The sequence below is a fragment of the Triturus cristatus genome, chromosome 1_1 (genome assembly GCF_964204655.1).
Source record: "Triturus cristatus chromosome 1_1, aTriCri1.1, whole genome shotgun sequence".
Lineage (NCBI taxonomy): Eukaryota > Metazoa > Chordata > Amphibia > Caudata > Salamandridae > Triturus > Triturus cristatus.
Window position 1 is genome coordinate 1168741247 of NC_140579.1, and position 72089 is coordinate 1168813335.

Genomic DNA, 72089 nt, shown 5'->3' on the forward strand with positions numbered 1-72089 from the left:
TGGGCAGAGGAACACGAAACTTCATTTCAGAGAGTGAAGGAAGGCATACTATCAGCTCCATTTCTGTGTAATTTTGAACACAACCGCAGAACCTTTCTTACTACGGACGCTAGTGGGAAAGGATTAGGAGCAACGCTCTCACAAGTTATAGAAGGCAAGGAGAGAATCGTCGCGTTTGCTTCAAGATGTCTTACCAAAGCTGAAAAGAACTATTCGGTGGTGGAAAGGGAAGCATTGGCTTGTTTTTGGGGAGTGAGACACTTCAAATTTTTTCTGTGGGGCATTCAATTTGGTTTACGCACTGATCATAAGCCCCTGATTTTCATGTTCAACCCGAAGAATAACTCTTGTAATACTCCCCGCATAGCTAGGTGGCTGCTGGGTTTAGAGGGGTTTTGTTTCACAATTAGATATGTCCCGGGTATCTAAAATTCGGCAGCGGACTTCTTATCTAGAAGCCCCATTGACAAAGAGGAGCAATTTGAGACTCCTGAGTACCCGGTATTACAGCTCAGTTTAGACACCATCACCACACAGGAATGGATAGAGTGCATGGACGCAGACACCAACATGACACAAATCATTGATCATACAGTAAAGGGCTGGCCTAATTCTTCCGATCAGGTGGATACAGAATTAAAACCGTTCTGGGAGGTACGTCTGGAGCTGAACGTGGATCAAGGTATCCTGTTCAGATATGATAAAATAGTTCCACCAGAGGCTATGAGGGGCAAGATAATTGACCTGGTACATGAGGGCCACTTGGGCAGAAGCTTAACGAAGGCAAGGCTACGGGAAAGGTATTGGTTCCCCAAGATGGACTCGTTAGTGGAGGTTAAAGTAAAAAATTGTGTCACATGTTCTAACAGTGACAAGTCTAGAATGACCAGGAAGCCACCCTTGTCCCCTGTAGCTGTACCGGATAAACCATGGGAGAAGGTTGCGTTAGACATCATAGGTCCCCTCAACTTCAAGGGGGTGGGGAAACAGTTTGCACTGGTCCTGGTGGATTTCCACTCCCACTGGACGGTGGTCAGAATGGTCCATCAAATAACGACCATGTCCGTAATTCAGTTTCTGAAGGACACGTTTGCACAAGAGGGCATACCGTCCTCAATGGTAACGGATAATTGGGTCCAATTCACGTCCCATGCCATGACAGACTTCTTGAGTAAACTTAACATAGCACACTTAAGAACAGCACGATACTGTCCCAGGGCAAATGGGTTAGTAGAAAGAATGAACCGCATGGTTAAAGGGTGCATACAATTGGCAGTGGCAAACAGGATACCCACTGAACAAGCGTTACAGGAAATGTTGTGGGCTTATCACACCACTCATGCTGCAAGCGGAAGGCGAGCTGCCCTCCACTTGCAAGGCCAAGTCTGTTAGAGCCTAACTTGGTTATGCAACATTGTTTTGGTAGAGAAAAACTCCATGGATGTAAAAATATGTAACTCACTGTCTCAGACAGCTCAAAGCATCTTACTTATCCTGTTTAGAGGAGGACTTTTAAAGGTGTCCTTGTGATGTCTGGTGCAGCGTGTGAAGAATTTAATGGGAATATTTAGTGTGATGTCTATACATAAAATCACTAGCCTTAACAATGAGATACACAAACGAAAAGCAACTATCGTAATATTTTAAACCTAGGAAGTACATATGCAAAATGCAACACAAATAGTGCCCCATAACAATGAATAGTCGGAGCCTTGGATCATAAGTGAATGGTGGACACCAATTCAAAATAACATGAAAGCACCCACCTCCCCGAAATCATGAGGGAAGGGGGGGGGGGGGGGGGAGAGAGAGAGAGTGAGAGAGATATTCACTGAAAAAACCAAGGGTTAGTGGAACGTTATAGTTAGGCTCAGATTTCACTAGTAAAAAAACTAGTGAAATTGAGCAGTTCTAGTTACCTGAGCTATGTATAACTTACTCTCCTACAATGTATTGCTTATGACCTCACATATTACATCACTGATGACATCTTAAATGACATCATCCATAGAACTACTCACACCCCTATACAACCTCTCATACACCCACTCGACCACTCACAAACCCAAACAAGTAGTCACACAATCACTTACTCATCCATAGAGCCACTCACACAATCACTCACTCATACAGCAACAAGCACAAACCATTTGCCCATACAGCCACTCACATATACAGCTTCTCGATCCTTTTTTTAACAACTTGTCATTACTCAAATATTGTACAAACATCGCAGTACAGATTGGCCCACAGAATCAAAGAGCAATGGCATTAGAATCACATGGTGCCTTTCATTACAGGTCATCGGTACCAATTGGTACAATAGTCTCAATTACTTGTCCTCTTGCTCGACACCGAATGACGTGGCAAGGCATAAATCACTATGGCCAAAAATTAAGACTGCTCCTGTGGGAGTGAGTTATGCACAAAAGAAATACATAACAATAAACCAACAAACTTGGCATCAGCAGGCAACTGGGAGGTGTTCCCCAAGAGATGCTTGAGCAGTGGGCAAAGTTCAACAATGTGCATGGCTGATGCCCTCTGTTACGATGTGTCTAATGTATGCCATGTTAACGCCATGTTATGACACCATGTTAATTACCATAGGTACATGACCTATAGTTGGTACATTCCCGGCCCACCCCCACAGTACATGGTTTGTTCCAAGTCCCTGAAGGGGACATTAGAATGTTGGTGACAGGGAGCATTGATGGAGAGAGGAGTGAGAAATAAAGGACTGAAACTCACCTTCGTGTTAGTTCTACTTCGTATCACTGGCGACGATCTGCGTAAGGGAGCAGATGTACCTTACTCCTCCCCTTCTGCCTTACTCCATCAGCTGTTCCTGTGGTGTCGCGTCTTGCCAATGATGCTGCCTTCTATTCAATGAACTTTCAGACGGACTTTCTGAGGGTTTATCTGCACACGATTCGTATTGGCGGGGGCGTGTGAAGAAGTCTCATGCTCTGAAGATCGTGTTCCACTGTGGGGGTATTGCGACTGGTATCCGGAGTACCGTCATCAGCCTGTCAGGAGTACCCTGGTGCAGGGAATACCCTATTGTGTGGCGCCAATTGTCTCGTCAGACCGTGGAACTATCCGGGTTCCCCTTTCCTGGCAGTGAATTTCGTGGCGATTTCTCGTCAGGACCGAGGCTATCCGGGTTCCTGTTTCCTGTCAGGGAATTTGGTGCGCAGAAGCAGCCTGGAGACACTTCCTCCGTCAAGCGCCGTTGCCAATTTACCTCATGAAGCTTTCCACACGGGACGCCGCCGACGCTTGCCAGTGAGGCTGCCCTGGGTCCTAACACCGGTAAGGTGGTTCATCAGTTTTTCGGAGGCACGCACTCCAGTGTGTGCCTAATTAAATCTTCGGTGACACGCACACCACAGTACACATCAAGGCTTTCACCGGTTGCGTGTTGAGGTACTGCCAGCTGAGGAACGCCGCCGAGTCTTTCTGCCCTGGGTGCCGGTAAGGTGAACGTCGATTTCGGAGACACGCACTGCTGAGCGTGTCTAAGTGATTTAGCGGTGATACGCACACCATTTGTGAGGAAAGGTAGCGCCTTCACGTCCAGAGCCATTCATTCCCCGCACTTTTCTGTGGCATCTCCATTGCGTGTCGAGACACTTGTTCGGTGACACGCACACCAATACCTGCTATATCTTTATCTCACTTTGCCGTCAAAGTGTTTCTGACACTTGCAGATGACATTAGGACTATCTAAAAGAGAGGCTCATATAATTAAAAAAAAACATTGTAACTTTAGAGATCTGGCACTTGTCTCTGCTGATGGTCATATTTCATGGGAGTGGGTCTTTATTTAAACTGCCTATGTTTCATTGGGGTTAAACATCTTCATACCAGTCCCGTTAGGCAAGCAGAAAGGGGATACAATAAGGAAGATAATCCAAACGACAAGGCTAAGAATATGTACAGTATGGTTCTTCCACATATAGTGAAATGTGGAAAATTATCAAATTGCCAATGAGTATACGATGTGAATGTTAATTATTTGAAAGCGTTATCCCACTATTCTGTTGACATTCACCGTTCGGTTTGTATCTGCGGGGATACGCACTCCATTGCGTGTTTCGGTGACGCGCACACCAGTATAAATCATAAGGCAAGCAGATACAGTTTCCCATTAACTGATCACAACTGACTACAACTTGCCGCTTAGCACGCATTAGTTCTGTGCTCTTTCTATCAACGTTAGCGATTAAAGGATGCCGCACTGACCCTGTCACCCTCAGCTAGGCAATATTTACAACCTGTAAGCTTGTTGGGGGCTGTTAATCACATTTCTGGGGCACCAGTGCTTCATGTATAATGTGGGTTTCTTGTACAATGATTAGGCTTGCACATTTATAATCTTCCAGTTACATTGGGGTACTGGTTACGCATCGTGACAACTCACCTATAGCTCATCTAACCTTAGGATTGCACGTCACTAGTGTCACGTCAGTGTTTTACATAGTTCTTTTTCCTCCTTTCCACAATGGCGGCTGCCAGCATGTTACAACCAACGCCATTCTTGAATGAAATGGGGGAACCAACCATTCCATGGGAAGATTGGGAGAAAGTATTTGAATCTTATCTAGTGGCAATAGGAGGGAAAAAGTTCAGTGCTTTCAGGAAACCGCACATATTACTACACAACTTGGGTTCAAGTGGGAGGAAGATTTTTGAGTCACTACCGGAGCCTGAGGTAGAGGAAGAGGATGAAGATGCGTATGAAACAACGTTGTCTAAATTGAGAAGTCACTTCGGGGACAAAATTAATATAGTCTTGGAAAGACACACATTTTTCAGTCGGGTGCAGGGCAAGCAAGAAAATGTATCCACTTACATTGCAGTCCTTAGGGGTTTGAGCAGACTTTGTGCTTTCAATGATCTCAATGACTCACTAATCAGAGATCAATTGGTACACTGTACGAACAGCAAAGAAATACAAAGGAAGTTATTGGAGAAACAACCAGATCTTCTGGAAGCAGTTAAAATTGCAAATTCGATTGAACACACGGCAGTCTGTATGAAAGAAATAAATTCAACGGAGAATAACGAGAGAATATCAGAAATAGCCAATCTGGAGGAGGAAGCCGAAGTATACAAGATCAAAAATGAACCACTAAAGAGAAATGACAAGTGGCGTAGCCAGACGATGGACACGGAGAGTGGAAAATTGAAATGCTATCGTTGTGGTAACAGCAATCACTTGGCAAATGATCTCAACTGTCAAGCCAGACATGCTTGGTGCAGGAAATGCAACAAGATGGGGCATCTTGCCAGGGTTTGTGAATGCTTTCCAAAGAAAATGGGGGCGAGCCAAGTCACCTCAATGCCGACGCAGGTCAAGAAAATTGTGTTACAGGTCAAAGAGGAATCTGGTCAAGTGCAGCAGGGGTACCCTGTATGTGAGGTGTCTGTCGATGGGAAGTGCGTTAAAATGTTTGCTGATTCATGCTCGCCGTTCACCCTAGTGAACTTCGCGGATTTCCAAGCCGTGTTAGAAAAAGGGCAAGACAAGCTGGACGAAGCGGATATTGCTCCTAGCGGCTATAATAGGGATCCTATACCTATGAAAGGAATGTTTAAAGCGCTGATTTCATTTAAAGGACGTCGTACTGTAGGAAAGGTTTATGTAGTGGAGAATGGGTCAAATCTACTGGGATGGCAACATCAAAGAGAACTAGGTATCAAATTAGACCCTAACAATCCGGAACAGGTGTTGGTAGTAAATCCTCCAGGTCAGAGTGGAAACGTTCCAAGTGAGTTTCCAGAGGTGTTTTCAGAGACCTTAGGATTGCTCAAGGACTTTCAGCACAAAATTCAGTTGAAACATAACGCTGCACCGGTGGTACACAAGACTAGACCAATTCCACATCTTATGTGGGAACCACTGAGAAAGGAGTTGAACAGGTTGGAGAAACTTAACATCATCCAACCTGTGGCTTGCTCTGAATGGGTCGCCCCGATTGTCATTGCCAAGAAGGGTCAAGGTCAGGACATTCGTATGTGCATTGATCTACGGGATCTAAATAACAACATATTGGTGGAGAGGCATCCCTTACCCCGCATCCATGAGATGTTGAGCACCATGGGGGAGGCTAGATGCTTTAGTGTTCTGGATCTCTCCATGGCATACCACCAAGAGGCGTTACATCCAGACTCAAAAAAGCTCACGGCCTTCACCACACCCATGGGCACCTTCATGTTCTGTCGTATGCCATTTGGTTTGGCCTCAGCGGCAGGGGTCTTTCAAAAGATTATGCAACATATTTTAAAAGGGGTGCCGAAAACGCTTTGTTTCCAAGACGATGTCCTAGTGTACGGGGCCAGCGTGGAAGAGCATGACAATATTTTAAGACATGTCCTGTCCAGGTTCAGAGATGCAGGACTTACACTGAAGAGAGAGAAATGTCAGTTTGGCGTGGAGTCAGTGGAATACTTGGGACATTGTATTTCCAAGGATGGTTTCAAACCTAAACATTGCCTGGTGGAGGCGGTAAGAGACGCGCCTGCGCCCACGAACAAAGATGAACTTAAATCATTTTTAGGATTGGCCGAATACATGGCAAAATATGTAGACCACTTTGCGGACCTGACTGCCAACCTGAGGGACCTCACAAAAAACAACACGCAATTCCAATGGGCAGAGGAACACGAAACTTCATTTCAGAGAGTGAAGGAAGGCATACTATCAGCTCCATTTCTGTGTAATTTTGAACACAACCGCAGAACCTTTCTTATTACGGACGCTAGTGGGAAAGGATTAGGAGCAACGCTCTTACAAGTTATAGAAGGCAAGGAGAGAATCGTCGCGTTTGCTTCAAGATGTCTTACCAAAGCTGAAAAGAACTATTCGGTGGTGGAAAGGGAAGCATTGGCTTGTTTTTGGGGAGTGAGACACTTCAAATTTTTTCTGTGGGGCATTCAATTTGGTTTACGCACTGATCATAAGCCCCTGATTTTCATGTTCAACCCGAAGAATAACTCTTGTAATACTCCCCGCATAGCTAGGTGGCTGCTGGGTTTAGAGGGGTTTTGTTTCACAATTAGATATGTCCCGGGTATCCAAAATTCGGCAGCGGACTTCTTATCTAGAAGCCCCATTGACAAAGAGGAGCAATTTGAGACTCCTGAGTACCCGGTATTACAGCTCAGTTTAGACACCATCACCACACAGGAATGGATAGAGTGCATGGACGCAGACACCAACATGACACAAATCATTGATCATACAGTAAAGGGCTGGCCTAATTCTTCCGATCAGGTGGATACAGAATTAAAACCGTTCTGGGAGGTACGTCTGGAGCTGAACGTGGATCAAGGTATCCTGTTCAGAAATGACAAAATAGTTCCACCAGAGGCTATGAGGGGCAAGATAATTGACCTGGTACATGAGGGCCACTTGGGCAGAAGCTTAACGAAGGCAAGGCTACGGGAAAGGTATTGGTTCCCCAAGATGGACTCGTTAGTGGAGGTTAAAGTTAAAAATTGTGTCACATGTTCTAACAGTGACAAGTCTAAAATGACCAGGAAGCCACCCTTGTCCCCTGTAGCTGTACCGGATAAACCATGGGAGAAGGTTGCGTTAGACATCATAGGTCCCCTCAACTTCAAGGGGGTGGGGAAACAGTTTGTACTGGTCCTGGTGGATTTCCACTCCCACTGGACGGTGGTCAGAATGGTCCATCAAATAACGACCATGTCCGTAATTCAGTTTCTGAAGGACACGTTTGCACAAGAGGGCATACCGTCCTCAATGGTAACGGATAATGGGGTCCAATTCACGTCCCATGCCATGACAGACTTCTTGAGTAAACTTAACATAGCACACTTAAGAACAGCACTATACTGTCCCAGGGCAAATGGGTTAGTAGAAAAAATGAACCGCATGGTTAAAGGGTGCATACAATTGGCAGTGGCAAATAGGATACCCACTGAACAAGCGTTACAGGAAATGTTGTGGGCTTATCACACCACTCATGCTGCACGCGGAAGGCGAGCTGCCCTCCACTTGCAAGGCCAAGTCTGTTAGAGCCTAACTTGGTTATGCAACATTGTTTTGGTAGAGAAAAACTCCATGGATGTAAAAATATGTAACTCACTGTCTCAGACAGCTCAAAGCATCTTACTTATCCTGTTTAGAGGAGGACTTTGAAAGGTGTCCTTGTGATGTCTGGTGCAGTGTGTGAAGAATTTAATGGGAATATTTAGTGTGATGTCTATACATAAAATCACTAGCCCTAACAATGAGATACACAAACGAAAAGCAACTATCGTAATATTTTAAACCTAGGAAGTACATATGCAAAATGCAACACAAATAGTGCCCCATAACAATGAATAGTCGGAGCCTTGGATCATAAGTGAATGGTGGACACCAATTCAAAATAACATGAAAGCACCCAACTCACCGAAATCATGAGGGAAGGGGGGGGGGGAGAGAGAGAGAGTGAGAGAGATATTCACTGAAAAAACCAAGGGTTAGTGGAACGTTATAGTTAGGCTCAGATTTCACTAGTAAAAAAACTAGTGAAATTGAGCAGTTTTAGTTACCTGAGCTATGTATAACTTACTCTCCTACAATGTATTGCTTATGACCTCACATATTACATCACTGATGACATCTTAAATGACATTATCCATAGAACTACTCACACCCCTATACAACCTCTCATACACCCACTCGACCACTCACAGACCCAAACAAGTAGTCACACAATCACTTACTCATCCATAGAGCCACTCACACAATCACTCACTCATACAGCAACAAGCACAAACCATTTGCCCATACAGCCACTCACATATACAGCTTCTCGATCCTTTTTTTTAACAACTTGTCATTACTCAAATATTGTACAAACATCGCAGTACAGATTGGCCCACAGAATCAAAGAGCAATGGAATTAGAATCACATGGTGCCTTTCATTACAGGTCATCGGTACCAATTGGTACAATAGTCTCAATTACTTGTCCTCTTGCTCGACACCGAATGACGTGGCAAGGCATAAATCACTATGGCCAAAAATTAAGACTGCTCCTGTGGGAGTGAGTTATGCACAAAAGAAATACATAACAATAAACCAACAAACTTGGCATCAGCAGGCAACTGGGAGGTGTTCCCCAAGAGATGCTTGAGCAGTGGGCAAAGTTCAACAATGTGCATGGCTGATGCCCTCTGTTACGATGTGTCTAATGTATGCCATGTTAACGCCATGTTATGACACCATGTTAATTACCATAGGTACATGACCTATAGTTGGTACATTCCCGGACCACCCCCACAGTACATGGTTTGTTCCAAGTCCCTGAAGGGGACATTAGAATGTTGGTGACAGGGAGCATTGATGGAGAGAGGAGTGAGAAATAAAGGACTGAAACTCACCTTCGTGTTAGTTCTACTTCGTATCACTGGCGACGATCTGCGTAAGGGAGCAGATGTACCTTACTCCTCCCCTTCTGCCTTACTCCATCAGCTGTTCCTGTGGTGTCGCGTCTTGCCAATGATGCTGCCTTGCTATTCAATGAACTTTCAGACGGACTTTCTGAGGGTTTATCTGCACACGATTCGTATTGGCGGGGGCGTGTGAAGAAGTCTCATGCTCTGAAGATCATGTTCCACTGTGGGGGTATTGCGACTGGTATCCGGAGTACCGTCATCAGCCTGTCAGGAGTACCCTGGTGCAGGGAATACCCTATTGTGTGGCGCCAATTGTCTCGTCAGACCGTGGGACTATCCGGGTTCCCCTTTCCTGGCAGTGAATTTCGTGGCGATTTCTCGTCAGGACCGAGGCTATCCGGGTTCCTGTTTCCTGTCAGGGAATTTGGTGCGCAGAAGCAGCCTAGAGACACTTCCTCCGTCAAGCGCCGTTGCCAAGTTACCTCATGAAGCTTTCCACACGGGACGCCGCCGACGCTTGCCAGTGAGTCCGTGAGGCTGCCCTGGGTCCTAACGCCGGTAAGGTGGTTCATCAGTTTTTCGGAGGCACGCACTCCAGTGTGTGCCTAATTAAATCTTCGGTGACACGCACACCACAGTACACATCAAGGCTTTCACCGGTTGCGTGTTGAAGTACTGCCAGCTGAGGAACGCCGCCGAGTCTTTCTGCCCTGGGTGCCGGTAAGGTGAACGTCGATTTCGGAGACACGCACTCCTGAGCGTGTCTAAGTGATTTAGCGGTGATACGCACACCATTTGTGAGGAAAGGTAGCGCCTTCACGTCCAGGGCCATTCATTCCCCGCACTTTTCTGTGGCATCTCCATTGCGTGTCGAGACACTTGTTCGGTGACACGCACACCAATACCTGCTATATCTTTATCTCACTTTGCCGTCACAGTGTTTCTGACACTTGCAGATGACATTAGGACTATCTAAAAGAGAGGCTCATATAATAAAAAAAAAACATTGTGACTTTAGAGATCTGGCACTTGTCTCTGCTGATGGTCATATTTCATGGGAGTGGGTCTTTATTTAAACTGCCTATGTTTCATTGGGGTTAAACATCTTCATACCAGTCCCGTTAGGCAAGCAAAAAGGGGACACAATAAGGGAGATAATCCAAACGACAAGGCTAAGAATATGTACAGTATGGTTCTTGCACGTATAGTGAAATGTGGAAAATTATCAAATTGCCAATAAGTATACGATGTGAATGTTAATTATTTGAAAGCGTTATCCCACTATTCTGTTGACATTCACCGTTCGGTTTATATCTGCGGAGATACGCACTCCATTGCGTGTTTCGGTGACGCGCACACCAGTATAAATCATAAGGCAAGCAGATACAGTTTCCCATTAACTGATCACAACTGACTACAACTTGCCGCTTAGCACGCATTAGTTCTGTGCTCTTTCTATCAACGTTAGCGATTAAAGGATGCCGCACTGACCCTGTCACCCTCAGCTAGGCAATATTTACAACCTGTAAGCTTGTTGGGGGCTGTTAATCACATTCCTGGGGCACCAGTGCTTCAGATATCATGTGGGTTTCTTGTACAATGATTAGGCTTGAACATTTATAATCTTCCAGTTACATTGGGGTACTGGTTACGCATCGTGACAACTCACCTATAGCTCATCTAACCTTAGGATTGCACGTCACTAGTGTCACGTCAGTGTTTTACATAGTTCTTTTTCCTCCTTTCCACAATGGCGGCTGCCAGCATGTTACAACCAACGCCATTCTTGAATGAAATGGGGGAACCAACCATTCCATGGGAAGATTGGGAGAAAGTATTTAAATCTTATCTAGTGGCAATAGGAGGGGAAAAGTTCAGTGCTTTCAGGAAACAGCACATATTACTACACAACTTGGGTTCAAGTGGGAGGAAGATTTTTGAGTCACTACCGGAGCCTCAGGTAGAGGAAGAGGATGAAGATGCGTATGAAACAACGTTGTCTAAATTGAGAAGTCACTTCGAGGACAAAATTAATATAGTCTTGGAAAGACACAAATTTTTCAGTCGGGTGCAGGGCAAGCAAGAAAATGTTTCCACTTACATTGCAGTCCTTAGGGGTTTGAGCAGACTTTGTGCTTTCAATGATCTCAATGACTCACTAATCAGAGATCAATTGGTACGCTGTACGAACAACAAAGAAATACAAAGGAAGTTATTGGAGAAACAACCAGATCTTCTGGAAGCAGTTAAAATTGCAAAATCGATTGAACACACGGCAGTCTGTATGAAAGAAAGAAATTCAACGGAGAATAACGAGAGAATATCAGAAATAGCCAATCAGGAGGAGGAAGCCGAAGTATACAAGATCAAAAATGAACCACTAAAGAGAAATGACAAGTGGCGTAGCCAGACGATGGACGCGGAGAGTGGAAAATTGAAATGCTATCGTTGTGGTAGCAGCAATCACTTGGCAAATGATCTCAACTGTCAAGCCAGACATGCTTGGTGCAGGAAATGCAACAAGAAGGGGCATCTTGCCAGGGTTTGTGGATGCTTTCCAAAGAAAATGGGGGCGAGCCAAGTCCCCTCAAAGCCGACGCAGGTCAAGAAAATTGTGTTACAGGTCAAAGAGGAATCTGGTCAAGTGCAGCAGGGGTACCCTGTATGTGAGGTGTCTGTCGATGGGAAGTGCGTTAAAATGTTTTCTGATTCATGCTCGCCGTTCACCCTAGTGAACTTCGCGGATTTCCAAGCCGTGTTAGAAAAATGGCAAGACAAGCTGGACGAAGCGGATATTGCTCCTAGCGGCTATAATAGGGATCCTATACCTATGAAAGGAATGTTTAAAGCGCTGATTTCATTTAAAGGACGTCGTACTGTAGGAAAGGTTTATGTAGTGGAGAATGGGTCAAATCTACTGGGATGGCAACATCAAAGAGAACTAGGTATCAAATTAGACCCTAACAATCCGGAACAGGTGTTGGTAGTAAATCCTCCAGGTCAGAGTGGAAACGTTCCAAGTGAGTTTCCAGAGGTGTTTTCAGAGACCTTAGGATTGCTCAAGGACTTTCAGCACAAAATTCAGTTGAAACATAACGCTGCACCGGTGGTACACCAGACTAGACCAATTCCACATCTTATGTGGGAACCACTGAGAAAGGAGTTGAACAGGTTGGAGAAACTTAACATCATCCAACCTGTGGCTTGCTCTGAATGGGTCGCCCCAATTGTCATTGCCAAGAAGGGTCAAGGTCAGGACATTCGTATGTGCATTGATCTACGGGATCTAAATAACAACATATTGGTGGAGAGGCATCCCTTACCCCGCATCCATGAGATGTTGAGCACCATGGGGGAGGCTAGATGCTTTAGTGTTCTGGATCTCTCCATGGCATACCACCAAGTGGCGTTACATCCAGACTCAAAAAAGCTCACGGCCTTCACCACACCCATGGGCACCTTCATGTTCTGTCGTATGCCATTTGGTTTGGCCTCAGCGGCAGGGGTCTTTCAAAAGATTATGCAACATATTTTAAAAGGGGTGCCGAAAACGCTTTGTTTCCAAGACGATGTCCTAGTGTACGGGGCCAGCATGGAAGAGCATGACAATATTTTAAGACATGTCCTGTCCAGGTTCAGAGATGCAGGACTTACACTGAAGAGAGAGAAATGTCAGTTTGGCGTGGAGTCAGTGGAATACTTGGGTCATTGTATTTTCAAGGATGGTTTCAAGCCTAAACATTGCCTGGTGGAGGCGGTAAGAGACGCGCCTGCGCCCCCGAACAAAGATGAACTTAAATCATTTTTAGGATTGGCCGAATACATGGCAAAATATGTAGACCATTTTGCGGACCTGACTGCCAACCTGAGGGACCTCACAAAAAACAACACGCAATTCCAATGGGCAGAGGAACACGAAACTTCATTTCAGAGAGTGAAGGAAGGCATACTATCAGCTCCATTTCTGTGTAATTTTGAACACAACCGCAGAACCTTTCTTACTACGGACGCTAGTGGGAAAGGATTAGGAGCAACGCTCTCACAAGTTATAGAAGGCAAGGAGAGAATCGTCGCGTTTGCTTCAAGATGTCTTACCAAAGCTGAAAAGAACTATTCGGTGGTGGAAAGGGAAGCATTGGCTTGTTTTTGGGGAGTGAGACACTTCAAATTTTTTCTGTGGGGCATTCAATTTGGTTTACGCACTGATCATAAGCCCCTGATTTTCATGTTCAACCCGAAGAATAACTCTTGTAATACTCCCCGCATAGCTAGGTGGCTGCTGGGTTTAGAGGGGTTTTGTTTCACAATTAGATATGTCCCGGGTATCCAAAATTCGGCAGCGGACTTCTTATCTAGAAGCCCCATTGACAAAGAGGAGCAATTTGAGACTCCTGAGTACCCGGTATTACAGCTCAGTTTAGACACCATCACCACACAGGAATGGATAGAGTGCATGGACGCAGACACCAACATGACACAAATCATTGATCATACAGTAAAGGGCTGGCCTAATTCTTCCGATCAGGTGGATACAGAATTAAAACCGTTCTGGGAGGTACGTCTGGAGCTGAACGTGGATCAAGGTATCCTGTTCAGAAATGACAAAATAGTTCCACCAGAGGCTATGAGGGGCAAGAAAATTGACCTGGTACATGAGGGCCACTTGGGCAGAAGCTTAACGAAGGCAAGGCTACGGGAAAGGTATTGGTTCCCCAAGATGGACTCGTTAGTGGAGGTTAAAGTTAAAAATTGTGTCACATGTTCTTACAGTGACAAGTCTAGAATGACCAGGAAGCCACCCTTGTCCCCTGTAGCTGTACCGGATAAACCATGGGAGAAAGTTGCGTTAGACATCATAGGTCCCCTCAACTTCAAGGGGGTGGGGAAACAGTTTGCACTGGTCCTGGGGGATTTCCACTCCCACTGGACGGTGGTCAGAATGGTCCATCAAATAACGACCATGTCCGTAATTCAGTTTCTGAAGGACACGTTTGCACAAGAGGGCATACCGTCCTCAATGGTAACGGATAATGGGGTCCAATTCACGTCCCATGCCATGACAGACTTCTTGAGTAAACTTAACATAGCACACTTAAGAACAGCACTATACTGTCCCAGGGCAAATGGGTTAGTAGAAAGAATGAACCGCATGGTTAAAGGGTGCATACAATTGGAAGTGGCAAACAGGATACCCACTGAACAAGCGTTACAGGAAATGTTGTGGGCTTATCACACCACTCCTAATTCGGTTACAGGAGTTTCTCCTTTTTCAGCGCTGAGAGGGAGGAAACCGGGTACCAAATTCTTCGCGTATTGGTTAGGAGGGGGGTCCCAGGTCACAAGGGACAAGCATGCTTTCAGGGACAAAATTGATGCACATCAAAGCAGATACAAAGCTCAATATGACACCAAACACGGGACCAAAGCTCCACAGTGGAAAGTGGGAGACTGGGTATGTGTTAGGGTGCCGAGGAGGAGCGAGGGTGAAACCAAGTTTTCAGGACCAATGCGCATCAAGGGTGTAAGAAACAACACAGCCATATTAGATAATGACCAAATGTGGAGCATGGACAGGTTAGTGAAACCGCAAACCACACACAACCAACCTAATGACCAAGCAGAGGTGCCACATATCATTGACATCGAGGGGTTACCTGTCACACGAAGAACATGCAGAGCTCCAGGGTGGCACAGAGACTTTATTAAGTACAAGTAGAGTATGTAACCAGTTATGTATTGTTTAATTTTGTTCATTTACATTAAGGGGGAAGATGTGTTACGATGTGTCTAATGTATGCCATGTTAACGCCATGTTATGACACCATGTTAATTACCATAGGTACATGACCTATAGTTGGTACATTCCCGGACCACCCCCACAATACATGGTTTGTTCCAAGTCCCTGAAGGGGACATTAGAATGTTGGTGACAGGGAGCATTGATGGAGAGAGGAGTGAGAAATAAAGGACTGAAACTCACCTTCGTGTTAGTTCTACTTCGTATCACCCTCCTAGCCTTTGAGTGAGGTGCCATCCTACCTGGGTCGGGAGGACGTGTATTGCATGCGTGAGGTGGCAAGGGGCAACAACTGAAGATGCAGAGGCAGACAGGCAACCCATCTGATCAGCAGAGGCGGCTGGGGGGCTAACTAAAGCAAATCACATCCATCCCCCCATTCTCAGCTCAGACACATGACCCATCCCACACACTGCGGTCTACATTTGCTCCTCCCCGCGTACATCACCCAGCCATAAACTGTATCTCAACTTGGTCATTCAGTCAAAGCGTCACTCCCCTGTATCAACGCGGGGTAGCGGAGTCCACCGTGCACAGGGAAGTCTCAGCTTCCCCATCCGACCCACCCAGTCAACTGTAGGCACTCCAACATATCTCCTCAGGCCTCTAAGTTGCATTCCGCATTTTCATTGGTGCAAACTGATCGCAAGCGGCGATCCTCAGCTACTCCCCACTCACTCAGGTCAGCCCTCCATTTGCCCAGACGGGGGCACGGGATGCGCCCAGTGTATGGCAATGCGACGCTTAGCTAGCATGAGTCCCTAGAGAGCAAATCTAGGTCGCATGCGAGCCCCCGATTTAGGGATCCGGAGTCCACCGAGAAGTCAATGCTGGACCGACGCCTCAACATGTATGCCCACAGCCTCACGCAGCATGCGCAATACTTCACCCAATATATCTGGAGCCGGGCACAGTCCCAAGACCCTGCAGGTTCTGCACCGCACAGGGGGCATGCCGACTGGCGTGCAGCATTAAATCGTGACAGCCTCTGGGGCATCAGATACGTGCGATGTAGGTAAAAAACCTGCATGAGTTTAAAGTGCACCTTGCTGGCCATCTCCTAGACCTGTGCGAATGCCCGTCCCTACTCACTCTCCGTGGCAATGGCAGGTCAGCCGCCGATCTATCACGGATCTTTGATACATCGACTTTACGATCCGCCTTTAAGGCCTTATATATGCGGGAGATTTGTCCTCTGGAGGTGTCCAGGTCCAGCAATTACGACAAGGTCTGCATCTCCTTGGAGTCATCTGACAACGTTGTCCATATCACGTGGGTACGTGAAATTTTAGCGTTCTGCAGGAAGTGGCCTTGAGGCACCTGAAAGCACTGTTTGGCGTTCTCAAAGGAAAGGAAGGTCCCATTAAGGTATAGGCCACCCACTCTCACGCAGCTCCCTTCATGCCACCACGTGAGGTCCAACACGGTCTGAATTTGAAGGAACCCCCGAAGCCAATGGCGTAGGGAGCCCTGCGCAGAACGAGGGTAACTGCTTGCGCCCAGGCGGTCTACAAATGGGTAATCCTGGGCGGTCTGTGAGCCCATCATGAGGATTCTCTGGAGCTCCACCCCTGCATCCCAGTTCGCCAACAGTGCCTTTTCAATGTTCGGACCCTCAACACACCACTGCGCCACATACTGCAGCAATCCTGCAAGATAATGGAGACCAAGGTCTGAAAGACCCAGACCCCCAGCATCCATGTCCAGTTTGAGCACCTCCAGTTTTACCCAGCTGCACTTACCAGCCCACACCAAGGAGCTCAGGAGGCTGTTTAGGGCGTCAAATGTGGATTTGGGAATATTGCAAAAGGAGTTCTGGGGAGCATAAATGTAGCGGGGAAGCATAACGATCCTAGCAAGGACACGTGTCCCAAGACCGCGAGGGGCAGGTGGTTCCAGAACCGAATAGATGCCTCCAGACCCATAATGACTGCTCCCATATTCAGGGTGTACTGTGCAATGGGGGCCTGTACCCCCTGAATGCCCAAATAACAAAAATTATCTCACACTCACCAAAACTCAGGAATCGGAAGGCCTGCGGCATCCCCTTTGGCCAGAGCTGCCAATGTGAACATAACCGACTTCTGGAGTTAACCTATAACCCCGACACCTCTCCAAATGGACCAGGAGCGCAGGCACCCCATCTCCGGGTGATGGGTGAACAGCAATGCGTCGTCCGTGTATAAAGAAACAACATGCATACTACCATCCACAGTGATTCCCCATCGGACCATGTCCCGCCACAGCTGAATTGCTAAGGCGAATAAGTGTAGGGACAATGGGCAGCCCTGCCTTGTGCCCCTCTCAATATGAAAACCTGCTGATATCAGTCCGCCACTGCAGACACAGGCCATTGGTTGACAGTAAAGGAGACAGACCCAAGATATGAACTCCTGGCCCATGCTCATCCTTCCCAGGACCTCCCACAGATATTCCCAGCATTGGGTGTCGAAAGCTTTTTCGATATTCAAAGCGATCACCCCCACCCGCATATCTGTGTCCTCAACCGAGAAAGCATGTGAGAAAGCTGCCGCAACTTCATGTGTGTCCCTCTTCCCGGCATGAACCTGCATTGGTCTTCGTGAACCAAGTGTGTCACCACCTTGCACAGACACGTCGCTAACACCTTTGCCAGCAGTTTGGCATCCACCCCCAGCATATAGACAAGGGTCGGTAAGAGCCACAGTCAAGTGGGTCCTTAACCAGCTTGGCGAGTATAACAATCTGAGCTTCCCGCATAGACGGTGGCAAAACCCCCCCTTTCTTGGCATCCTGCAAGGTCTCCAATAAGTTGGTAAGTAGGAGGTCGGAAAACGCCTTGAAAAACTCAAACGGAAGACCATCCGGCCCTGGGTCTTACAACTTGCCATTGTTTGAATACCTTCTCGCAACTCCTCAAGTCTGAGTGCTTCACCCAGTGCGCCTCTGTAAGGTATGAGAGTGTGTCGAGGGGTGAAGAAGAGACCCAACAGCGAACGGGTTCACTTGAGATTTTGTTTATTAGGACGTGGTAATGAACAAAGAAAACAGAAAGTCACTTCGCCCTGGTAAAGTCCAAGGTCAGCAAATTAGGGTTCTCCACCATAGGGGTTTCTCTTCCAGGGCGGTTCTCCGGTGTACAGCTTGGTTCTCAGCTTGGACTCCCGGGCATTAAAGAAAGAAAAAAAGGACACGTTTCAGTCTGTTGACTTCTATCACTCGTGTCAGGGAAGAGGAGGTGAGGAGCTTTCCACCAGAGAGACTAAAGGAGGAGTATGTGAGGGGGGGGGATCCGTCACCAAGACAAGGGTATTGCGGGGGTTTTTGCTCTGTTCTCTATGTAAGCGCGAGCTGCGCAGAAGCAGGCTTCCCTCTACCCCGGCTTTCCGGACTCCCTACCCGCCTCCCACGGCCCTCGCAAGCGCTGCCGCACCTGGGTGAGCCACGTCCCCCCCGGGGAGTGGCTGGGCGAAGAGCCGGTCCGTTGGCCTCCTGGCTTGACGGTCTTTGGTTCCACACTCGTCTCTTCGGTCTTCGGGTCCTTCTCCGTCTTCTCCTCCGCTCGCTCCGCGTCTGCCTCCTTCGGGATACTTCCGCCCTCTTCTCCTCTTGGCCATTCTTTATTGGGCAACGGTGCCCCGAGGCTCCGCCCCCAAACGCTCGTCACGGGTGGTTCATCCTGGGTCTTAAAGGGCCAGCTACCCGCAACAGGAAGTTGTATCGGTCCAGGTGAGGCAGTCTGCCAATCGAGGGGCTGGAATGGTAAAGAAGGGGTTGTATCGTCACCGTGGGTTGGATTCGGTCTGTGGAGGGTCGGACTCTGACACACCCCCACCCCAGCATCGTCCCGATCGGGGACAAGAGGCAAGCGAGAGAGAAAGTCAGCGTTGGCGTTGAGGAGACCCTTACGGTGACGCACCTCAAAGGAATACGGCTGGAGGGACAAGAACCATCTCATGACACGGGGGTTGTTACCCTTATTCCGGCTCATCCAAACTAAGGGGGCATGGTCCGTAAACAGGATGAAATGAGTACCCTCCAGGTAATATTGGAGTTTGTCCACGGCCCACTTAATGGCAAGACATTCCTTCTCGATAACGGGGTAGGCTCGTTCCCTCGGAAACAACTTCCTGCTAATAAACAGGACAGGTTTTTCGACCCCCTCCCTGGTGGATTGGGACAACACAGCTCCTATTCCCACCTCTGAGGCGTCAGTCTGGAGAACAAAGGGTCGGGAGTGATCCGGGGAGATGAGGAGGGGACGACTGGTGATTGCCTGTTTTAGTTCATGAATGGCCGTTCTTACAGCAAGGGAGGGCGTGGATAAGGCGGTTTTCGGAGTGTTTTTCTGTAGGAGATCAGTAAGGGGTGCGGAGATTTCTGCATAACGGGGGATGAACCTACGGTAGTAGCCTAATAAGCCCAGGAACGCCCGAACTTCTTTCTTCGTTGTCGGCAAGGGGGCTTGTTGGATGGCTCTGATCTTTTCGTCCTGGGGTTCGATGCACCCATCTCCTATAACGAACCCCAGATACCGTACCCTATGGAAAGCAGCTCGGGATTTCTTGGCATTGATATGCAACCCAGCCTGCTGGAGGGAGCTTAAGACCTTGCGTATATCCTCTAGGTGAGAACAACAACGACCACAACACCAGCACCCTGCTCGACAACCTCGCCAACCTGGGACTCAAGCAACTGGTGTCCACCCCCACCCACCTCGCCGGACACACACTCGACGCCGTCTTCTCATCCAGCACAGACATCGACTTCAGCCACGCCACAGAGCTTCAATGGACGGACCACAGCTGCGTCCACTTCACCTTCAAGAGAACAACGACCCACCAACACCAGCAACACACCGCCCACAGAAGCTGGAACAAGATCACAGCAGACCAGCTCGCCACCTCCCTGAGCCAACACCCTCCTGCCAGCTCAGCGAACCCCAGCCAGGCCGCCGATAACATCACGAAGTGGATCAGCAACTGCGCGGACGAACTCGCCCCGCTGAGGACCCCGCCTAGCAGACCCGGCAGCAAGAAGGCCCCATGGTTCACCGACGAACTCAAGAGCTCCAAGAAGAACTGCCGAGCCCTCGAGAAAGTCTGGAAAAGGGATCCGACACCGGACAACAGGACCTCCTACAAACTTGCCACCCGGAAACACCACCAGCTGATCCGCGCCGCCAAGAGAACAGCATTCAAGGACCGGTTGGACAACAACGCACACAACAGCAAGGAACTCTTCAACATCGTGAAAGAGCTTTCCAACCCCAACGCGGGAAACAACGACATCACCCCTTCGCAAGACCTCTGCAACTCCCTGGCTTCATACTTCCACAACAAGATCGCGGACATACACAGCAGTTTCAACAACCAACCAACGCACGCCACGACCGACCAGCCAGCCCCCCCCACCACCACCCTCCACGCCTGGACCCCGATCAGCACAGAAGACACCATACGCACGATGAACTCCATCCACTCCGGATCACCAACCGACCCCTGCCCCCACCACATCTTCAACAAGGCCGACGCTGTCATCGCACCCCACCTACGAGACATCATCAACACATCCTTCGACACCGCCATCTTCCCCGAGAGCTGGAAACACGCCGAACTCAGCGCTCTACTCAAGAAACCAACAGCGGACCCCACCGACCTCAAGAACTACCGCCCCATCTCGCTTCTCCCGTTTCCAGCCAAAGTCATCGAGAAGACCGTCAACAAGCAGATGGCCGCCTTCCTCGAGACGAACGGATCCCTCGACCCCTCACAGTCCGGCTTCCGAGCCAAACACAGCACCGAGACCGCCCTCATCGCCGCCACCGATGACATCCGAGCCCTGATGGACAATGGAGAAACAGCGGCCCTCATCCTCCTAGACCTCTCCGCGGCATTCGACACGGTCTGCCACCGCACCCTAATACGGCGCCTCAGCAACATCGGAATCCAGGACAAGGCGCTGGAATGGATCATCTCCTTCCTCGACGGAAGAACACAGCGAGTCCGCCTACCACCTTACAAGTCAGAGGCCTCCGAAGTCATCTGCGGCGTCCCCCAAGGATCATCCCTGAGCCCCACCCTCTTCAACGTCTACATGAGCCCCCTCGCGGCCATCGTACGCAAACACCACCTCAGCATCATCTCCTACGCCGACGACACCCAGCTGATCCTCTCCCTGACCAACAACCCCGCCGCCGCCAGAGCCAACCTACACGAAGGGATGAAAGAGGTAGCCGAATGGATGACGACCAGCCGCCTGAAACTGAACTCGGACAAGACGGAGGTCCTCATCCTGGGCTCCTCTCCCTCCGCCTGGGACGACTCCTGGTGGCCTCCCGCCCTGGGCACCGCACCCAAACCGACAGACCATGCACGTAACCTGGGCTTCATCCTGGACTCCTCCCTCTCCATGACCAGGCAAGTCAACAGCGTCTCCTCGGCGTGCTTCAACATCCTACGCATGCTACGGAAGATCTTCTGGTGGATCCCCACAGAGACCAGGAAGACCGTCACCCAGGCCCTCGTCACCAGCCGACTGGACTACGGCAACGCCCTCTACGCCGGGACCACCGCCAAGCTCCAGAAGAGACTCCAGCGGATCCAAAACGCCTCAGCCAGACTCATCCTCGACATCCCACGATCCAGCCACATCTCCGGACATCTGAGAGACCTTCACTGGCTCCCCATCAACAAGAGAATCACCTTCCGCCTCCTCACCCACGCACACAAAGCCCTACACGACCAAGGCCCGAGCTACCTCAACAACCGAGTCAACTTCTACGCTCCCAAACGCCACCTCCGATCAGCCAACCACGCCCTCGCCGCCGTCCCCCGCATCCGCAGAGCAACTACAGGAGGAAGGTCCTTCTCCTACCTGGCCGCCAAGACCTGGAACTCCCTCCCGTCCGACCTGCGCCTGACCCAAGACCACCTCTCCTTCAGGAAGAAGCTGAAGACCTGGCTGTTCGAGCAGTAGCGGCACCCCCCCCCCCCCCAGCGCCTTGAGACCCTACGGGTATGTAGCGCGCTTTACAAGTGTCACTGATTGATTGATTGATAGGTGGCGTTCCCAGGTGGGACTATGGATGACGATATCGTCCAGATATGCAGAGGAAAAGGCCTGATGAGGTTTTAATATGGTGTTCATCAACCTCTGAAATGTAGCTGGTGCTCCGTGTAGCCCAAAGGGAAGGACTGTGAACTCAAAAAGACCGTCAGGTGTGGAGAAGGCGGTCTTTTCTTGGTCCGAGGCCCGTAAGGGTACCTGCCAATAGCCCTTTGTTAAGTCGAGTGTAGTTATATAACGAGCCTCCCCCAGTCGTTCTACTAGATCATCTACTCGAGGTATGGGGTATGCGTCCAGTTTTGAGATGGCATTTACTTGTCTGAAGTCAATGCAAAACCGGATCGACCCGTCGGGTTTGGGTACTAGGACTATGGGAGAGTTCCAGTTACTAGTTGAGGGACGGATGATTCCTGTTTGTAACATCTGTCGTATTTCATCGGAGACTGCCTGTTGTCGGGAGGCGGGAAGTCGATATGGTCTTTGTCTAACTATCTTCCCTGCTTCGGTATCGATACTGTGTTCAAGAAGGTGGGTTTTCCCAGGTTGGTCAGAAAACAGGGTTTGGAAGTCTGTTAGTGTCTGCCACAACTCCTCCCTTTGTTGTGAGGTCAAGGTTTCGTTAATGGGCAGGTGAGAGAGAGTGCAGGGGTCCTGGGGTAAGGTCTGTACTAGTTGGTTAGGAATTGGTGGGGGTCCTAGCCATTTTTTTAAGAGATTTATGTGGTATGTCAGAACCTTTCGTGGCCCCAGGCGAACATGATAGGTGGTGGCTCCTAAGGTTTTAATAATCTCAAAGGGTCCTTTCCATTCCGTCTTAACGGAAGAAAGGGAGGAGGGTATACGGACCAACACCCAGTCCCCCACCCGCAGGGTTCGTAGCTTTTTCCCTTTGTCATACTGCTGTTTTTGCAGTGTTTGTTTTCTGCGTGGGCTAAATCCCGAAGTTTCCCTATTTTCGCCCGCAGTTGCTGGGTGTATTCTAGCATGTCTTGTGTATCATTCTGTCCTTTTTCCCAGGCTTCCCTGGTCATTTCAAGAAGCGTACGGGGTTGTCTCCCGTAAAGAAGCTCAAACGAAGAACACCCTAAACTACTCTGGACTTGACCCCGGATGACAAAAAGGGCAAGGGGGAGCAGGCGGTCCCAATCTTTTCCCTCCCCCGACAAGAGTTTTTTTAATGTAAGCTTCAGGGTACCGTTATACCTTTCGACAAGACCATCGGTTTGAGGATGGTAAACCGATGTTTTTATATGTCGCACGTCAAGGGTTTTACATATCTGGGCCATCAATTTGGAGACAAATGGGGTGCCTTGATCCGTTAGGATTTGTCGAGGGAAACCCACCCTAGAAAAGTACTCTATCAATTTATCCGAGATGTTGGTGGTAGTGGGTGCTCGGAGGGGGAATGCATCCGGAAAATGGGTACAGTAGTCTACCAATACCAGCACGTACTGAAACCCCTTCCGGGAGCGGGGTAGAGGCCCAATGAGGTCCATCCCTACCCTGTCAAAGGGTTGACCTATTATAGGCAAAGGCTGTAGAGGGGACTGTGTGGGTGTATAAGAACTCGTTTTTTGACAAACGGGACATTCACTACAGTACTTCTTGGTTTGTGCGTATATACCGGGCCAGTAGAAAAGACGTAGGAGTCCCTGTGTGGTTTTCTCGGCCCCCATATGGCCGGCAAGGAGGTGGGAATGGGCGAAGAATAGTATTTGTTCGCGAAAGTCTTGAGGGACCAAGAGCTGAGGGTGTTCGCCAGGTCCCGGTATCCTATACAACAAATCGTTAGTAATTTGGAAGGTAGGGTAGGAGCGGCTTGTGGGTTGTCGGGCTTCCGCCCAAGCATGCGCGAGGGAAGCGTCGTTGCTTTGTGCCCAACGGAAATCCATATCAGACACCAAAGGTTCTTGTGTTAAGAGTGCACCATGGACGGGGGTTTTAGAGGAGGTTGCCCTTTTTCCATGTAGTATTTGTTGAAAGAAGGAGAGAAAGGAGGGATTGTCGGTACCTATGATAAGTTTCTCGGGTAGAGTGTCTAAGACCCCAACCATCACTGATGAAGGAACTCCTCTCCCCGGTTGTAAAGTAACCCGTGCTACAGGATAGGGACGGACGTCTCCGTGTACACAGCGGATGAGGACCTTCCTGCCAGGCAGAAGTTGGGAAGGGGACACGAGGGAAGCCCGTATCACGGACTGCCGACAACCGGAGTCCAGAAGTGCCTTGACTTGTACCCCATTCAGATAGAAACTTACGTAAAAGGAGGTTCCCATCTCGGCTGTATACATGAGGTTCTGGGGGAGGTAACTAACGTCCATCGGTTCTTCTGTTTTCTTGCGCGGACAAAAACGGGCCATATGGCCCCACTCCCCACAATCAAAGCACTGGGCGGATCTAAAAGGAGGTTCGCTTCTTTGGTGTCGTATTTTCTCTGGTTCTTTGATAGGTCTTAGGGGCTTCCTCGGGGCAGGAGCTGGTCTCGGCTTCTCAGGCTCCCAAGGAGAGGTCCGAGGCTGTGCACGAGAAAAGGCAGTTGCTAATTCCACCGCTTGTTCAGCCGTGAGGTTTGCATGTTGTCGCAACCACCTTTGCGTTGAGAAGGGTAGGGCGTCCAGAAATTGCTCCAATATTACCGCCCCCATGACCTCTTCTTTTGATCGCTCCGCTGGTTTTAACCACTTCTCTGCGGCTAGCTTCAATTTAAAATAGAGGGTTTTGGGAGTGTCTGCAGGGGTTCTCTTTTCCTTCCGGAATCGTAATCGATAGGCTTCCGTGTCCATACCTAAGTGGTCTAGAATGAGGGTTTTGATGTCTTCATAGGGGGTGACCCCACCAGCATTTGCCACCTGATAGGCCGCTTGTGCCTCCCCTGTCAAAAGAGGAGCCAAAAAAAACGGCCATTTGCTTACAGGCCAGCCTGAGGCCCGGGCCGCCCTCTCAAAATTCAATAGGAATGCGTCCGGATCTACTCCGGGCACATATTTCTGTAAAGATACTGTAGGAAGGGCGGACACGCCCTTGGATAGCCTATGGCCCGTAGGGGATGAGACCGGTTCTTCTGCTACTTTTATCAGGGTCTCCAATTGAGCCTTCATAAGGTCTCTGAATGTGTCTCTATCGGCCTGAGCGGAGGTCAACTGACGCTCCACGGCCCATTCGAGCTTCTTCTGGCCCTCGACGATGTGTTGAATTAAAGTCTCCATGGGGAATTCCGATGCAAGAGGTCAAAGTGCCTGCATTCGCCACCATATGTCGAGGGGTGAAGAAGAGACCCAACAGCGAACGGGTTCACTTGAGATTTTATTTATTAGGACGTGGTAATGAACAAAGAAAACAGAAAGTCACTTCGCCCTGGTAAAGTCCTCGGTCAGCAAATTAGGGTTCTCCACCATAGGGGTTTCTCTTCCAGGGCGGTTCTCCGGTGTACAGCTTGGTTCTCAGCTTGGACTCCCGGGCATTAAAGAAAGAAAAAAAGGACACGTTTCAGTCTGTTGACTTCTATCACTCGTGTCAGGGAAGAGGAGGTGAGGAGCTTTCCACCAGAGAGACTAAAGGAGGAGTATGTGAGGGGGGGGGATCCGTCACCAAGACAAGGGAATTGCGGGGGTTTTTGCTCTGTTCTCTATGTAAGCGCGAGCTGCGCAGAAGCAGGCTTCCCTCTACCCCGGCTTTCCGGACTCCCTACCCGCCTCCCACGGCCCTCGCAAGCGCTGCCGCACCTGGGTGAGCCACGTCCCCCCCGGGGAGTGGCTGGGCGAAGAGCCGGTCCGTTGGCCTCCTGGCTTGACGGTCTTTGGTTCCACACTCGTCTCTTCGGTCTTCGGGTCCTTCTCCGTCTTCTCCTCCGCTCGCTCCGCGTCTGCCTCCTTCGGGATACTTCCGCCCTCTTCTCCTCTTGGCCATTCTTTATTGGGCAACGGTGCCCCGAGGCTCCGCCCCCAAACGCTCGTCACGGGTGGTTCATCCTGGGTCTTAAAGGGCCAGCTACCCGCAACAGGAAGTTGTATCGGTCCAGGTGAGGCAGTCTGCCAATCGAGGGGCTGGAATGGTAAAGAAGGGGTTGTATCGTCACCGTGGGTTGGATTCGGTCTGTGGAGGGTCGGACTCTGACAGAGTGTCAAGTCATCCAGAAACTTGCCAATATCAGTCTGGGCAGCACCTAAGCCTCCTCCATAAGCTACTGCCAAGTGATCCTGCAATAGAGAATTAACACCAACCTGTGTGGTGGCCTCCTGTTCATGGTGGCATTTTGGCGTGGTTGCTGAAGCGGGAACATCCTCCCCGATCATATTAACGCTCAAAGTCTCCCGAATTTTGTTGCCCTCTCTGTCAACAATTGGCAAAATTCTCGTCTAGTCAGACAATCTAATCTGCCCCATAATTCCCCCCACTCGACGCTGGGCCTGCAAGAGTGCCTCACCACATGACTCCGTCCCATGGCCAAAGAGCATCTGTTTGTGGTATGTAGTGCTGTAAAGACTCACGCGCCAACCTCCTCTCAGGAAGCCTTTGGTTGTTGCAGACAGGAGGCATTCTAGTCAATGCCTCCTCAGCGTCAGTAAGCTCCTTTTCCAATCGTCTCCTAGTACCCATGACTCTCGACAAGCATTCCCAGCGTGTCGCCACCTTTAGCGCATCCCACTCCAAACCCTTATTAGAGGCGGATGACCAATTGGTATCAAAATATCCAGTAACCACCTCCCGTAGTTCCTCTCGGAACATGATATCCTTAAGGGCCTCAGGATGCAGGCACGAAGAAGGGACTCTCAGCCTGCCACCCCTCACCCACCACTCCATCTGCACAGATGCGTGGTCGGACAGGAAGCGGCCCAGTACACAAGTCTGTATTGCAGCTGCTGCAGCCTCTCTCGAGAGTAGAAACCAATCAAGTCTACTGGAGAAGTCGTGTGTGGGCGTATAACGTGTATCCCTGTGCTCCAGGGTGAGTCTCGCGCCAAATGTCTATGCAGTACAAACGTTCCATCACCACCGTCAGAGCGGCTGTCATGTTGGGTTTCGTATGGCGTTTCGGAGGGTGCCTATCTAGTGTACCATTAGGCACACAGTTGAAATCCCGGGCCCATATTATAGGCAGTCCTGTGTACGAAAGCAGGAGCTCCTCTAATGCCAATTAAAAGAAACCATTGTCTACATTCAAGGCATAAAAATTCAACATACATATCTCCATCCAGTCTAGACAGCTGTGGACTAAGACGTACCTCCCCTCTATGTCTGCTCTATAGCCACGGACCCAGAACAAGACCTACGGGGCCACCCAAACTACCACTCCCTGGGCATAGGTGGAATATGTCAACGCAAACATCTGACCTCTCCATTTCTTGTGCAACTTCTGAATTTCAGGGTCTGAGAGGTGTGCCTCTTGCAACAAAGCTACATGCGACCCGCGCCAACGAACATAAGTCTGCACTCTGTAACGCTTCACAAAAAAATTAAAACCCGTCACATTCCAATGTTAACAATTTAAATAGTCCCATCCCGCCGTCTTGTGTGTCATACCCACCCTATTTGCCATAATTCCCGCCTTAGCTGCCGCCAAAAAACATAAGAAAAGAGAAGAGCCCACCACCAACCGGGTAAACACATCAATAACAATTTGTGCCTCCCCAATCATCATCAATTCCCACAATAGAAACTACCCCAAACCCCTCCCCCACTTCAGTCAATGCACGCCGACTGTCTAAGTAAACCCAGCAGTGGCGAATGATGATCAATATACAGTGTCCAAGACAGCCCTCAACAGACCCCTGATATCTCTCAGTCAACCAGCAGAGCACATTCAACACTAGGTGTTCCACTGCCTGTCACAGCACAGACTACCATAATAAATGAGAGTGCCGGGCTGAGGAGCCCCCCAGCTTCTCAATCCTAACTGAGACCTGTCACCATTGAGAGCAGGTGTGTGAGTGGCTGTGTGGGTCTGTCAGTGCCTGGGTGTTTGTGAGTCGGTCTGTGAGTTCCTGTGTGGGTCTTTAAGTGCATGTCTGAGTGGGTGTGTGAGTGCCTGTGTGGCTCTGTGAGTGAATGTGTGAGTGGTGCTATGCATTTTGTGCATTTGCATACTTAGTGTATTTAAAAGGGAGAATCATGGACTCTGCTCTCACCAGCAGATGATGAGAGAGAAATCACTCCTCCAAGTCACCCCAGAGCAGATTGCGCTCCAATCAATGATGCAGTCACCTCCATTAAGGATTTTAAGGGGCGAGGAGTTGGCCTAACGGCGAGGGCGGTGGACCTTGAACCTAGGGAACTGGGTTCAAGTCTCGGCAATGATGCTGAACATCCTGTCATTCTGGGCAAATCACTTAATCTCCCCGTGCCTACCAAAAAATGAATGTGTGTTCTCATGTAACGTAACTGGTGCTATGTAAAGTGCTCTGATACCCAATTCGGGTCAAGTTCGTGCTATATAAACCTCTGGAAAAAAAATATGAAAAAGAAAGATTTTAGATAATTTTTCAATGTGGAATATGAGAGGAAACACTTGCTTTGACCAAGCCCAATAAGTTAGGATAGTTTGTGCTTTACTGAAGTGGAATTTCCACTGGGACATCTGCTAGGTTTATATTTGTAAGTGCTTCCTGTTGAGGTTTAATTTCTGTGAAATGCACACCAGGGCCTAAATGGAACCTCATTTATTCCAAGAAGAGTCCTCCATTTTGACAAAACCGTCTACTCAACTGGAGTACAATTGGTTAATTAGTAAGTGCTACCTCATTGAATAAATGTCTCATGCATATTCTGCACTACAGCTGCATAAAGGCCCATGAGGTAATGTTTCCAGTGACATTCTGAGCATGTAATTTCGGCAGTGTGATTGTTCCTTGAGCATCTTCATCAACAAATCTGTGATAATGTGATTCCTCGTCAAGAGAAGATGAGACTACGAAAAGGTGAATCTCCAACAAACAGCGGTTCTTTCTCTTAACTAAATGAAGTAAGTGCTTCTTTGTTTGTATTCCTCTGCATCAATAACGCGTCCCCAAAATAATCTGGAAACGCACTGGGGGGGGGGGGGGGCTTTGTTAAGCTGAAGGGGGAAGACCTTCACATACTACTAAAGAAAACTGGGCGGGGAGCCACGTGGCCCCATCCTGGGCTGATTTTGACTCCGGGGAACCCATTGCCCAACTGAAATTCAATGGGGGAGAGGGGCCACGTCGCGCCCCTCCCCTGCCGATTTCGCCTCCGGGGGCCCAACTGAAATTCAATGGGGAAGAGGGGCCACGTGGCCTCCCTCCCCTAGCTGCTTTTGGCCCAGGGAACCGCATCCCCTGAGGCCCAGCCGAAATTCAATGGGGAAGAAGGGCCACATGACCCCCTTCCCTGGGTGCCATCCTCTGGAGGCCCAACCACAATTGAATGGGGGGGTGCCTGGCCACGTCTTCCTGGGTGCCCTGGTCCCATCCAGGGCACCCAGTGTGCTATGGGACACACATGGTGCTGCTGGAAATGCAGCTCCCTGCATGCAAGAGCAATCTTTCATCTATTTCCCTGCCCACGGCAAGGAAAGAGATGAAACATGGCTTGCAACAAATGAGCACTTTGACTGCTCCCTCCTGCTGGAAGCGGAGTGTTTGCTTTTGCTAGGCGGGAGCTGTCATCTTCTGCCAAGCAAAATCAAACTGCTATCTCCTGAGGGTGGGTACCTCTGGAGATATGCAGTCCTAGGGGCCATATATGGCTCCAGGAGTGGGCCCCGCAGCCTCCCTCCTTTGTTCTGCATGGGCAACCCCAGGGAGGTGGTGGTCCACAGGGCTGTATATCGCAAGGATTGGGTGGGGGGCAGAGATCAAGACTTGTTGCTATTCCCATTACTTTTTGGTGCCGAAAAAGAGTGGGGCCTCCTCCTTCTGAACATCTTCCTCCATAATGACAAGTTTAAAATGCTCACCATGGCCCAAGTGCTGCCTACTGTGATCCAGGTGACTGGATGGTAATGCTGGAGTTGCAGGACGCATATTTTCACATACCCATCCTACATTTCCACAAGTTACATGCGGTTCCTGATAGGCTTCCCTATCGCTTTAGCAGTGTACCCTGGGTGTTCACAAAGGTGATGGTGGTTGTCTTAGCCCTTTTGTGTAGTTTGGGAATATCAGTCATCATGTACCTTGACGACTGCCTGCTGATGGTGGGCTCGCCTCAGTCATAAGCCACCTCCATATGATGGCTAACCTTTTGACATCGCTGGGTTTTTCCATCAACGTGCCGAAGTTGCACTGGACTCCTTCACAATGGCTCCTCCTCTTCATTGGAGACATCCTGATGATGGTGCTTATCTGAGCCATCCTTTTGCCTTAAGAAGTCCATGACATTCAGGCTATTACACTGATGTTTCAACCCATGACCTGGATCTCTGTGAGAGTGGCTATGAGGCTTCTGGACCTCTAGGCCTCATGCATCCTGCTCATGAACCAACCATTGTGGTACATGCGGGCTCTGCAGTGGGATCTAAAGTTTCAGTTGGACCAGCACCAACGGTACCTATCAGAGTCCAGTCGAAGGAGACCTCGTAAGATCTGCAGTGTGCTTGACTGAGAGATAAAACTGCGCAAGACCCCTCTTCCTACCCCACCCGGAGCTAATGGTTGTAAGGGATGCATTGTCACTGGGAGTTCTCTGTTGAAAGAGAAGAGGAAGAAGCACAATGATAACTTCCCTCAATGTCAATCAGTAGGTCACCATGATGATTTCCCCACCTGCAGAGTCGTCCTCAGATGCAGAGCTTGTGGACATCACTCCGCCTGAGAAACCTCCTCTTATGGCATCATGTATACCACTGCCCGCAGTGGGGCCAGTTCCAGGTCTACTGCCATCTCTTCGGTAAGTGGCTCCAGTGCCAATGATGGCATACCGGGAGCCAACCAATCTCAATTCCTCATTGTCATGAAAGTATTTTTCAGGCAGAATGCAGTCCCCTCTGGTGCACATTCGTGCTTCAGGCAGTTCAGATCCTTTCCCGTATTCTGTCAATGCCTGCCTCTATCCCATTGCAGATGCCCTCTGTAGCACTGCTGAATCTGCCATATGAACATCCAAAGATAAAGGCAAACTTCCATAGATTCAAAAGGAAGGGCCACAGATTGACAATAATCTCTCAGGGCCTCAGCCAGAGACACATCAGTGTTATTGGTAGATTATTGAAAGCATATTTGGTTCGGATTAGGATCCTATCCCAATGCCAGACCCAGTCATCCAGGATGATGTTGGCAGCAGTGAATCTGCTACCCCCAGCATCCTCAGAGGTCTTGCGGCCTGTCTCTCTAGTGTATGAACCACTACCGATCTTTAATGATGTCTTTATTGCTTCATCAAAGCAGCGTGGGACAACCCGACTTGGCACCAGGAGCGAACCGGATGGATATCAAGCTATATAACATGCCCCTGGGGACCCAAACTTTCTCTCGCTCACCCATCGCCAGAAAGTCTGGTGGTGAAGGTTTAGTCCTGCACAAAGCAGAATCCAGGTGTGTTCCTTACAGCCCCACTGGACAGAGTGAAAAAGGTAGATGACGTAGCTCTTAGGTTCATAAACGGCACCTAAACAGGAAAGTTGGCAGTGGGTGCTATTCTCAGTACTTGTGGTTCTCAAGAAGGATAACTGTCTAAACCTAGGCCTGTGGATTTTTGAACATTTTACTGCACCAGGTAAAAAGTTCATGATGCTATCCATTGCACAAGTATATATGGCACTGAAAGCAGAAGATTGGATGGTTTCTCAATAATCTCAGGACATGCATTTCCATATACCAGTGCTGTGGTCTTACAGGAGTTACCTGAGATTTGTGATGGACCCACTCAGTAGCACTTCATGGTCCTCCCATTAAGACTTACCTTGGCAGCTGGAATCTTCATCAGGGTTTTGGCAGTGGTTGTAGCGCATCCGAGAAGGCCTGTGATCTCTATGTTCCCAAAAAAGCTGACTGGCTCCTCATAGCCAGTTCGCAGTGGATGGTGTCTGACCATCTGCAGATGACAGATTCTCTGCTGTTGGATGTAGGTTTTTCCATCAACATGGCCGAATCTCATATAATGCCCATTTAATACCTCCTGTTCATCGCACCAGTGTTGGACATGACATCCTTGAGAGCCTCTCCTTCTCTGCTTAGGTTCCAAGACATACATGCTATGATTCTAATATTTTGGGTAGGAGCGCAAGGTCCGATCCTGACAATTACTTCATAGGCCTGAGGAGGCATGCTTGGCTCTAATCCTCTGTGTTCTCAAGTGATGTACATGCTTTGTGGAATACCAATTGAGGGGGCTCACGTGTGTTGGCCCTGTTTCTGCCTGATCTTTGGGCCCTTCGGTCCCCTACCCCAGATTGCAGGCAATTCCGTAGGCTTCAGGGTTTATCAAAATGAATAGAATTTTGCCCACTGTCAGCCTTTCCAGTCGATCTAGCGGCGGAATCCGTTTTTGTGGCAGGGCAGAGGCAGAGGTAAAGGAAAAGGCTACCAAACCCAACAGACCTCCATTTCTTCCTCTTCTGTACCAACTGGAAAACTGTTTTAGCTTCCCTTTGAAGCCGTATTTGCGGGCAGTAAGGGGGCAGGTAGCTTCCTTTCTTCAGGTGTGGAAGACCATAACTTCTGATTACATCTGATCAGAGGGTCTTACACAGAGTAAAAAGTTGTATACTGTATGCTTCTAATGGGCTACACCCCACAGTCCTAGGAGGAGCAAGAGGTGACAGCCCTTATGTAGAAAGGAATGGTGGATTTTGTACCAAAACAAGAAAGTTGGCAGTGGGTGCTATTCTCAGTACTTCTCAAGAAGGACGACTGTCTAAACCTAGGCCTCTGGATATCGAACATTTTACTGCACTAGGAAAAGTTCAAGATGCTGTCCATGGCACAAGTATATATGGCACTGAAAGCAGAAGACTGGATGGTGTCTCAATACTCTCAGGACAATCATTTCCATATACCAATAATGTGGTCTCACAGGACTTACTTGAGATTTGTGATGAACCCACTCACTAGCACTTCATGGTCCTCCCATGAAGACTAACCTTGGCACCTGGAATCTTCATCAGGGTTATGGCAGTGGTTGTGGCACATCTGAGAAGGCCTGTGATCTCTATGTTCTCAAAAAAGATGACTGGCTCCTCATAGCTAGTTCGCAGTGGATGGTGTCTGACCATCTGCAGATGACAGATCCTCTGCTGTTGGATGTAGGTTTTTCCATCAGCATGTCAGAATCTTACTGAACGCCCTCCAACACCGCCAACGCTAGCACCGGTGACACCCTAAAATGCATCCTCCTCAACGTACGCTCCGTACACAAACACACCATGGAAATATGGAACCTGTTTGACTCTCTCTCGCCCGACATCGCCTTCTTCACAGAGACCTGGACCAACAAATCCTCCGCCCCCAACATCAGCACCACCATCCCAGACTGATATAAGATCCAGAGGAAAGACCGCCCCAACCACCCAGGAGGGGGCCATCGCCCACAAGAGCACCCTCCGCCTCACTACCTCCAGCGAAACCTTCCCCTCCGCCGAACACCTGCACTTCCAGATCCAGACCACCCCCAAAGTCAAACGCCGAGGAACCCTTGTCTACAGCCCCCATGGCCCCTGAACACCCTTCGCCACCACCATCACCAACTTCATCGCACCCCACGCCATCGCCTTAACAAACTACATACTCATTGGAGACCTAAACTTCCACCTCGACAACCCCAGCGACCTCAACTCCACTATCCTTTGTGACAACCTCGCCAGTATCGGACTTAAACAACTCGTCAACACACTGACCCAAAGAGCAGGACACACCCTTGACCCCATCTTCGAGGCAGGAAAGAGAGTCCAATTCAGCCACACAACGCAGCCGCCATGGACCGACCACCACTGCATACACTTTGCCATCAACAAACACAAGGCACCCAAACCAACCCCATCCCCACCACGAAGGAACTGGAGCAAGGTTACCGACGAGCAACTTAACTCTACCCTCACCCGAAACAACCACACCTGGGCACCCGACGCAAATGACGCAGCCCGAGAACTCCACACCTGGATCTCCAACTGCGCATACGAGCTCGCCACGCTACGCAACCCCGACGGACAACGCCCCAGCAAAGCTGCCTGGTTCACCACCGCTCACCAAGAAGCCAGACACACCTGCAGCTGGCTGGAGAAGAAATGGAGAAACACCAAGACAACCAAAAACCACACCACCTACAAGGATGCCATGACGGACTACCACAACCAGATCAGAGCCACCAAGAGGAACTTCATCCACAACAAAATCCTGGCCAACTCCAAGGAACTTTTCAGTGTCATTCAAGAATTCACCAACCCACGCAGTGAAGCCACAGACATCACCCCATCCCAAGACCTCTGCAACAAGCTTGGAATCTAATTCCACCTCAAGATCAAAAACCTCTACGACAACTTCATCGACCATCCACCAGGCGCCACAGACGACCCCTCACCCCCCAGAAACACCAGCCAGCCCACCATCTCCAACTGGACACCGATCACGGCCGAAGAAACTGCCTCAACCCTGAAAACCATCCACTCGGGGGGACCCCCATCGACCCCTGCCCCCTCACATCTACCACAGAACCGCGGCCGCTATTGCACCCGAACTACAACGCACCATCAACACCACCTTCAAAACAGGCACCTTCCCAGACGTCTGGAAGCGTGCAGAAGTCAGACCCCTACTTAAGAAGCCCACAGCTGACCCCACCGACCTCAAGAACTATCGGCCCATCTCACTCCTCCCCTTCGCAGCCAAAGTTGCAGAGAAAACAGTCAACAGGAAATTGACACGATTCATTGAAGAGAACGCTGTCCTCGACCTGTCCCAATCCGGATTCTGAAGCAACCACAGCACAGAGACCGCCCTACTCGCAGCCACAGACGACATCCGCACCCTCCTGGACCAAGGCCACTCCGCAGCCCTCATCCTACTCGACCTATCAGCGGCCTTTGACACAGTCTCCCACCACACACTAGTCGCCAGACTACATGACGCAGGCATACAAGGAACAGCCCTAGACTGGATCCGATCATTCCTCACCGGAAGAAGCCAAAGGATCAGACTCCCATCCTTCCTCTCCGACCCCACGAAAATCACCTGTGGTGTCCCACAGGGTTCATCCCTGAGCCCCACCCTCTTCAACATCTACATGGCCCCCCTCGCAGCCATCGTCCAACAACACAGCATCAACATCGTATCCTACGCCGATGACACCCAGCTCATCCTCTCCCTCACCAAAGACCCCACCACTACCAAACTCAACTTCCAGAAAGGAATGCAAGATTTCGCAGTCTGGATGACCAACAGCTGCCTGAAGCTCAACGCCGAGAAGACAGAAGCCCTCCTCCTCGGTACCACCCCTTCTGCATGGGACAGCACCTGGTGGCCGACCGCCCTAAAGCCCACCTACCCCCTCAGACCACACCAAGAACCTGGGCATCGTACTCTACTCATCACTCACCATGAACCGATAGGTCAACGCCGTCACCTCCAGCTGCTTCAACACCCTCCACAAGACTTTCAAGTGGATCCCCCCTGAGTCAAGGAAGACAGTCACCCACACACTCATCACCAGCAGACTGGACTATGGAAACACACTCTAAGCCGTTATCAACAAGTCCCTACTCTGCCAACTCCAGACAATACAGAACACCGCCGCCAGACCGGTCCTTGGCATGCCCCGACACGAACACATCAGCCAACACCTACGAAGTCTCCACTGGCTCCCTGTGGAGAAAAAAGTAACTTTCAAAATCCTCACTCACGCCTATAAATGCCTACACAACAACGGACCCAAATACCTCAACGATAGAATCAACTTCCACGTACCCAAAAGAAACCTCCGATCTTCCAACCTCGCACTGGCTGAAACCTCGCGCATCCACAGAGCCACAGCAGGTGGAAGAGCCTTCTCTCACATTGCAGACAAGATCTGGAAGGAGCTACCGGCAGACATCAGACACGCCCCCCCCCCCGAACACCTTCAGGAAGACCCTCAAGACCTGGGTCTTCGGCTAAACAGATCTGCCCCCCCCCCAGCACCTTGAGACCCTCACGGGTGAGTAGTGCACTTACAATTCCCTGATTGATTACAATTCCGATTGATTTAATACCTCCTGACAGTCCTTCACCAGCTAGGTCTGTTGTCTTCCTGCATCCTACAGGTCACACATGCACACTTGTACATGAGGGCTTTCTCGTGATGCCTTCATCTTTATTGGTCCCAACATGTGGGAGTTATTTTGGATACCATCACGATCTCCCAGGACAACGTAGCAGATTTGAGCTGGTGGTCGGTAGAGGAACATCTATCACAATGAATGACCTTATATCCTCCTCCAGCAGTGACCACAGTGGTGACGGAGGCTCCTGCTCTATACTGAGCTACACATCTGGAAGAGCAGGAAATAAGGTCTTTAGTCTTCAAAAGAGCAAGTGCTTCACATCAATCTTCTACAACTGCACTAATTCAGCTAGATCTGAAAGCCTTCTTTCTTTCCTTTCACGATTTGTCTGTTCTGATCTTAATAGACAATGAAACTGCAATGTGCTATTTCAACAAGCAAGGGTGGGGATTTCTTTTCTATTGGGAAGCTTTGAGGCTCTGGGCTTTCGAGCACTAGCATGGAATCCGGCTAGTCACAAATTATCTAACGGTCTCTCTGGACACCATGGCAGACAGTCCTAGTCAGCATCCTATTGCCCACAAGTGGTGTCTCCACTCCGTGTGGGATATCCCCTATGTCGATCTCTTTGCTACTGTCAAATGCTCATTGTCCACTGTTCTGTGCCCTCTAGTATCCATTGCACAGAGCCTTGGGGGATGCATTTCAGTTGATATGGAGTTTTCCACATTACGTGTTTCTACCATACCCTTGATTCCTTGAGTTTGAACAAGATTTACCAGGTCCAAGCCCAAACTATTCTGATTGCCCCAGACCAGCGAAGAAGGGTGTGGTGTGCAGACCTACTAAGACAATCTCTATGTCACCCAATCAGTCTGCCTCTCAGACCAGACCTCCTCTCCCAGTCGGGGGAGCAGGTTCGGCATTCAAACCAGAAGAGCCTCTGCTTTCTTACCTGGAGATCGAGCGGGGACACTTGAGCGCTTTCCAGCTGCCACCAGAGGTGGCCGATGTCAGAATATCTGGTGTTGCTCTCCACAAAAACAGTCTATTATGGAAGGTAGAATACATTCATTACAAGGGGTGCAGAACAAAGTGTAGACCCTATGAAAGCATCCATGTCGGAGGTACTTCACTTCATTTCGCCCTGTCACTTGTCCAGTAGGGTTGTGCAGCAAGCACTGTAAAAAGATAAATTGTCGCCCTGCAAGCATTTATGTGCCTTCCAGATCAGGGATTCCTTTTCAAATCTCAGATCAGGTTTTTAATGGGACTTGTACAATTCCACCTATGCCTTTGGTTTTGCCCTAGTGGGATCTGAAGCTTGTTTTTACACATTTGATTGGTGCTCCCTTAGAGCTCCAGCACAATTACTAGTTACATATGCTAATTTTGAAAACAGTTTTTCTTGTTACCATTACCTCGGTGGGATGTGTCAGTAAGTTGCTGGCACTGTGTGTTTGTCTGTCCTTCGTGTGTTTCTTCCCAGACAAACTGGTCCTTAGGTCTAAAGCAGCAGTCCTTCTCAAGGCAGTGCCCCTTTTCCATCTAGAGCGATCCATTACCTTCCTACCCTTTACCTTCTTCTGCATCCCACAAAGGAAGAGGAAAAATTACACCGGCTGGACCACCTGCGGATGGGGTTGTTAGTATATTGCCTGAACAAAAGAAGATCAGGTCTGGTGACCAGCTGTGTGTCGGGTATGCAGGCAGCAAGAAGGCAAGGCAGTTAAGAAGAGGACTTGGTCTCAATAGATAAATCTGTGCATACAATGTAGTTATGCCCTTGCCAAAAAGGAACCACCTGATGGAATAAGTTCCTTCTCCAGCAGAGAAAAATCTTCTAGATCAGCGCAGGCAAGGGAGGTTCCACATGGTCACCTATTCACACTTTCGCTAGGTATTATTGCTTGGTTTCAGAAGTGAGGATATCCATTTCACACATCTGTGTCCTAGGATTTCCTCATCTGATAATCCCTTCAGAATAGAATCTGTGAAAAGACCTCTATGTGTGAATGGTAGTGTGAATGTAGTATTTCTGAGAGGTGTGATTGTAGTGTTGATGGGTGCTTTTTGTGGGGTTATAAACAATTGTCTAAGTTGTGTTTTAAGTCAATGTCTACATCAAAATTGTAAATACATGTATGTTTATTTAATCGTGACAAAACAAATATAAATGTCAAAAAAGGCATATATAAAAAAGATAAAGAAATATAAAAAAATGTATTTTTATAAATAATAAAACACTTTTGTATTTATGAATTAATTGACTTTTTAGCCCTCGAACTGCTGCTTGTGAGGATCTCGGTCGCGGGTGTAGAAACTCGCCAACGCCGCACCTGGAGGTGCTTGCTGCCGCTGTTTGTTTGCTTCCCCAATCATCTTGACTGCCCTTGGGAACTACATCACCCAGTGTGCATCACGACCAGCCACAGCTGTTCCAGGTCCCGCTGATGAGGGGGAGGCACCGGTCCACCTCAGCGTCAATCGATATCCTCTAGGGAAGAGAATACTTCAAACCTATTACATGTAGGGACCGCATAATTATATGTGCCTTGTTCACAAAAAACGTCCCTCAGGGGTCCCCTACTTCTAGCATGATTACCACGCGGTTTGCAGAAGAAACCCAAGGGAAGTATACTAATATCGTCCTTAATTAAGCAACCAGTCCCAGCCCTTTCCAAAATTTCCTGGACCAATCGCGGAGACCTAAAGCTTAGGACCACGCAATCTCCCATAAAAGCCTTTGGGGATTTACCAACCCAGGGAATTCTGTGCCGAATGCAAGCCTGGATGGAGGAATTTGACATGTTGTCACCGCTCCAGGCGGGTTTCCGCTCATGTACCAGCACCATCGACCAGGTTTTTAGGTTTATTTTAGTTATTTAGTTATTTTAGGTGGGGGTACAATCTATGCTGCATTTGTCGACCTTAAGTCGGCTTTTGATCTTTTTCCCCGTGCCAAAATGTGGAGAACCTTTTTAGAATTAATATGCCACTTGAAATTTTAGCCTTTTTAGTTACTCTACATGATGCAAATTATGCGCAGGTACGTTGGGACACTCAAGGAAGTGTTACGCAAAGGTTTCCTATAGCTAAAGGGGTTCGACAGGGGTGCGTTTTAGCACCAACCCTTTTTTCATTGTATATTAATAGGGTAGTCCAGTACTTCCAGAATTTCCCTACTGATGCTCCCACGTTAGCAGGCCTGAAAATCCCCTTGCTTATGTTTGCAGACGACACCCTCATACAGTCAGCTTTGGGGAGATTTGAGGAGTTTTGTCATGACCATGATCTCCTAGTGAATGTGGAGAAAACAAAATGTATGGTCCTACATAAGCACAAGGTGATTAATGGTAGAGTAGAAATGAAGGAAGGTGTTCTGGAACAGACCCAGTCTTTTACTTATTTGGGGGTAACAATTGCCAGCAAACTTAGTTGGAAGCCTCAGATCAATCTATTAACTCTTAGGCATGCTCAGCTGCCAGGTGCCCTGTTGAAGGAGCAGCAATCTTCTATACCAAACCTGTCGCTCCAGTTTTGAAAATTTATAATACAAAAATGAGTGCCTCGGTCTTGAATGGGGCCGAATTGTGGGTTTTGAGAATCTTGCCCCCCTTATAACAGCCAAAAATACATTTTTGAGGGTATTGACTGGTCTCCCTCAGTCAACTCCCTTATTGCGCCTACTTTTAGATCTTGGCTGTTATTCTGTCGAAGATACGGCGCAATTCAGATCATTAGCATACTGGAGAAGATTATGGGTCACCCCGGAACTGTCCCAGTACACACAAGCACTTTTGGAAGTTAGGGAGGCAGATAGCATGCATAAAATTCCATGGCTGAGACAAGTAAAAATTACCTTGTCGGAGATGGGAATGAGTAGTTTGTGGAAAAATCCCATGAACAACTCCTTTCCTTCAAAGAGCGAATACAAGGCAACGTATTGGAACATGATCAAAATGAAGCGCTTCTCTGCCATTACAGAATCATCCTTATCTAGAGACTTTTTAGAACATAAACATGAAGTTAAGTATGAAAAGTACTGGGATTTTATTACCTCCAAAAAAGATAGGAAACTGTACCACCAATTTAGGGTGGGATGTCTTCCCACCAATTTATTCGCTAGTAAATGGAATGGTCTGAATCACAGTATATGTTTGTTTTGCCCCACACAGAATGAATCATTGGCACATATTTTATTTTGTCACGTGGTTTTAGGCCACTCCCTATTTATAGTGCTAAGTTAGCTCAATCACGTTAGCTGTTGGAAAAACATCTTGTTGCTTTTGCTGCCTTTGCACCCGACACTGTTGTTACATGTTATTCATTTGAGAAATGCAGACTCGTCTCAAGTGAATGTTATTTATACATCCTTAACAGTTGCTAGTGCCCTTGGTCTGTACATCGAGTAAAGAACTGTTCTAGGACACTAGACGGTGCCGGCTGATTATGTTCAGGGTGATCGTACCACTGTTTAGTCACAACATGCACGCAGCCGCAAATACCAGAATGTCGTGGGCTTTAATATCACAGCGCAGCATATTGTTAGGGCATTCGATAGAAGAGCTGTTGCAGAGAACACTGAGCTGATCCTGTGATGTGATACACCAAAGCTGATCTATACGGTATGGGGTCCCCTATGTAAGCCTATGAGACCTTCTAATAGTCTAATAATATATTATTAGTTGCTAGAGAAAGGAGGGTGGTTGTTTTCCACTGTCATTAGTAATATGATCGCTCCTTTCATTTTCTATGGTATTGTAACAATGCTAATGGTAATGATCTTAACCATTTGTCTACTTGTGTTAGCCAAAGTACTGTATAACAGGACTCGAGGTTTATGAATAAATTCTTTAAACTTTACTGTGTCTTAGTTATTCTGTTGTGGACTAATATATATGTGCAAATGGGTATTTCGGGTTCCCACCATTCCTGAGAATAACTAAGTCGCATGTTCTGGGTTGTCTATACATTGGGACCGCCGAGCTAAATCTCGGATAACGAATGTGACACTAAGCTAGTCGGATAAGGGGTTCTTAGTTCTGAGGGGAGTTTCTGGTACACCACAATTCTCTAAGGTTCTGATTTCCTGCGCATAGTTCTGTGCATACGCAGAATCCCTACAACATGGCGCACCTAACGTTTGGTCTTAATATCTGAGATGCCTTAGTAGTGCTTTTTATTAGTCCGCAACGCCCTCACTCTGGTTTCCGGATAACGGGAGTGACGGTTTAACCTACCTAGGTTTTAGGCTATAGGTTCTTTCAAGCTTGATAATAAAAAAGGTTACACTAATCTAAGCCCAAGTGCTATTGAAGATCTCGTTGTAACTTCTTTTTAGTCCTAATGGCGGTAGAAATTCCCGCTCATAGTAGGCTGTCTCTACGTGCTCATTTGAGGACGTATGGGGTGCCTGATGACGGGATGGCAGTGGTGTTTGTCGTAAGTGCAAGTGCCACTTACCCTTATGAGTTGTTTTACTCTTGGGTTACCTTTGAGGCTGTGGAAGATGTCGATAAAACGTTCCACAAATACACTGCCACGCCGGTGCCTCTACATTATACCCCATATATGGCTTTAGAAATTCCTATTTCAACCTGGCAGCACACTATTTGGTTTAATGGCGCCCTCCCCCACACGGTCACCCCGGCGAGACTGGGTCCTTTGTCTATTGAAGGAGCTACTTGGCCGGTACTGGCCGGACATACACCTCATCCACGCTACCTGACGGTAGGAGTGGATAGCTTACGTATACTACACACGACCCTGATTACGGTCCATAGGGCGTTAGTGCAGTATGTGTCGCGCACTGTACAGGTGGGGGCACCTGCAGTTGCGGGACACGGGGCTGATCACCATCATGCGGTTGTGATCAGTCCTGTAATGGTAAACGCGGTTGTTGGCAAGCGCCCCCAGAATAAGGATGAGTATCCTTATTGGCTTGCAGAGAAATTCGATCAACTAGAAGCCGTGTTTCCTAACACTAGTCCTGTGGATAAACACAGGATACTCACTATTACTTTGCCAAAAGAACTAGTCCCAGACATTGTCGATTGTGACAATTGGGGCAAGGTCTTTGCCGCGACCTATTCGAAGTGCTTCGGCACTACGTCTATGTCGGTACTACCTTCCGTTATCGAGAAAGTCCAGGAGGACCATGGGGCGGAAGCAGCTATTGAATTAGGAATGCGGCTTATCGACAGCTTCGATATAGTATGTTCCATGATAATGGGAAATCTCAAAGGAGATGCCATGCAGTTTCAAGTGGGAAACATGATGGCACTTATTGCGGATGACGATAAGCCGAGGGAGTTTGCAAAAGTTATTGCGAAAGCCTATAGGATGGTTGGACGTAGTGCCCTAGGCGTGAAACCCGTCATCAAAATTCCTGATGTAGTACAGCACACTAAAGTGAGTTCGTCTACAAAAGACGATAAACCCAACTTTCCAAAACAAAATTGGCGAGCTAAAAAACAAGATAAACAGCAACAGAAACAGGAGACTCTTCCAGCGTCCCCAGTTCAGGCATATGTTGAACGCGCTTATGATTTGCGTGATCGTTCTCGTATTAAGTCACCTGATAGGTTTCAGGTTCCTGACCAGCGCTCTCCTCGTTCTTCACAGGAAACAGCGGCTTCACACTTTGGTGGAGGAGACCGTGGGAGAGGCCGGGGTGCTCAAGGTCGAGACCAGCCCCAACAGGAGGACAGAAAAGGCAAGCAGGAGGATTCTGCACGTCCACGTCCTCCGTTTCAGAAAAAGAAGGTTGCTGCAATCTCAGCGAAGTATGCCTCAGATGGTACGGACACAGCTTCTGAACATGAAATGGGCGCTGACGCTGCTAGACAGCGCGGCGGAGGTTACAGTAGTGCGGGGAGCACTGCGTCCATTTCTGGAGGCGACAGCAACTAAAATCTATGTAACAGTAGAAACTGCTGATACTCGCGTAGCCCCCCCTGAGAGATTATTTGACATAGTCCTCAATATTGAGGGTGACATACAACGAAAAATTAACGCGGTATTTTGGGATAATCTAACGACCACCTATGATATACTATTGGCGGAGAAAGATTGGCCCCCGGCTTTCGTTCTAAACGCTCCAAGGGGGGAAGAAGTCATTCTTCCTTCTTTTGGACACGTAGTGCCCAAGGAGGAGTCTAAGAAGTTGGCCGAGGAGTGGGCGCGGGTGCTTGCACCTGCGTTGTATCGTAATCAGGTGGGGTGGGATAAAAGTTCTACCCTCCACGAATTTCCATTGCGGTCCGACCCCCAGCCTCAGCCCCAATACCCTATGCGTCGTGAGGCTAGGTCTCACGTCGCGGCTATCCTTGAACAATTGGAATATCAGGGAGTAATTGAAACGTGTGTGTCATCCATGAATAATCCTTTATTCACTGTAACGAAGCCTGACGGATCGTACCGCCTGGTTTTGGATTACCGGCACTTAAACTCGCACTGCCGGAATTGTGCGGTGCAAAATACCCATAGTTCAGCTCTCGTTGATAGTCTTGTGAGAAAAAGGTTCAAAACCACACTCGACTTGTCCAATGGTTTTTATTGTCATAACATATCCCCTCATAGTTATGAGTGGACCGCTTTTACTTCGGGTGGTAAACAAAAAGTGTTCAAAAGGCTACCAATGGGCTATAAGAATAGTCCTGGGGTATTTGCTGCCCGTGTGGTCTCTCTCTTAGAGATAGTAGACCCGGAGGCGTACTCGTACGTTGATGACATCTACTTAACAGACGACGAGTTGCTTCCACACCTTGCTCGCGTGGACAACATAATTACTATGTTTGCGGACTTTGGTTACAAATTTAACTTTAAGAAGTCCCACATTGCCGAGTACACAGTTTTATTCTTGGGGTACGAACTCAACAATGAGGGCCGAGGCTTGGCTCCGCAGTTCCTTGAGAAATGCGCACGCCTTCGTATCCCTACGACACTGAAACAACTACAATCATTGCTGGGCTTTCTGAATTTCGGTCGTACCTACATTCCTGAATATGCCCAGCGTATCAAGACACTATATGCCTTGGTGCAACCTACTTTTACCAAATCTTGCTGGCTGCCAGAACATTCGGCTGCATTACACTCTTTGCAGTCTGACCTTCTTACTGCGAAATATTTACAAACTCGTGATAACCACACAAACCTGGTCATAAGAATTGTACCGGGTGTGGAGGGGTTCACGTACTTAACATACAATGAAGGAGACACTGTCCCCATTGCTTACAAATCTCATTTATATACTTCGGCTGAAATGCGTTTCTCCACTGTCGAAAAAGTTTTGACAGCAGTTCAGATGGCAATCCTGAAAGAACGAGCGCTATCACAGGGGAAGCGCATGATGGTGGTAACACCATTTCCTGCCTTGGAGGCAGTCACTAAAGCAAGTGTGCCGAATTCTAAAGCTTTGCATCCAAGGTGGATACAATGGGCGACCTCCTTAGCCTCGCCTGATGTCGAATACATTTTTGACGCAGGACTTCAGACTCAGGAGAGTTTGGAGTATGAATTAGTTCATCCGGCTCCACTTACATTGCGCCCGTTGGAGGAGTTCCATTGTGTCATTTACACTGATGGGTCCGCGCAGCCCGCAACTGGATCAAGGCACGCTTATTCAGCGGCTTGCGCAATTGTTGTTGGTACTTTCGTGAATGGAGAATTCATACAGGATGCGGTACATACGCAGACTTTGGGTGATTGTACCGCACAATTGGCGGAGCTTAGAGCTCTGGTGCTTGCACTGGAGTTTGCTGATTACCGAGTCACAACTCTTATAGTGAGTGATTCTTACTATTGTGTACAATCTTACAACGACAATCTGATGTTTTGGATCGCGAATGGATTTCGTGATTCGAAAGGTAGCACAGTGAAGCATAAAACGCTTTGGGCTAGGGTGGCTGAACTAAAATGCAGTCGACCCCTTGTGAATGTTATTCACACTCTTGGTCACCAACGAGTTGGCGTCCATGCTGTCGGTAACAGTTTGGCTGACGAGGCAGCTAAAACAGCAGTGGCAACATACTTAGTAGCAGCAGTTACAAGATCCAAAAGTAAGATCGATGATGACATCTTGGCAGCTATTGCTGCATCAGAGACTGGGACGAACTTCCCTAGAGGTTTCCCTTCTCGATACCATTATCACTTAAGTCCTGATAACGTCCCGTTAGTGAGGATTAATGATGTTGGGGATAGGGTTATTCCCAATTCGGACTGCAGGCCTGCATTGGTACAAGCTGCGCACGAGGGTGTTGCGTCTGCGCACGCCGGAGTGTCCGCAACTGTGTCACTGTTGCAACAGCGTTATTGGTGGTACGGTTTGTACAAACATACACGGACTTATGTCCTCAATTGTGGGATTTGCCAACAAATAAAGCCATCTACGGTGGCGCGTCCACCACAAACGCAGCTGCATATATCTAATCAACCACTAGCGTGTGTTTATTTAGATCACTGCGGTCCTTTTTCCTCGGACACTGCGTACAAGTATATCTTGGTTGCAGTAGATTCGTGCACACGTTTTCTTTGGGTATGGCCACACAGGAGTGCTGATGCCAGGACTGTCATCAAAGCATTGCGTGTCTTTATAGGGAGTTTTGCATGTGGCACCCTTCACTCTGATCAGGGCCCTGCGTTCGCCTCTAAGGCTTACAAAGAAGCTATGAGAAGTTTGGGGGTCCAAGTCAAATTTTCGTCTCCATACCGGCCTGAGGGCAATAGTGTTGTGGAACGAATGAACCGTGACCTAAAGCAATCATTGACAGCCAGGGTGTTAGGTGCTGGCAAAAACTGGCTAGCCCATTTGTATGACGTCCAACGTGCACTTAATAATCTCCCTAGAAGGTCTCTGGGTGGGAGGACCCCGTACATGATGCTCTTCGGAGTTCGAATGTTTGTCCCTGACCTTGAGGGTCTCGACATGGCGGCGGCAGCCGCGCCTTTTGACTTAGATGACCACTGTACTGTCTTACAGAATCTTCAAGAAACAAGAGACACTCTAGCAAAAGAACACATATCCTCTGCGACCGAAGCTGGACTTCAGATTCCGGTAGTCGGCTGGCTACCCAGAGTTGGTGATCTGGTCCGTGAGAAGGTGGAGAAGAAGAAGGAGTTTGGCCCCTCTTATCGTGCACCAGTGCCGGTGCTTGGAGTTGAGGGTACCCGCACAATTGTTTTGCCTCCACTTCCTGGTCACAGAGACAACAGGTACATTTCAGTTGACAATGACAAGCTACACAGGGTGGCCGATACTCCATAGTCTAACACCTTCAGTTTCTTGCCCTTCGATGATGCGCAGTTCTGTAGTGGTTCCACCATCTGACATCGTGCCTGAGGTTGCCATTGAAATGCAAGTACTTTCTGATTCTGCTGTTTCACCTGCGGATGGTGCTTTGCCTGATGATGCTGAGTATTCTTATCCTGCTGATGTCCCTTTGTCCCTTTTGCATTCAACTGACATTGCCCAGTCTAATTCTTCCTTTGGAACTGAATCATTGACTTCCACTGCCCCTTCCAAATTTTCAAAATTTTTTGCCTGGTTCAAGAGACAATTTTTGGTTCCCCCCTGGATTTACATTTGGCTGGTGCTCATTTGCATTTTTTTGTTCATGTCCATTGGTTTTGTGGTAGTGTTTTTTAGGCTGATAAATGGACACTACCTGGATGAACTTTCTACAATTAGATTAATTAATGGAACTTTGGCCCCACATTCATCGTCGCACATCATGAAGAGGGACCTGACTTTTGTAAATATCACCGCCTGGCCTGTCCGTGATGGAATAGCATGGGATGCAGTTAAATTTCAAATTCATGGGCCCACGGAAGTGATTAATGTGCCATCTGTATATCGTGTTTCTATGGGTGATGTGGTGAAACAAGACATTCGATCTGATGATTGGGATGTTAAAACTATAGAGACAATGTTTTCTGATTTGAAATACTATGCCGCATTTGATGCTGAGGATTTGTATTTGAATAATGAAAACTATGCAGAACAGTTTTGTTATCAACATTATGGCACACATTTTCTTCATAGGGCAAACACATTTCGTAGTTTAGTCAACTTTACGCAGTGGGAACATTGCCCAGCCCCGAAGATTGGTAGTTCAAAAACATTGATCGTAATTTTTTCGTAATTTTCGGATTTCAGTGTATCCAATAATGCATCTTTTTATTTTAAACTTAGAGACGAACCTATTTCAAAGGTGCGTTTGACCCACACTAAATTGTTGTTTTCTAAGTCCTTCATGGACGATTTGGCAATTGGAGGGTATGACGTTTGGAAACATACTATTGATCTCAAATCGGTTTGGGGAACTAAATCTTGGCAAGTACAAGGTACAGAAGCTTTACATCGTGCCTGCCTCATCCCAAACCACATGTTATTTTTAAATTCTACAATTTTTCAGACAACCTGATTTGGATTGGCTATTTCTAAAAAATTAAATTCCCCCTCGATCCCGGATCTGAGAGCTTATCCTGGTTGGGAGAATCACACAGATCTGTCCCTTACTATGTTGCAGTCTTTTACTTCCAATTCCACCTTCAATATTAGTGCATTAGACCCTAAAGGTTGGTTGGTATGGCAGAAAAGTTTGGATAACTGTCAACGTAGATTTTTGGGGTTAATTCCTGGGTACATACAGGATAGAGTAGACCCACGTTTTCTGTCCTCACACACTGTCACTACCTACTCGGTAGGTAAATTGTGCCAGACATGGTTGCAACATTCCACATTAGATTCAGTTAAGATTCACTTGTCACGTTTGCATGACAAAATTGATTTGAATGATTTTGTTAAGGGTCCCGCATTGGGTAGATCCAAAAGATGGGTGTATGCTGTTTACAACGAGGTCTGGAAGTTGTCGCAGATTGAGGCTGCTTCCAGACTCCGTGCTATTGACCAAGCCAATATGGAAAAAGTATTGGCAGTAATAGATAATAGTATTAACACCTTATCTTCAAGAATATATACATTGGATAACATTGTTTCATCTGTTGTAGATATTGTCCAGGACGATGTGTCTGTATTGTATCATGGTCAAAATCAATTGCGTTCGTTAATGCAATTTGCTTGGACTTTGCAGACGTTAAAGGCGGGGAAAGTGCCGTGGGATTACATGAATATTTCTTCTTTATTCCGCCCATTTAATCTGACATCAAAGCAGCAATTCATGTCCATGAAAGATGCTACGTATTCACTACTGCATATAGAAAAGTTAGAACCTTTGCCTTTTTCTGTTGCTGAGTCGGATTATGCTGTGTGGCTTGTCCATGGGATGGTCACTCTACCAATTTCTATGTATAGGTTTAGTTCGTGCATGAAACATTATGCCTTAGGCAGATACGAAAAACTTGGTTCTGCATTCTTGCATGAGGTATGGTCTCTCCCATTTACATATCGATGTGAGAGAGACGGCAAAGAAGTTTATTTGAAAGGTGAGGAGTGTACGTCTGCTCCTGATCATTCTGTAGTATGTAGACATATCCAATTACATGGATCGTGTAATATGAATGCCCCTAATTTAGCTTGCGTATTGAAGGGCATTCCTGTGCCAGTTATAACACCGTCATTTACGCTGCTTGCTAATGGTAGTTATTTGCTTTTAAATAGTGAGGCTTGCTGTGGGATGTTAGCTGGAATTCCCTATATTGTTTCAGTTTCACGGAGAGTAATTTGCTGTAATAACGTGCTTTTCCCACCCCCGCAAGGCCGACTGGATATATCCATCTGGCCGACGATTCCGACCTTGAAAGCAGAGTTCAATAGGATGAGCAGAATAAGGGCTCTTTTGTCTCAAAAGGAGGTTGCGTTGACTTCGTCACGTGAAACATTTCTCCTTCAGGTGGCGAACACTCGCACGGAAGTTCAAGCACTTTTGAATACTGACCTCCCCCTACATTTTGGCACACTAATACACACTATCTTCAATGCTTCTTCTACGACTGGTCTGGTCCATTTTTTTTAAATTGTAGGCTCTGGCCTTATGACGTCTTTCCAGTCTATCTTTGGTATAATACCAGCTATTTTTCATTCTATTTTTTCTGGTGTTTTCGGAGGGTTTCCTCTGATACTCGCATTAATTGCTGGCATACTACTGTTGGTCTGCGCACTACGCTATGGCTGCACGACTTGCGCTACTCGACCACGGATTCAGCCTGTTCCATCTGCGTAGCCAGATGTGGGAATCTTATGGGACTTTACCACTGGCTACCTTGAGTATCGCTTATGGATTATCCTTCCGGTTCCCGTATTTCACTTGTGTACAGCCTGTTTTTCACTGTCTCGAATGTCCGTTCCAATGGGCTCTGGATATGTGTCTGTCAAACTTGGTGTCACCTGACCTGGATTTTGATCGACTGATGTATCCCTTAGTGGTTCATGAGTTTGACTGTTCTGGAGTCGGGTTTATGGCCTTGGGTGCGGCGCATGGAGTCCTTGGATTATGGGATATCGAGAAAGCAGCAGTTGACTTCCTGGCACGAAGTTACATCGAGATCTCTGCTTCTTGTCCACGTGGAGTGCTTGATGCTCATTTCCCGGTGGAACACGTGTGTTCTTTTTCGTTGCTGAATTGGATGACAGCCAATTTTGCGGATGACTCCAATGATTTTCTACTGGAAGCTGCAGCTACATATGCTGCTTATACTTTCCTAAATTGACTGCCGGATGGCGAGTTCAATGGAGTGAATTTTTTTCTATCTTCTCACAAACGATCGTTGGCCTCTATGGACGATGGATTGTGTTTTTACATTTTTTTCTCTCTCTCTCTCTCTCTCTCTCTTCTTCGAAATTTTTTCTTCCTCTCACTTTCTGAACTCACATTTCAAGTTCTTTAGTCTGCATCGTTGATCTTGAACTCTGCGTTCTGTTGGACTATTCACCCCTGGTTGTACAGTGGTTCGATCAAAGGGGGATGTCACGTGGTTTTAGGCCACTCCCTATTTACAGTGCTAAGTTAGCTCAATCACGTTAGCTGTTGGAAAAACATCTTGTTGCTTTTGCTGCCTTTGCACCTGACACTGTTGTTACATGTTATTCATTTGAGAAATGCAGACTCGTCTCAAGTGAATGTTATTTATACATCCTTAACAGTTGCTAGTGCCCTTGGTCTGTACATCGAGTAAAGAACTGTTCTAGGACACTAGACGGTGCCGGCTGATTATGTTCAGGGTGATCGTACCACTGTTTAGTCACAACATGCACGCAGCCGCAAATACCAGAATGTCGTGGGCTTTAATATCACAGCGCAGCATATTGTTAGGGCATTCGATAGAAGAGCTGTTGCAGAGAACACTGAGCTGATCCTGTGATGTGATACACCAAAGCTGATCTATACGGTATGGGGTCCCCTATGTAAGCCTATGAGACCTTCTAATAATCTAATAATATATTATTAGTTGCTAGAGAAAGGAGGGTGGTTGTTTTCCACTGTCATTAGTAATATGATCGCTCCTTTCATTTTCTATGGTATTGTAACAATGCTAATGGTAATGATCTTAACCATTTGTCTACTTGTGTTAGCCAAAGTACTGTATAACAGGACTCGAGGTTTATGAATAAATTCTTTAAACTTTACTGTGTCTTAGTTATTCTGTTGTGGACTAATATATATGTGCAAACGGGTATTTCGGGTTCCCACCATTCCTGAGAATAACTAAGTCGCATGTTCTGGGTTGTCTATACATTGGGACCGCCGAGCTAAATCTCGGATAACGAATGTGACACTAAGCTAGTCGGATAAGGGGTTCTTAGTTCTGAGGGGAGTTTCTGGTACACCACAATTCTCTAAGGTTCTGATTTCCTGCGCATAGTTCTGTGCATACGCAGAATCCCTACAACAATTTGCTTGTCCAGCTTACAAAGTCCCTAGGCTAGATGGTTAAAGCCTGTTTGATCTTAGGGACTAGGTCATGCAGCGAAGCTTTTGGGATTCTAAAAACATCTACGAATGAACCGATTGTGATTGCCGTCGCCAAATTCCTAAGCTGGATGTGGGCTATACGTGCTAAAGAGAGGAGGCAATGTTAAACTTACTCTTCTTCGAGTATGTGTTGGGGCGAAAAATTAATTAAATGTATTGTGTTGTATTGACCTTAATGTATCCAATTGGCAGCCTTTATAGGATTTTATGAGTGTTACGCCACTTATGGTGGGGGATCTTTTTAAAAAATATATTTTTTATAGTGAAATGTATTATTTCTTGTTTTAAGTACATTCTAACTGTGGACCGGTTATCTTTCTGTTCATCACCTTTTAAAGGAACAATTTTTGCTAAATACCCATGACTATGAAAACCTATAAGAATTGCTAATGTTATATTTTGATGTATTTCGATTCTTTTAACCTGGTTTTAAATGGTATTGCCTTTTATGATATTTTATCGAAATAAAGACTTATTGAATTGAATTACCTAATTTGTAGGAATGTACCTTCTTTTTGGGGATATGTTCTTTTACGAGAGCTTCTAGCCACTAGCTAAATTGAGTGGGTTAGTTTAGAGGTCTTTTCACAGTTTCAGTTCCACCCCCCCTCCTCTACAACCCATAATTAAATAGGGTTTACCTTCTCTTACAGTAATCCCTTCAGAATAACCACCTTAGATGAGGTATTGCTTTGCAATCTATTCTGTAGCGAAGGAATCTGCAGGTCAAATTGTCGATCAGAAGAAATACCTTAACTAATGATCTTTCTGGTGGATACTCTACCTGCAGATTCTTCCCCGATCTCGTTCATCTCCATTCTGAAGGAGGGTTACAGGCTAACGTGTATGTATAAGGTATTTCTATAGCACAAACATAAGGCACTGAAGCGCTGTGCAAGGTCAAAGACAAGCATAAAGGCAATGAGTGACAGGAGAGGTAGCTAGGTTGTGGAAGGTTAATGATCTGAGCTTTAGTGTTTTTTAAAGAGGTAAGTGTCCAATACTTTCCAAATTTTGAACAGCATTGTGACAGTCCTGATGGATACCATATTAAAACAATTCCACTCTAATTGTTGTACAGCAGTACCACAGATGACCTGTCTCTGCATCTAAGGGCATGGAGAAAATGGACAGGGAACTGATGTCCATGCATGTGGGTGGGTGATATATGGCTCCAGTGACATCACATTTGTGCCACCTCTGGTGCCCAGATGGAGAAATAGTAACACGCAAGGAATCTGTAGATGAAGTATCCACAAGAAACATCTTTGTTGAAAAGAAGAAACTTCAAGCAGGTAAGTTCCAGTTTTTATTAGTCTCCTCTATCCACTCTACAACCTCCGTTCCTGCCTTCTCATAGCCAGGCTCCTTTTCATATTCCAAGGTTCCAACATTCTAAGGTACACTCTGGCCTAACTGAAGGGAAGTACCAACAGTGGTAAGGGGAGGGGGGAAGGAATAATCTATCATGCTAAAATGGTAACCTTTATTAGAAATGGCAGCATAAAATATTGGGAAGGAAAAATAAGAAAAAGATGGGATATAACAATCTTTCTTCTGGCTTACCGTTCCAATTTTTGTGTCATGAGCAGTTTCTGACGATTGTACCACCAGAAGGAGGAGTGCTATGAAGACAGCCATGTCACCCATCTTTGTTTTCTCATGGCTACCATAGACACAGTTGTTTAAGGTGTTATTCATGAGCTTATACTGCTGTTCTAAGAGTTCAGCGTCCCTTGATTGGGGGGAATCTGCTTCTTTTTGTCCTTCGCCATCTTTGTAATGGTGACCTACGATCTGGTCAGTGGGCAGCTGCCACTTTGTGCTCCACATACTAGGAGTGATGGCTACAGTCTGTCCACATAGTGGAGAGATTAACTTAATTCGATGTTTTCTCCAGGTGCAGACATCTTGCCACTTTCTTCTCCAACTGTAGTATTTATGCATTCCTTTCGACCCAACAATGTCCTTTGTATTAGGGCTTTGTGAGGGATACTTGGGGTACAGTGCATGTTGGTCTGGCCTGCCCCACCCCAACTGCTGTACATTGTATTTCTAGGGACAGTGCATGAGCAGCTAGACCCTCTTCCCCTGACCAATAGCTTCCCGCTCGGTTCCTGCCTCACCCCCGCTGGTGAGGTTTCACTCTCACTATGGCTTCAGGCCCTGCTGCCATGACACTTCCCACCCTCACTTCGCTGTCTGCGAGTCGAGTGGGGTATTGCCTGATTTCTACTCTCAGCCGCAGGGTGTTTATCCGATAGTGTCCAGCGAACCTCATGCAGTCCACTAGTGGCCTGGAGTCTAACCGTCCGCACTCCAAGGCCCTTCTTTGTTCACAGTGTGTTCCTGTTTCATTCGCGTGGCTGCAGGCCCAGCCAAGTGGGCAGATACCGATTCTTGAGGCAATTACTATTTCTCACCAAAGTGTCCAGAGTGTATTTTTACCTCTAATTGTTGTTTCTTTAGACAAGGATGGTAAAAGATTTATTTGCAGACTAAAGAACTTCATGGACCCACAGGTGCCATCTTGGCCGCAAAGGTGGAGCAAAAAAGTATGCATCAAAAAAGTGACTTTTCTCATTTTAACTCCCAGTGGAATTATTGCTACAGAAAACATTAATTACATCAAACTTGGCATGAAAATAGTTCACTAAAGGAAGTGCCTTTGATTGGTTTGGCGTATACTGCCGGGAGTTTGTCATTACGAACCCCACAGCATCATAATGGCTTTACTGAAAACTGAGAAGTTTGGTATCAAACTTCTCAGCACATTAAACCTACACTGATGCCAGTGTGGAATTTAATTAAAAATGCACTCAAAGGGCATCTTCGAGATGCCCCCTGAAAAATGACCTAACACAAGTGTCCAGGCTGAGTGGCTGCTCGCCAGCTGCCACCACCAGACATGTTTCCCAACCCCTGGGCCTAGAGCCTGCTGCTCTCGGAGGTCTGAAACAATGCACATCCGGGGACAAGGTGCCAAGCCTCCTCCCCCAGGATGGGCAGGTTCCACGAAGAGGTTAGCTTCAAAGGCTTGTCGCCTTTGTGAGCTTCCCCAGGCCTTTGCTGCTTCCAGCAACTGGCCCCAACGGTTCTGATCCCCACTTGGGGCGGGAGAATCGGCGGGAAAACCAAGGGAGGTATGCGCACCTTTGCCAAGTGGGGGAGGTGGGGGAAGCGAGGTGAAGAACAACTCTCAGTCCCCGCCATCTTGCAGATGGGGGGCCCAGCCAACCAGAGTGAAGCATATGCCCCCCTCCCACTGCAGGGTGGCATATTAGGGGGTGTAGCCACCCCAAGGAAGGGACCTATTGGTCCCAATTTTTACCTACCTGCAATGCCCCTAAATCTAGTATTTAGGGGCAACCCTGAACTTTGCCTCCTCAGACAAGAAGAAGAGAAGAAGAAGGACCAAAGAACCTGTGCTGAAACTAAGAAGAGGAGGACGCCCACTGACTTGGCCCCAGTCCTACCGGCCTGTCCCCACCTTGAACCTGCTCCAGCAAAATCCCAGTGTGCCCTGCAGCCAGCAACCTTAAGAACCCTGAGAACCTGCCCTGCCTTCCAAGTCAAAGACTTTGTTTCCCGTGAGCACCGGATTTGCTCACCCACAGACTCTGGCTCCAGCCAAACCCGTGAGTCTGCACCACTCTGCACCCGACGCCTATATCCTGAGTTTGAGTGGCTCAACACCATGAGGAGGTCTTTCCGGGGATCCTGACCTGAGATCTGGTGATTTCTGACCTACCTTGAATCTCCAACAAAGCATGCTGCTTCTTTCTGGAGGATCCCCCTGACCGCGACCGGAGCTGGTAAGAAAACCGGACACCCCTGCACACGACGTCCTAGGGCCTGGGTAGCCCAACCGACGGTGTCCCAGCATCCCAACTTACCTCTCCAACCAGTAGTCACCTCCAGAAGATTTTTGTCTCCGAGCCTGCAGTCTTTGTTGCAACCAGAGAATCCCCATTGAAAGCAACAGGGCACCAGACGCCACAACAGCACCCTGCACCCAGCCGCCGGTGCGCCGCTGCGGGTGTACTTTCAGTGCTAACTCGGATCCTCCTTTGCCCTGAGCCTAACACCAGGAGCTTTGCTTCGACAACCTTGTGGCCTGCTCGTGAGCAGCCACCAACCGGAGGCCCACTATCCCCCTTTGAATAACATTGGGCCTCAGCACCCTTCCCCCGACCACCCTAGTGCCGCTGAGGGTGCTTTGAGAGTGCATCCTTGACCCTGGGGGAATCCTGGTTCTTACCCCAGAATACCAGCTCCCTCAACCAAGTACTTACCTGTTAACCGTTAACCACATTTTCTACTTAGGAATACATTGACTGTTTATCCTTGAAAATTGTTCTAAGTGTGGAGTTGGTGTGTACGCAGAACCAGAAGGAGAAGTGATGGACTGGATGCGTGAGCTGTTCACTGTGTGCTGCAGGGCCGCCGATCTCCCAATCAATTGGGAACAGGCCCGGTTCTAGCAGTGGGGCCAGGTGGGCCATGCCCACTCAAACATGACCTTCGGCCCACCCAATCACGACAGAAGAGGCCATGAGAGGCCACGGAGAAGGCACCTGTTAAGTGCTTCATAAATCTCAACGTCAGAACGTCGAAATTTTGTTGTCACTGGTTTTAAAATTGAAATTGGGTTTTGGAGTTAGCGGTGGGTGAGCAAACAAATTAACAGGAAGGGCCGAGCTCAGGCTCTGGCTTGGCTCTTAGAGCCCATGCACGAGCCGAGCCCTGAAAATGTTTCCTATGTAAAACATACAACAAACATCACGTAAAATATGATACACTTTTTAAAATTTTGATGAGACTGTATTTCTTATACACAAGGAAGCTTTGACATAAATATGTAAGAATATAGCGCTGCACTAAGAAGCACTCGTAAAAAGTGAAAGTTTTTCAACATGAGCTTTCCTCAGTCATTCCTGCCCCATCCTCACACTGGTGACAGTGCTATTAGTGAACCAACAGGCAAGACAGTTGTCACGTGGACCCTGTATGTGGCCCAGATTATTATGGAGCAACATTAGTCTATTAAATAAAACACTACGGACACATGCATCAAGGTAATCCTTTGTGATTACCAAATAGCGAATTTTAAGGAATTGCTATTTGGTAATCGCAAATGCCTATGCATGAAGGATTCTCAATTACTCTTGCGAATCATTAACATCCCCTATTGCGAATCGCTATTAGGGCCTTAGGTCCATAGGAATGAATGGGAATGCATTCGCAATTTGCGATTACCAAATTGGTAATCGCAATTTGAGAATGCAAATCCAAGGGTGCCTGGGGGCCTAAGGCCCCCCTGAGGCAACCCCCCAAAAAAGGTAAGTATGCACATGTGTAGCACACACATGCCCTAAGGGCATGTGTGCGCTGCATAGCACATTGAAATAAACCATTTTTTTTGTATTTTCCAATGCATGCACAAATTACCATCAACTTGAAGTTGATGGTAATTAGCAATTCCAAAATGCACAGTCGCATTTAGGAAATGCTACATGCATCTCAAATAGGGAATCGTAAATTGCAATTAACTAAATGCATTCGCAATTTATGTAATCACAAAATATTACGATTACCTATTTTGCAAATGCAAAAAGGTAGATGCATTGGAAAAAGCATTTCTCCAGTCGCAAACAGGTTGATTCTGCAAATAGGGAAGGTGCCCTCTAATCGAAGTCACTCAAAGAACATATGTAATCCAAAAAAAGTCTTCTTTTTATTCAATTTGTTTGTATTTTAAAACCGGCACACAGCCAACACGTTTCGTTCCCTAGTGCCACGGGAACTTCGTCAGGGCTGTAATAATCATAACGAACAAGTTACTTACCTTCGGTAACGCTTTTTCTGGTGGATACAGTATCTGCCTGTGGATTCCTCACCTTGTGAATATCCCCTGCGCCAGCATTCCACGGAACTTTTCTTTCCCAGCACTCCACGTCGACGTGGGCGACGTCATAATGCATCGGCTCCGCTCGCGACTCCGTACGACGTCACCGGAGCCATAAGAAGCCCACGTCGGCGTGATGACGTTTGTTCCACCCATTTTTTCCGAGCCTTCGAGGCGAACAGGCGAACCAACGACAACTCCAAGTATACACAGTATACAGTATACCAACACATATACATAGCATACAAAGAAAAGGAATGCCAAATAAACAAGCATTTCCTACAAATGTACAAGAAAGTATACCAACATTTCAAACAAGACCTATTTCGTGGTATACAAAGGTGGACAATGGGGAGGCAGGTGGGCCAGTGAGGAATCCACAGGCAGATACTGTATCCACCAGAAAAAGCGTTACCGAAGGTAAGTAACTTGTTCTTCTGATGGATACATCTGCCGGTGGATTCCTCACCTTGTGAATAGATTCCCACAGCAGTCCCCACTCCCGGAGGAGGGTGTCCACCTTCCTATACCAGAAAGTCTTGCAACACAGAGCGCGCAAAGTGGCCCTCCCTCCTCATCTCTGAGTCCAAGCAATAATGCTTTGCGAAAGTATGGAGGGAGGCCCAAGTCGCGGCCTTACAAATATCTGCCACAGGAACACCCCGGGCCAAAGCAGATGTAGATGAGTTAGCCCTAGTCGAATGAGCTCTAATGCCCTCAGGAGGAGTCTTACCAGCCAGGGCGTAGCAGATCTTGATGGTAAGGATGATCCATCTCGATAGCGTGCGCTTGTGCACCGCTTTACCCTTGGAATGACCAACGTAGCCAATGAAGAGTTGATCATCCAGATGAAAGTCTTTAGTTCTGTCCAGATAGAAACTCACAGCCCTCTTCGGGTCCAGGCGATGGAGTCTTTCCTCCTCTTTGGAAGGATGTGGAGGAGGATAAAAAACAGGGAGAGTAACAGACTGCCCCAAATGGAACGGAGTAACAACTTTTGGCAGGAAACCAGCCCTGGTCCTGAGTACCATCCTTTCAGCATGTAATGTAAGAAAAGGGGGTTTAGAACTAAGAGCTTTGAGCTCACTCACCCTCCTTGCCGAGGTTATGGCTACAAGAAAGACCACCTTAAAGGACAACAGCCTCAAAGGACAGCTATGTAGAGGCTCAAATGGGGACCCCATTAGAAAGGTGAAAACAAGATTAAGGTCCCACTGAGGCATTACAAAAGGAGTGGGAGGAAACATGTTCGTAAGGCCCATGATAAACCTCAGTACAACCGGAGATTTAAATAATGACGGTTGATCAGGTAGACATAGAAAAGCCGATAAGGCCGAAAGATAGCCCTTGACCATGGCCACAGCACAGCCCTGCTGAGCCAAGGAAAGGGCAAACTGGAGCACCTCAGAAAGATGGGCTTTTAAAGGGTCAATGGATCTCTCTCCACACCACTTAACAAATTTAGACCACCTGTAGGAGTAAATGGACTTGGTGGAGTGTCGCCTGGCCGATAAAATAACGTCCACCACATCAGGTGAGAGAGAGAAAGAACTCAGGTTGCCCCGTTCAATCTCCAGGCATGAAGGTGTAAGCTCTGGAGGTGGGGGTGTAGAACCTGCCCCTCCGACTGCGAGAGGAGGTCTGCCCTCAGAGGGAGACGGAGTGGAGGGCACGAGGAGAGGTGGAGAAGATCTGTATACCACACCCTTCTTGGCCAGTCCGGGGCGACCAAAATGACTTGGGCCCGGTCTTGGCGAATCTTCCTCAGAACCCGAGGAATCAAGGGTATGGGAGGAAACACGTAAAGGAATCGTGAGCCCCAACTCAACTGAAACGCGTCCCCCAACGCCCCCTGCATCGGAAACTGGAGACTGCAAAACGAAGGGCAGTGCGCGTTCTCGCGGGTGGCAAACAGGTCCACCCGAGGGGTCCTCCACGTCCGAAAGACGTGACGAACTACCTCCGGATGGAGCCTCCACTCGTGGTCGGCGGAGAACTGCCAACTGAGACTGTCCGCACGCACGTTCAGCACCCCGGCCAGATGATTTGCCACCAGACAAATCCGATGGTCCTGAGCCCAGGACCATAGACGCAGAGCCTCTCTGCAGAGACAACGCGACCCCACTCCTCCCTGCTTGTTGACATACCACATCGCTGTAGTGTTGTCCGTCAGGACCGCGAAGGGAAGGGAGGAAGGCCTTGAGTGCCAAACGAATCGCCCGTACTTCCAGAAGGTTGATGTGAAGCAACCTCTCCTCTAGAGACCAAAGACCCTTGATCTCCAGATCCCCCAGATGAGCACCCCACCCTAGAGTGGATGCATCCGTAATCACTGTGGCCACCGACGGAGTAAGAGGAAAGGGCTTTCCTTGGGACAGATTGCCCTCCACGCTCCACCAAGATAGATCCGCTGCAGCTTCTCCGGAGTTCCTGTTCGACTCCCTGAGATCTCCATTGTGCTGATACCACTGCCTGTGGTGGCACCACTGGAGCGCCCTCATGTGCCAGCGTGCATGGTTGACCAACAGAATGCAGGAGGCGAACAGACCGAGTAGGCAACCTTCAGAACCGGAACAACCGCTCCATTGTGGAATAAAGGGACCATTTCCTGAATGTCGAGAATCCTTTGAGGAGGAGGGAATGCCCGACACACAGTAGTGTCCAGTACCGCCCCTATGAACAGGCTGCGTTGAGAGGGCACCAGGTGAGATTTGGGCATATTGATCGAGAAACCCAAGTCGAATAACAGCTGAGATGTTACCTGCAGATGATGTTGCACCATCTCTGGGGACTCTGCCTTCAGAAGCCAGTCGTCCAGGTAGGGGAATACCGGAATCCCCGACCTCCTGAGATGAGCAGCCACCACTGCCATCACCTTTGTGAAGACTCGAGGTGTGGTAGTAAGACCAAACGGAAGGACCGCAAACTGGTAATGTTGCGACCCAACCGTAAAACGGAGATACTTCCTGTGCGACTTCAGGATTGGGACATGAAAGTATGCATCCTGCAAGTCGAGCGACACCATCCAGTCTCTTTGCTGCAACGCTTGAAGAACCTGCGCAAGGGTCAGCATCTTGAATTTCTCCTGTTTCAGGTAAAAGTTCAAGATTCTGAGGTCCAGAATCGGGCGCAACCTGCCGTCCTTTTTGGGAATCAGAAAATACCGGGAGTAGCACCCCTGACCCCTTTCCTGCTCCGGAACCACCTCTATTGCACCCTTCTGAAGCAAGGCTAGAACCTCTTTCTGTAGGAGAAGCAGATGATCTTCCGAGCAATAACCTTGGCAAGGAGGGTAAGGGGGAGGAAACTCCCGAAAGGGAAGGGCGTACCCAGTCTCTACGAGGTTCAAAACCCAAAGGTCTGTTGTAATAGATTTCCAACCCCGTAGAAAGTAGGGCACCCGACCCCCCACAGGACTTACATGATCCGGGATGGGGGATCTAGGGCTGCTTCCCTGAAGCCTCATTGGGAGCAGAGGAGGAGGACGAAGAAGAGGGGTTGCGACCAGAACCTCTCCAACCCCTCTGCTTCCCTCTATAGGACCTATAGAGGGGATTCTGTTGTTGCTGCTGCTGAGGCTGTCGGAAGGAGCGAAAGGATGATCTTCCGAAACCCCTAAACTTCCGAAAAGCTGAACCCCTAGAAGGTGCCTGCAGACCCAAGGACTTTGCTGTCAATCTGCTGTCCTTAAATCGTTGAAGGGCAGAGTCTGCCTTCTCCCCAAACAGTTTCTGTCCATCAAATGGCAGATCCACCAATGTGGCCTGAACATCCGCCGAGAATCCAGAGGAACGGAGCCACGCCTGTCTCCTCGCGGCTATAGATGACCCCATAATTCTTGCCACCAAGTCCGCCGTATCCAGCCCTGACTGGATCACCTGCCTGGCAGCTGCCTGAGTGTCCGCAACTACCTCCAAAAAGGACGACTTATCACCCTCAGGCAATTTAGGGGCTAAAGATTTAAAAGAGTCCATCAAAGCATGTACATAACGCCCCAGCAGACATGTGGCATTAGATGACTTCAGTGCCATACTTCCTGAAGAGAAGGACTTTTTAGCCGTCTGATCAACTTTCTTGGACTCCCTATCTGCTGGAGACTGAGGGAATGCACCCGAAGCATGTTTCGAACAAGAAGCCTGCACAACCAGGCTCTCCGGAGATGGATGTGTAGACAAAAAATCAGGATCCCCAGGAGCAACCCTGTACCTTCTTGCCACCTGTCTGGAAACCGCCGGAGAAGAAAGAGGTTTCCTCCACACCTCCAACACCGGTTCCAAGATGGCCTCATTGAAAGGCAACAAAGGCTCCGAAGTTGACGTCGGAGAGTGCAACACCTCCGTAAGCAAGTTAGACTTGTACTCCACAGAGGGTAGCTGCAGATCTAACAATTCTGCGGCTTTCTTAATCACCACATGGTAGGGTGCCAATTCCTGTGGAGGAGATCTTGCAGAAGTATGCTCCCACTCTGGGGTCGTATCCAAACCACTTGCTTCTTCTATTCCCTCAAACTCATCCGAAGAAGTGTCGACTTCACCTTCTTCCACCTCTGCTCTATACCTTCCTTCCTCCAATACCCTCTGGGCCTCCCTTCTTGATCGAATCCGGGGAGCTGGCGTCGTCGACGTCGTACGCGGCGTCGGTGGAGCCAGAGGTACCGGAGTCGGCGGAGCCACAGGAGTCGGCGGCGCCGGACGCGGCGCCGACAGCGTCGGCAACAGCGTCGAAGAAGGCTCCGAACCAGGATGATCCATCCGAAGCCTCGACGGATCCCCAATCGGCGCCGGAAACTGCCACGAAGGCGCCATCGGCATAAAGGGTAAAAAGGGGGCCTGAGCATAATGCTGCGGCACCCCTAGCGTATATGCCATTGGACCCACGGGACCAGTTGGTGCTCCGGATGGGAAGGCCGCCCTATTAAATATACCATACATGGCATTCAGAAAATGTGATGAATCGGTACCTGGAGCCGGGAATTGCGGATAAGGAACAGACCCTGTATCCCTTTGTGGAGTCTCCGGCGTCGGCTCTGCAGTGTCTTCCACCGGAGCCGCAGATTCATCAGGCACCGGAGCAGGCTCTTCCTGTTCCTGCTTCTCCATAGAGACCTCAGACTCCACTCGAACCGGAGTCGACGCCTTTGACGGAGCCGGTGACCGCGCCGGGGACTGCGCCGAAGAATGCGCTGGAGCCCGCTTCGGCGAAGGAGATCCTCTCGGAGACTTCGAAGGAGAAGGTGACAAGTCCTTGCTTCGGCGCCGACGGGGCGAAGTCGACCTCGATTTCCTTCTCTTCGAGGACCGACGTCGAGAAGAATGCTTTCTCTTTTTATGATGCTTCTTCGACTTCGACGACCTCGAAGTCGACGACTCCCGCCTCGACTTCTCCTTCTTTCTTCCTCTCTTCTCCTCACCGATCTTCTTCATAAAGAGTTTAGTCTTCCTCTCCTTCAGTGCTTTAGGATTCATCCTCCTACAGCAGGCGCAGTCTTCCATATCGTGGTCCGAAGAAAGGCACCACAAGCAGTCCTGATGCGGATCAGTCATGGACATCAGACCTCCACACTCCCTACAGGGCTTAAAACCCGACTTCCTCGAAGACATACCAAATTTTCAACAGTAACACGGTCAAACTACAAAGTAGCTAGAAAGCACTGGAAAAAACCGTTGCGCGTCGACGGCGCGGAAAAAAGGGAACTGACGTCATCACTCCGACGTGGGCTTCTTATGGCTCCGGTGACGTTGTACGGAGTCGCGAGCGGAGCCGATGCATTATGACGTCGCCCACGTCGACGTGGAGTGCTGGGAAAGAAAAGTTCCGTGGAATGCTGGCGCAGGGGATATTCACAAGGTGGGAATCCACCGGCAGATGTATCCATCAGAAATAAATATACAATATACAAATACACACTACACATTAGACTCAGGATTTTGAAAACAATAACAAACAGTACATCTGAGATGCCCCAAAAACAATGAGAACTGAGACAAACAATATTTGAGAAAAATTCACATAACAACAATAACAATGAAGATAAAGAGTATATACAATTAGAAAAACACATATATCCATACAATTCATACACATTGTAAATATAAGAAGGTGGGGAAGGCTGAAATTTGAAAAGGATAGGTGGTACATATTAGTGTTTAAGACAGTGAAGATAAAAAAAAAATTGATATTTTAAATTAGCATGGTAAATGCCCACTGTCTGAGGTTTCCAGCCAGAAGGTGATCCAGAGCGCGAAAGAGAGACCGGGGTTAAAGAGAGAGCAAATTTTTACAACTATCCTCCCTGTGTCGCAGACCCGATGTCACACTAGATCATTCACGCGTGCATTCATTGGTGGGGCCCATAACACCAACACTTGCACGTCTCCATTCACAAGTCTGCACACAGGAGGAAATGATAGAATCAAGCGCTGGACATGTGGGGGGGGGGGGAGTATCTTATTACCTATAGGGGAGGAAAAAGTTATTTTACAGAATATACATTAGCATCACCACCTATAGAATCCTAACCTTAAACATCAAGGCACTCCACCACTTGGTCGACGGACCAATTAGTTGGACTGGTTGATGGTGATTTAGAACCAGCTAAAACACATTTAAGATTCAGAATTCTCTACTCTCTTCATTGAAAAACCACAAACTCGTAATTTCTGTTAATCAAATATTTGTTTATCTAAATATTGTTTGCAATTAATATTAGCATTTTGGTCAATCAAAGTTTAGAATTTTGTTCAATCAGCACAAATCGCAAGACATTTATATTTACCTATTCTTGCTATCTGGATTTTTTTCCTAATTCATTTGGCTCTACATAACCAAATTTAGCCGTTAAATTGTCCAAATAAATCAGGCCAATGCTCAAAGTCTGAAAGTTCTTTGCTCAGCACGTTACAGTCCCAAAGATTTCCAAAGGACCAGAAATCGTGCAAGCATCTGTCATCGTCTGTGGGGTCGATAGGGGTTTGCGGTCATCGAGTACGAAGGCAGCATCATCTCCCCCTCCCTATTCTACTACCCTTTTTATAATAAAATTCAGGATAACATGAAACATTCTTAGGCTAAGATGGCAGACGATTGGCTGATTGGAAACGTCCGATTTTTACATCACTTGATGTTCTCATGGATTTTGCTGGTTCACTTCCTCTGTCCATGTTGCCCTTATGCAACAATAAAAAGGTTTTGCTTGTATGTCCCAATTGTTCATTCAGACCAGATTTTACTGACTGAAGTTTGGCAGTCCTCCATGTTCCTATCCTTGACCAGGAACACTGTGCCCTGGGGTCGCCTGGAGGTCTACGGAGCCATCCGAGTCTGCGCAGTAGGCATCGCGCTCACAAGACGGTGGCCACTTCTGAACTCCATTTTGGACGCCATGATTTGGTAGGCCCAAATGCCAACTTAAGCAAAACAAACACAAAAGAGTAATTAATACAAAGAAATGAAGATTCTAATGTTAAACCCTCACTAATCCCTTTATGTTTTAGTATTTTTGTAGCTTTTAGCAACATTTAAAGCAATAAAAATCACCCTTACGGTCCAAAACGGGAACACAAACATCACAAAAGCAACATATATCATGCGCTATCCTATTACCACATGTACTACTATTAATATGCGTACATAATCTAGTTATTAGTTATTCTGCTATGCAAATAGCAATAAGTCCCACATGTAATTGGTGTCTAATTAAAATGCAAATGGTTGATTAATATAACACAGCAAACCGTTAGTCAAATTATAATATAAGTAGGTTATATAATGAGTATTTTCATGCAAAATAGAGGAGGTATACAAAATTTTGCTTTACCTGCTCTATCAATCCCCCCTTTGGTGATTTTTAATATCACCACAATCCCTTACATTTTTATAAAATTTGTAAATAGAAATGAATTTAGTTCTCTCAATATTTTGTTAGATCACATGATTGTTTCCCGTTTCTTCTTCTCTTGTCTTTTTATACATATGCCTTTTCCATTCTTCTAATTCTACCTCTTCAAATTCTCTTTCTTTCTTTCTCTCTTTTCTTTATATTTCCTCTTTTTATGTTATTTCGTATTTTCCTTCTTTTTCTACATAAACATCCTAATCTCACAATTAATACTAGAATAATCACACGTTACTGGAAAGAACAAGTTACACTTTTTCTGGTGGATACAGTATCTGCCTGCACACCTTGTGAATATCCCCTGTGCCAGCAACATTCGGAAACTTTTGTAGCAGTTCACGCCGATGAGGTCGAAGACGACGTTACAGAGATACGGCTCCGCTCGCGACTCCGTTGACGTCACCGGCTCCATAAGAAGACCTCGTCAGCATGATGACGTCAGCGCCGCCCTTTTTTCCGTGCCTTCGAGGAAAACACGGACGGACTGACAGCAATATATACACAGTATCAGTACTTAATTTGGGCCGGTGCTTTCCGGTGCTCAACACCGGAACTTATTTCACAGGGCCGGGGCTATGATTTCTCAACTGCAGGTGGTCGTCTCAATATTAATTATTCCATTCCGAAATATAAAGAATAACATACCTTGCCATGGTGACTGGCTGGTATGTGTCCACAGGCAGGCATACGCCGGTACAGGCAGGCATGATTGTGTATCACCACGTTAGTGATGATGTCATCACACCTGTCACGAATTCAAGCAGTCATCGTCCAAAAATGGCTTGCGTTCGATTACCCGAGTCTGCTGCACCCTGCCATTGCCTGAGCCTCCCATTGGCTAATTGTAGGTGGGGGCCAGCTCATGACGGATTTCAGGCAAGGAAGCTGCGAGAGCTCATTTGGAACTTGGGAGTGAGGTCGCGAGGAAGAATAAACGAAAGTAAGTGTGCATTTTCAAATTGCTTCGTGACCAGAGTAGTATAGATGGCAGCCCTACATTGCTGCTATCCTCAATGTGCTCAATACGGCTCTGGCTGAGCACAACTTTTGTGCGCCATGAAGTCACCTGTTTGTGCGCTGCCCCCCAGCATGCTAATTGTGTGTGCGTGAGTCCAGCAGGCACCACAGCCATACACACCGGCATTGGCAGCATTACGGTCAGGGACAATGCTTGTGTTGTAGCAGACAGGTTCACAGCAAGCTCAGCACTGGATGCCAATGCCGTTGTCACCCCTGGACCTACTAATTGCAGGCAGCACCAGCAGTGACATAACCTGCTGTGCTCGAGCAGCCGCCTGTTCCGCAATGCACTGATCAATATGTGCAAAAAAGCATATTATGTTGGTGTGCATTTCTTTTTTTTGCACTCGTGTCGTGTCGGTTTAGGTAAAGAATTAAAATACATGTCACCTTGCCCTTCTTTAGGAATGACAAAATAGCAGGGACATGTACAGGCTGGAGACAGGGCTGAGAGCACTAGTAAAGATGAGAGAGAGCAAGAGCAAAGAGGGGAAAGAAACAAGGAGAAGAGAGGGATAAAACACAGCAGAGTAGAAGAAAAGGAGGAGAGCAAATCAGATACAGAGAGAAAGAGAAGGCAGACATGGTGCGCAGCAGACAGTGATAGAAGAGAGAAGATAGATTGAAAGGATGTAGAGGGCAGGACATAACAAAGAAAAAAAGAGCAGAGAAAGGATAAAACGGAGACACAGCTAATCACTGCTAGAAGAGTGAAAGTAAAGAGCCAAGATCAAGGGGAGAGAAAGCAGAATATGGATAAAAAGGAAGATGAAAAAGGGCATGGGTAGAATGCATAAGGAATAGAGGGCAAATCAGAAATACAGGGAACTAGGTAACACACCAGGTGTGACAAAGACGATAGAAAATGATTAGAGAGGTGAGAGGATAGACTCTTAGAGCAAAGACCTATGGGACAAACATCAGAACAAGGTTAGAAGATAGACTGAGGCAGTGCTAGTGTTGAAAGTGGGGCACACCAGAGGTAGAAGTGGGCTATGGCCTCCTTGGAAACATTTTCGGCACCGGCACTTCTTTTTTTGCAAATTAAGCACTGCACAGTATACACAGTACATAATATACAATGCAACACACACAGTGTGAAGAATAAATAGGAAGGCAAAAGAAATAACACAATGCCTTTGACAGTAACAAATACAGTTTGAAACAACATCATTAGAATTGTAGGTATACAAAGGTGGACAACGGGGAGGTGGGTGGGTCAGTGAGGAATCCACAGGCAGATACTGTATCCACCAGAAAAAGTGTTACCGAAGGTAAGTAACTTGTTCTTCTGATGGATACATCTGCCAGTGGATTCCTCACCTTGTGAAAAGATTCCCACAGCAGTCCCACTCCCGGAGGAGGGTGTCCACCCTTCTATACCAGAAAATTCTGAAGGACCGAACGAGCAAAGTGTCCGTCCCTTCTCACCTCGGAATCCAAGCAGTAATGCTTTGCGAAAGTGTGGAGGGAGGCCCAAGTTGCTGCCCTACAAATGTCCTCCACAGGAACCCCTCTAGACAAAGCAGAAGTGGAAGACTTAGCTCTAGTAGAATGAGCCCTTAAACCCTCTGGAGGTTCCTTACCGGCCAAAGAGTAGCATATCTTGATGCACAAGACAATCCATCTGGAAAGGGTGCGCTTGTGCACCGCTCTGCCTTTCCTGCAGCCAACAAAGCCCAAGAAGAGCTGGTCATCAACTCGAAAGTCTTTTGTCCTGTCAAGGTAGAAGCTCACCGCCCTCTTAGGGTCCAGACGGTGAAGCCGCTCCTCCTCCTTGGAAGGGTGAGGGGGAGGATAGAAGGCCAGAAAAATTGAACAAGCAGACAACTGTGCGAAGGAATTGTTTAAGATTGTTAAGGACTTTACTGTTCCTTTAGCCTCAAAGAGCTCCTTTTCTCCCACGGACACCTGGACAAATGAAATTGCACAATACTTCCACAAAACAATTCAGGACTCTTTTGTTAGTCCCTGTCAGGATGTGACTAGCAGTTTGCATAGTCCCTCACTCATAAATCCTCCTAGTGTTAACACTTTAACGGAGTTCGTGCCTATGCCCATGGCGATCTCCCTTAAGATTATGAGAGCCCTAAAATCCGGATCGCCATCTGATCCGTGTCCAGCAAAAATATTGGCTTCAATTGCTGAAGCAATAAATCCTGCAGTAAATAGAACACTCAATCTTTCTTTGTCAGAAGGAAGGTTGCCCACAATATGGAAGCATGGAAAAATTCTCCCTCTTTTAAAAAAAAACATCAGCAGATCCACTGGTAGTTAGTAACTATCGGCCCATATCTCTCCTACCTTTTTTCTCCAAGGTGGCGGAGAAATGTGAATACAATAATGACAGAGTTTATTGAAGGAAATTAGACATTCCATCCGAGTCAATCGGGTTTTAGAGCGAACTATAGTACGGAAACTGCTCTACTAGAAATTGTAGAAATGATTAAAAACACCTTAGACATCGGAGGAAAGGCGGTGCTGATATTATTGGATTTATCAGCGGCTTTTGATACCGTGCCCCATGACCGGCTCCTTCATAGATTGAGGGAGAGCGGCATTGGGGGCACGGTGCTTAGATGGTTCACTTCCTTCCTAGAAAATCGTCAAACAGTTTGGGTCCCTCCTTTTTCTAGCCCCATTCAATCTCTGAATGTAGGGGTCCCGCAGGGTTCAGTGTTAAGCCCAACCCTTTTTAATATATATATATGGCCCCTCTTGGTTCTCTGGACGAAAAATATGGGGCAAAAATCGGATCGTATGCAGATGATACGCAATTGCTTTTCACCTGTGGTAAGGATGAGGTGTTTGATGGAAATGAAGTTAACGTCTGTCTAACCGAGGTGTTCAATTGGTTTAACCAAAACCAGCTACTCTGTAGTTCTGATAAATCAGAAATTATCTTTTTCGGGCACACCCCGGACAATGAGTGGCACAAATGGTGGCCTAAAAATCATTCTCCCCCGGAGAAGCCTGCCCTCACAGTGAAAAATTTAGGAGTAAAAATGGATTCTGATATGGCCATGAAGTCCCAGGTTCAATCAACGGCAGGCACCTGTTTTGGACTATTAAAAATGATGAGAAATTCTCTTCCTCTTCTCCCGATCGCGCACAGGAAAACTGTGGTCCAGGCACTGATCATGTCCAGGCTGGACTACGTTAATGTGTTGTATCTGGGCCTCCCGAACTACCTATTAAATCGTCTGCAGGTGGTTAAAAATGCAGCGGCGAGGGCAGTTCTTGCTGTTGGACCTAGAGCCCATATGTCCTTTCATCTGAATACTTTGCATTGGCTACCAGTAATAATATTGGAGCCCCATATACTAGAAATAAAATCCAACCCTATAAACCCTCCAGAATACTGCGCTCATCATCCCAACAACTAACAATTGTGCCTAAATTCCACCGTTCTCAGAAAGGCGGCCGCTCTTTTCAAGTGGTCGCAGCCAGATTATGGAATAGACTCCCTCTTATCCTGCGGCAAGAATGCGACCTCCTCAACTTTAGAAGAGGCTTAAAGACCTGGCTTTTCCAGAAATAGTGTGGCTGTTATTCACGTTTGCTTTTCTGTTCTGGGGTCAGGCTAGCGCCAGGACACTCTGTGGAGTAGCCGCGTGCTTAAGAAATACTCTATAACATAAAAGGGAGGGTAATGGACTGCCCCAGATGGAAGGGAGTTACCACTTTAGGCAGAAAAGCAGCCCTGGTCCTGAGTACCATCCTTTCAGCATGAATGGTCAAGAACGTGGGTTTTGAACTCAGAGCTTGAAGCTCACTTACCCTCCTTGCCGAGGTAATTGCAATAAGAAAACCCGTCTTGAAAGACAACAGTCTCAAGGGACACTTGTGTAAGGGCTCGAAGGGAGAACCCATCAGATAAGTTAAGACAAGATTTAAGTCCCATTGAGGCACAATAAAAGGAGTAGGAGGAAATTTATTTGTAAGGCCCTTTAGAAATCGTAAAAAATAGGCGATTTGAACATTGATGGTTGATCCAGCAAGCAAAGGAATGCCGACAAGGCTGAAAGATATCCCTTTACAGTGACTACAGCAAAACCTTGCTGAGCAAGAGAAAGGGCAAACTGTAGAATGTCAGATAAACGAGCCCTCAAAGTATCAATTCACTTCTCCCCACACCAGAGCACAAATTTAGACCACCTATAGGAATAGATAGATTTGGTGGAATGACGTCTGGCAGACAAAATTACATCTACCACATCTGGCGGGAGAGAAAAAGAAATCAGGTTGCCCCGTTCAATCTCCAGGCATGAAGGTGTAAGCTCTGGAGGTGGGGGTGTAGAACCTACCCCTCTGACTGCGAGAGGAGGTCTGCCCTGAGAGGGAGACGGAGCGGAAGGCACGAGGAGAGGTGGAGAAGATCTGTATACCACACGCTTCTTGGCCAATCCGGGGCGATCAATATGACTTGGGCCCGGTCTTGGCGAATCTTCCTCAGAACCCGAGGAATCAAGGGTATGGGAGGAAACGCGTAAAGGAGATGCGAGTCCCATCTCAACTAAAACGCATCCCCCAACGCTCCCTGCATCGGATACTCAAGACTGCAAAATGACGGGCAGTGAGCGTTCTCGTGAGTGGCAAACAGATCAACCCAAGGAGTTCCCCACATCCAAAAGACATGACGAACCACCTTCGGATGAAGTCTCCACTCGTGGTCGGCGGAGAACTGCCGACTGAGACTGTCTGCATGCACGTTCAGAACGCCGGCCAGATGATTTGCCATCAGACAAATCTGATGATCCTGAACCCAGGACCAGAGGCGCAGAGCCTCACTGCAGAGACAAAGAGACCCCACTCCTCCCTGCTTGTTGACATACCACATCGCGGTAGTGTTGTCCATCAGGACTTGAACCGACTGACCGCGAAGGGAAGGGAGGAAGGCCTTGAGTGCCAAACGTATCGCCCGCAATTCCAGAAGGTTGATGTGAAGCAACCTTTCCTCTGGAGACCAAAGACCCTTGATCTCCAGATTCCCCAGATGCGCACCCCACCCTAAAGTGGATGCATCCGTTATCACTGTGGCCACCGATGGAGGTAGATGGAAAGGCTTTCCTTGAGACAGATTGCCCTCCACGCTCCACCAAGACAGATCTGCCGCAGCTTCTCTGGAGATCCTCACAGACACCCTGAGATCTCCTTTGTGCTGATACCACTGCCTGCGGAGGCACCACTGGGGCGCCCTCATGTGCCAGCGTGCATGGTTGACCAACAGAATGCAGGAAGCAAACAGACCGAGCAGGCGAAGGCCCTTCAGGACTGGAACGACCGCCACATTGTAAAACAAAAGGAATAATTTCCTGTATGTCGAGAATCCTTTGCGGAGGTGGGAATGCTCGACACACAGTAGTGTCCAGTACTGCCCCTAAAAACTGGTTGCGCTGAGAGGGCACCAGGTGAGATTTGGGCACGTTTATCGAAAAACCCAATTTGTACAACAGTTGAGCTGTAAACTGCAGATGATGAAGCACCTTCTCTGGCGACTCCGTTTTGATCAGCCAGTCCTCCAGATACGGGAAGACTAAAATCCCCGACCTGAGATGGGCTGCCACCACTGCCATCACCTTGGTGAAGACTCGAGGTGCAGTAGTAAGACCGAAGGGAAGGACCGCAAACTGATAGTGTTGCGACCCTACCATAAACCGGAGATACTTCCTGTGCGACTTCAGGATGGGGATGTGGAAATACGCATCCTGCAAGTCGATCGACACCATCCAGTCTTCCTGATTCAGCGCCTGAAGAACCTGCGCAAGGGTGAGCATCTTGAACTTCTCTTGCTTCAGATAAAGATTCAAGATCCTGAGGTCCAATATCGGACGCAACCTGCCGTCCTTTTTCGGAGTCAGGAAATACCGGGAGTAGCATCCCTGACCCCTCTCCTGCTCTGGGACCACCTCTATCGCGCCT